Source organism: Prosopis cineraria, unplaced genomic scaffold, assembly GCF_029017545.1.
Source record: "Prosopis cineraria cultivar Desert tree isolate PC_DT_omini unplaced genomic scaffold, ASM2901754v1 PC13, whole genome shotgun sequence".
NCBI lineage: Eukaryota > Viridiplantae > Streptophyta > Magnoliopsida > Fabales > Fabaceae > Prosopis > Prosopis cineraria.
In genome coordinates this window covers 15,206,876-15,278,964 of record NW_026555344.1, presented here as the reverse complement: position 1 = coordinate 15,278,964, position 72,089 = coordinate 15,206,876, and the positions used below count along the sequence as shown (strand labels likewise).

The window sequence follows — 72,089 nt, the reverse complement described above, 5'->3', positions numbered from 1 at the left end:
TCAAAGATTAGAAGTAATTAGTGATTTTTGGAGTGGAACATATGGTAATGTCAATGAGGGCATTATACCTTGACCATGTCCAAATGGACAATACACACCTGATTGACCACACACATGCATAATATATCACACATACACGCATTTGGCTTGTAAATCGTCCATTTCACACATTAGGCCAAAATCACATTCACTTTTTTAATCCAATACATGGCCAAATTACTACCCAACCACTTCACATATCACATATTCATACAAATATACTTTCTTCCACTAGACCATCCAGCTATTTCATCGTTCACACATATATAAGGGCTAGGGAGCTCAAAGTTATAAAAAACACAACAATTATCACAATATGTACATGTTTGAATCCTACGACAAATCATACATATTTATAATTACTAACAACAATTTCATGACACCAAATTCTTACAAAGGCTTAGTGAGCGATCTCAACTTAGCCAATGTCTTTCCCTTTCAAACCACTAGCACCAGAGTTTGAAAAATGTAAATAACCATGGGTGAGATAAAAATCTTAGTAACCAAATATAGTTCATTAAATTCTTATTACCAAAAATAATCATGCTAAAGTAATAAAAACTAAGGTAATATCACGTATATATTAAAATATGAAATGATTCATCTTTTTAAAGAAATTCCACACAAGTACACACTAGCATGATCATCTAGCCATCGAACCTCCAATGCTCCTTAACATAAAATCATAGGTTGTCCTAGATCAACCATTTGTTGACCCAAGCACACTTTTAGTGGTAGAAATACCCAACCAAAGGTAATCTAACCCATATATGGACTATGGTTTCCCTCTTCACATACTTATGATAGAGGCATCGTTGACTCTTAACCACACCCTATTGGATACTAGGGAGTAGCCAAACTGCCCGAATGTCCCATGGTAATAGTCTCATAATATGCTATGTTGTATTTCCCATGGCAATAGCTTGTATAATGCTATACAGAATGTCCTATGGTGCCAGCCCGACCATATGGATTTTCACTCATATATCTTCATACACAGACACACATCCCCATATATCTTGGGTGAACTCCCACCCATTATGATCATGCTCTTTCATAATTTTCACTACTTATACACAATTTCACAACATATATATTTCCATATCATATAAGTAGATATCCATTGAAATCAATAACTTTTCAATTTCATTTCACAATCTAAAGTTCATGCTAAACTATTTTAATAACAATCATGCATAAAACTTATAAATTCATAATTTATCATTTGGTATTCACTTCTACACAGTTATAATAGTTAATAAACACAATAAAATATATGGTTACCTCAACCCTTTTGTTCTATAGAAAGGGTTACCCATGTAACTTCAACCCTATTCAAGATTCTTTCTTGCAATTCATGTGTCATACACTAGAATCTACACAGAATTGACAACCCAAAGTCAATTTCTCTATTGACAAAAATGTCAATTATCACATTTAAGCACTTAATCGCTATCAAATCCACATTTCCCACTCGATTATGCACACTACCATTGATTACCCCTTATTTCAAGCTTTAACATTTTCTAACAACTTTCTCTCACTACTCTCTCTAGATTAGGAAAAATCTTGCCTATAACTTCAAAGCTTTATCGTTTCGACTTCAATTAGTCATAAAGCACTAGCTTAGTTATGAAGAACCTTTTTATTACTATAGGATAAGAAATCAAATCCTTAAAACTCCTGAATTTGATTTCTCACTAGTTAAAACTAAGAGAAAATAAGGTAGAATTGGAGGTTAAGATAGTACGTAACTTACTCGATAAGTAATAAGTTAGAGATACTATCCTTATTCTTGATTTTGCTTACCCTAGCAAATCTTCCCCTTTTCCCATGTTTGAGCTCTTCTCTTATGTTCTCCCTTCTATTTCCACAAGTTGGACACGTCCTTATTAATTTAATTTCTGCTCCATGCATCACGACGCATCTATCCCCCTCCACGGTGCGTGGCATAATGAGAGAAATCCTCACTATGCTCACATGCTCTACTTTGAGACTTTAGTATATCTCAATGAGTCAATACAACAATTCACCACTCAGAACCCGAATCCCATATTAAATCACTAATTCATTGCTAATTAGTCATTAATGTAGGATTAGAAATTTAGGATGATTCAGGATCTAATACTTCATATGAGCCATCAGTAGCTTGAGGAGAAGGTCGAGATGTTTCTTGATTAGTATTTTCAATTTATCCTTTAGGAGGTAGAGAGTTTGATGTTGCTAAGGCTAATCTTTAGGCCCTTAATCCTCAAGTTCTTTAACAATAGGTTCCTCAATAGTTTTTGGAAAAGTGAAGGTTTAATTTTTTTGTGTTTGGGGATGAATTTTTTTCCTTTGAAATGTTTTAGTTATTGATTGAGCAGAAGAGATGGCAGGTGTGGCAAGCTCTCCAACATTTTGAGTAAGTATACTAATAAGTTTGGTAAGAATCATATAATCTATGTCTTTAAAGAACTCCTTAAAAGATGGTATTTCTATAGTTTTGGTTGTGTTTGAGGATTTTGATGGAGAGAAAATATGAGATAGTGACATGCCATTAAAGGGATGAATAGGCTTTAAGGTATCTTAATGGCTTTAATATTTTAGTTGGGAGTTAGTGGGTGGAGCTAAATCTAAAGGTTGGTTTTCTAGGTGAAGGTGGATGGATGACCTTAGGTCCCTATAAGAAAGAAGATTTTCTTGCTCTTGAGAGGAAGGGTCAACAGGTCAGGGCATATGGAATGGAGAGTGAGGTGGGTTAAAATGAGTTTTGGAGGTTGAGGATGAATCCACTATATAAACTAAACCTTCTCTAAACCTTGAAGGACTAGCCTCATCTTCTTATCTTACAGTCCCTCCTTATACCTTAGAAGTACCAAGGTGATCCATGATTCTATCTAATTTGCCATTTAAATATAGTATCATGTCACTAAGGCCCTTAATGTCATTCTTGAGATGCACTACTGTTTGATTAAGCTTTCCTTCAATTCCATTGAGACTTTTGTAGAGAAAAGCATTTGATATGTCAGGTGGAGTGGGCATCTAAGGAAAATGCTGAGATAAAGAGGCTCTAGTAGCTTCAGTTGTTCTAGTAGTAGTTTTCTCTAGTAATTTCCTTTTCTTTCTAGATGCAACAAGATCAGCGAGCTTTTCTTCCCCTTTTGGAACAAAATTGTGCCCTTCTAGCTTGAATTTCATCTTGTGAAGAGCAGTATCCTTAAATTCTTCTAGCTCCAGCACTACTCCTTTAGTGTATTTGACATAAAATCATTTAAGGATGTAGAAACAATAGATACAAAATAAAGATTTTTGTCCTTCTTCTATTCCTTCCTTCTCGTGGTGTCAACCTTAAAGGCAGGTAGCATCTTGGTCAATATGTAGTGACACATATTGATTTTTTTCTTTTTGATCAATCTTGTTAGAAACTCAGTCTCAAACTCAGTACAAGTATTGAAAGTAGTCCTTTTGTTAACAAGGAATCTTGCCACAACATATGCTAATATCCGGTGCTTAAATGAGAATGAAGTTGGTCTGAAGATGAATCTAGGCTTTAAAGCTTCTTCTATGTGCACATCTTTTATCATCATCATAGCCTTGTATTTCTCTTTATTCATATGTAGTTTGGGAGCTTTCCTTTAATTTGGATGATTAAACTGCTGAAGCTCTAGACCCTTACTTTAAGACCAAGTATGTGTTCCAAGCTCTTTGGAATGAAGTACATAGGACACCCTCGAGTATTGGCCTTGTATGTCTTCTTGTGTTTGTCCCATCTGAGGCTAGCATAGAAGGCCTTTACCACATCAGTTGAGTAATAGAGATCAAGCTCTAACAAGCCTTTATAGTCACTCAAATATTCATGTATATTAAAGTTATGAGCTTTGATAAAAAGAATCATATTTGATGTAGTGATTGGTGACCACCACAGTAGAGGAGAAGTATTGGTTGAATCTTTTCTAATACTTAGAGCTTAGAAGCTTTCCTTCTTGGATACTTGCCTCTAAGACTTCACTTAAAGGCACATTGCTACCATCTTGAGATAATTCTTGGCTAAGTCTAATCAGAGCTTCTTCTTAAAAATTATTGATGTAGGCTATGATGTTGAAGCAGGCTCCTTGGATTTTCTTGAAGTTCTAATCCTTTTGGATAATCGATAAGGTGATTTACTTCCTTCTCTAATTAGAGCTTCAATAAATTTCCTCTTCCTTGTTACTTCAACATTGGTTCTCTTTCCAGTCTCTTGTTCTTGCTATCACAGAGATTTTTAGAGAAAAGATGAGTTTAGGTCAAAGAAAGAGATGAAATAGAGTGAAGTAAGGGACAAAGAGATGATTAGAAGAAGTAGGTAAAGCAATTTAAATTCCAAAACAACTAGAAGATTTAGGGAAGCAGTTAAGATTGAGAGAAAGTATAACGATTAGAAAAATGAATGTGGTTCACGCGTGACAATGAAAGGTAGATGATGAAGGTATATATAAATAGTGCAGATCACGAATGTTGGTTTAGCACAACTTTGGTAGCTTCACGTGTGATCTAGCAAGTAGAATAACATTTAAATTTGGCACATTTAATGCACGTAGAATCATGTGTGGTCACAAATGGTCTTCACAAGTGAAATGACTAAGCTAGAATACAATGCTCTCAGGAAGACATTTCATGTAAGTAAGACTTCCTTCATCACTTGTGATTTAGCATAACTTAGGAAGAATGATATGCTATGTGATATTTCACATAAGCAGAACTAACATCTTCACGCATGATTTAGCATAATTCTAAAGTGAAGATATCCTAAATGTTATTTCACACAAGTGAGTAAGCATGTTTCATGAATTAATATGCTACCACATAGAGAATACCACAGAATCAAGCATTTTCATGCAAGATATTGAAAATGACCTTCAAGAAACATTCTCTAACAGTAATAACCAATCTCTTAAACAAATTATACCTAATCTTTTGACTTCTCTCTTTAAGATTCACCTTGATTCATTCTAATGATGTCAGGATTCATAGAATAAATCCTACAAAAAGAACTTACAAAAACTCTAAAGCTTAAGTTCATAAAAGATTTAAAATGTAGTTCAAATATGTTTAAGAATCTTTTAACTCATTGGGATTTACCATTCCTAATTCCCTTCTAATAAATGAAAATTGCTCTTTAACTAGAAGTTTGGTGAAAATATTTTTTAGTTGCTTGATAGTAGGCACAAGTTCCATTATGATATCCTTCTTTTGCATATGATCTCTTAAAAAATGATGTCTTATGTTAATATGCTTGGTTCTTAAGTGTTGGATAAGATTCTTGGCTAAGTTGATAGTACTAGTGCTATCACATCTAATTGAAATTTCCTTGAGATAAACTTCTAAATCTTCTAATTACTGTTTTAACCACAGAATTTGTGCACAATAGCTACCAGTTGCCAAGTATTCAACTTTAAATGATAATAAATATGCACTATTTTGTTTCTTGTTGAACCATAATATTAATGAGCATTAAAAAATTGATAAGTTCTACTTGTTCTCTTCTTATCTATATTCTATCCTCCATGATCAGCATTTAAGTAGGTGATCAATTAAGGCTTTCCTTCTTTTAGAAACTAAAGTCCTACTGTGTAGTTCCATTCAAATAGTTAAAGATTCTTTTCATAGCCTTTAAATGAGATTCTATTAGATTAGCTTGAAATCTTACACGTATACAAATACTAAATATGATATCAGGTTTACTGGCAGTCAAGTAGAGTAGTGATCTAATCATTATCCTAAATTTTGATTGGTCCTCCTTCTTGCCTTTTTCGTCCTTATCCATCTTGATTGATGCACTCATACATATGTTGCTCAGAGTTGAATTTTTAAATCCAAACTTCTTTAGCAATTCATGAGTATGTTTGGTTTTGCTTATGAAGATCCTGTCCCTTATTTCTCTGATAAAGAGTTTAGCTCTCCCATTATAGGCATCTTGATTTCACCTTGCATAATCTTACAAATTTCTCACAAAGAACCTCATTAGTAGCTCCAAAGATAATATCATCAACAGAAATATGAATTATAAGGATATCACTACCTTCAGTTTGATAAAACAGTGTTTTATCCACCATTTCTCTTTTGAGGTTATTATTTAATAGAAAAGTACTTAACCTATCATATCAAGCTCTTGGTGCTTGCTTCAATCCATCAATGCTTTTTTTAATTTGTAGACATGATTTGGCTTTAATGGATTCTTAAATCTTAGAGATTACTCTACATAAACTTCTTCATTAATTAGCCTATTAAAAAATTCACTTTTAACATCCATTTGATAAAGTTTGAAATCTTTAATACAAGTAAAAGTAAATAAAACTCTAATAGCCTTAAGTTTAGCAACAGGAGCAAATGTTTCATCATAATCAATACTTTTTTCTTTATTATAACCTTTAGCCACTAGCCTAGCCTTATTTCTTACTACAATACTAGTTTCATTAAGTTTGTTTCTAAAGACCCATTTTATCCCAATCATAGGATGATCACTTGGTCTTAGTACTAAGTCTCAAACTTAACTCCTCTCAAACTAGTTTAACTCTTCATGCATTCCTATGAGCCAATATTTATAGATAAGGCTTCTTTAATATTAGAAGGTTTAATATTAGAAAGAAATGCACTAAAAAATATAACAATGCCTTATTTCTTATATGCTTGTATTTCCTTCCTTCCTTTATATATATATATATATATATTTCTCTTTTCTTTCTTTTCTTCTATCTAGTTTATTCTTTTTCTTTGCAAAATATAAAAATATAAAAGTATGAGTAAATTTTGTAGCAAAATCCCTTTCTATCTTATAACTAAGTGATGAGAGGAAAATATATAAATATTAATTAAATAGATATGAAATTTCAATAAATATAATCAAATTCAAACCAAAATCTACACCAATTTAATTGTAAAATATGCACTTATCACAAGACTTTCAATCAACGTTGCCACAGATCTCATGGAGTCACTCTTTACTTGTTTAATGGTAGTAATTTTGGGTTGCCATTTAATTGGGAGACCTCTCATAATTTTTCTAACTTGCTCCTTTTGAGTATAACTCTTTCCAAGTACTACAAGCTCATTTATCATGTGTGTGTATCTAACTTGCATATCTTTGATACTTTTTCTAGGCTTCATCTTAAATAGCTCTTATTACTGAGTCAATGTGCTCATTTTGTTCTCCTTGACTCCTTTAATGCCTTCATGAGCAATCTCTAGAGCATCCCACATCACTCTTGCAGTTTCTAGATTACTTACTTGGAAATACTCTTATTGACTCAAGATACTTGAAATAATCAATTTGGCCTTAGAGTTGAGCAACACTAGTTTTTCTTCCTTTTCTATAAATTCACTCTTTTCTTTCTTATGAGTTGTCCTTTTGTAATTTTGTATAGAATGTAGGGATCACTTTTAACAATCTCGCGTAAATCAAGGGCTGAGGCCTCAAACAATAATATCATCTTACTTTTTCAAAAAGTATAGTTTTCATCATTGAATTCTGGAGGCCTATTAATTTCAACACCTTTAGGAAGAACACTATCACAAAAACTAGCCATAGGATACTCTTAGATTGTTAAGTCTTTTATCAAGAGTCCAAACTCTAATACTAAATGTTGGGATAGGCTCGCACACAAGAGGGGGTGAATTGGGTGACATTTTAAAACTTTTGAAAACTTGAAAAGAGTGAAAAGCTAAAGTGTGAAGGAAGAAAATGAAACGCATAAGATTTATACTGGTTCAGCCATAAACTTGGCCTATGTCTAATCTTTAAGATCACACTTCAGATTTTCAACTAAGTTCATAAGCTTCAATAGGTGTTTTCCACCACAGTATAACTCTCAAGACTAAAAATGTCTTGATTCACACAACAAACCTTGCTACAATATGTAACACCCTCAAATTTACAAACCAATTTTTTGCAAATTATTAATTCAACAAATCATTTTTTTTCATTGAACCCTTATCATACCCTTATCATGGTAGAAAAATTTCTACCATGATACATCCAAGACAATATACCACAGGTCTTAAAATGTCTCAAAAAGCAATTAAAACCATGAGGGACAGACAGGATCCTCATGGCATGATATTCAAATAAGGTCATGAATCAAGAGGGACAAACATAATCCTCTTAGTCATATAAATGCATTTAATAAAAAGGATTAGAGTTTACATGTTGTCAAAATAAGATATGTCCTAGGTTGGCACAAGATACATTGCATAATACAAAATGAGAGGCAACGTAAAAGATGGTGTCTCATACACCAAAGTTATGCCTCTGGTGCTTTCTCGGCCGGACTCGCTCCTGTAAAAATGTTAACCATAGGAAATGAGACTTAAAAGTCCCAGTAACCAAAAATTAATATGTAATGATGCATGCGGATGTAACTAATCATGCGATTGCTAAGTGGGCACACAAAACATTTAACCAAACAATATTTTCAAACAAACCGGACAAGTATTTAATTTCATGACTGCACCTTATATCCTCCTTTCGCCATGCTCGAACGTCAAATCACCCTACTAAAGGTGAGTTGGACTAAGCGAAATGCCACTCATTGGGTCCAATAAGGGCTTACCACGTGGTAATAATTAACCGAACAAAATTCCCATTAATACCATATACTAAAATACCCTGACAAGTCATGCATCATTCAAATATCCAAACAGGAATATATCGAACAATAATATCTCATCATGATAAACAAAAATAAATTTTTGATCCACTTGGCAATAATTTCAAATAAGTACATAACAGTATTTATTTTCAATAATTCATAATTTTTTCAAACAATAAAATAACACATAACCATTCACAAACACACTTATCACAACACATTAATAATGGTTACCTTGTGTCTTGAATAACAAGTTCCCCTTCACAACTCCTCTTTTACCACTATCTTTGTCAACACAATCTACATAGTTATTTCATAATACTATATATTAATTTTACATTAAAATAAATAACTCTAATTTAAAGAGTTAGAAAGTCTTAGATCTATAATCCATATTAATACTAATTTAAGATTTATGCCTCATTTAGCTTCCTAAATTCTTTTTTAAAATTCTCGTACCCTAATAAACTATTTTTAAGCCTCAAATCACTTCTAGTATCACAATTTCATCCTTCTATATTCTAAAAATTCATCCAAAAATAAATTAAAAATTTTAGAATTATCCTGAAGCCTTAAATCACCTTTCTATAACCTCAAAAATACTTATTCATACTTAAATAAATATTTAATAATTAGAGGTTCATCCCTACATCTCAGATTCAACAAAAATTCAACCATATAGATCTAGAGTTTAACTCAAAAATTCTTAAACATGAGTTTCAACCTCAAGAAAATATTCTATAATATTTATTATATCCCTAAGAACTTCAACCTATATTTTTAATCCATCATATCATTAGATTAACTATCATATAGAAAATTCTAATTAAAATATTTGCTCTATTCTATAAAATAATCATATCACTAGCAAGCTAATACTATTTAGAAAATAACTATAAAATTAATTTTCTAATTAAATAATTTTTTAAATGCTAATCTAAACAGGAAAGTTAGAGCATACCTGAAGAAAAAGAAAATAATCCCCCCTTACGAGAACACGCTAAGCAACGTGAGAGGAAGAGAGAGAAATAATATAAAAATGGGATTGTGGATCCCACAATTATATTAAAAAAATTATAGGTTTGAATTTAATTATTCAAACTCTTGGACCAAAAGTTACAATTTCTTCCAAATTGCATCTTAGCCTTTCATGCTTCTTAATGCACATACCCCCTCCTTTTTATACATGAAGGCACCTCTTCTCTTCCCACATCTAACCAATGTGGGACTTAGAAACAACAACCTTACACCCTTTTTTTTTGTTCCTTCTACCTTCTCTTCTTCCTATTTTTTTTAACACACATATAAAAAAATTATTTATATTATATCTTAACTAAATATTGCTTATGTGGTTTTAAATTTAAATTTTTAATTTATAATTAAATACCTAACCATAATATTATTTCTAAGTAACCTCAAATAATATAAATTTCTACTATTATCATTTTTTTCCTCAAAACCTAAATTTCATAATTTTTTTATTATATAAAAATCAGGATGTTACACAATCCAGCAAGTTGTTACAAACACTTAAAAAAAATATCTTTTCAAGAATTCTCATAAAAAAAGTAAGCTTTAGCAAAAAAAAAAAAATCTTAAAGAGTAGATGAAATTACAATTAAAAGCTTATAAACTTATGAAAGCTTTTCACAATTCTTTTCAAGAATAATGAACGAATGCAAGATTGCAAAAGTACAATTTAAAAGCTCTTTAAATGCACAAATGATAATTTATTTGCTCAAGGATCATTAATTCCTGTTCTAGTTTAAAATGAATCACTTATATAGTTTTTGGAAGTTGACAGACAATTGGAATAATGATTCTATCTGTTGGTGCATTTTCTTGTGAGTGACTGGTATAATCTTGTTTGAATTTGCATTAAAGTCTTTCTAGAAAAGTACATGTGATAAATCATGTGTGAACCCCTTGACCTCTCACACATGGTTTTGCAGTTCTGAATAATCATTCAATTATGTGTGCCAAAACTCATATGGTACCTCATTGCTCTCTCATATGGTTTTGCACTTATAAATATACTTTCATATCAGAGTGTTAAACCTTACGACTGCACCATTAGCTCTCATACTTAGTTTCGCACATAAGAAACTATTATTAATTCTGTGTGACAAACCACACGTGGAACATCTTCTCTCTCATGCATTAAATGGCTAGCAGAATGCTAAAGCCATTCTATGTGATCAAAACTCACGTGGAACTAGAAAGCTATCATGCATGAAATTGTAAGCACTAAAACACAAACTCGTTAAGTGCATTTTCACGCATGGAACTGCTTATGACTCAAGCAAGATTTTGCATGATTAAGAGATATAAATTTATGAATCAATGATCATATATATGAACAATTTTAGCTTGGCTTAAGAAGACTTAAAACTCAACAGAGAAAAATGTGATTGTACAATAAGTGACAAATCACGTGTGGCTACTATCAGTCTTGCGTGGTTTTGTACTTTGGCACAATGCAATGAAGCATAGATGCTAAAACTTCCATGGACAATAAAGGCTTTCACGTATGGTTTTGAATGCAGAACTAAAGCTCAAGGCATCACATAACACAAGTACTTAATCACACATAAGTTACTTCTTAATACTTGCATGATCTAGCAGTCAGTGCGCCTAACATGTAGAACCTTTTGAGTGACTTGTAGAATCATGCATGATTCTATCTCTCATAATGCAAATAGCTTTTATGAAATTCAATGCGCAAGAAAGAGATTATTTGCAAGCTTTAACACACTTAGATGAGTCTTAATTCAAATAAATGAGACAAATGATGCATTTATTTAATGATTATGAAAAGTGATTAAGCTCTCTAGGTTTTCACATTATATCTAAGATAATTTGAAATAACTTATGCTAAAACTTCTTTATCATCTATTGATTCTTCATGCTCATGAGATTTTGTTTTCATCCATGATTCTTTATATCTGAACACGCAACAAATACCTCTTCTCTTGGTTTTGTAATTGTAGTACCCGAAAAATGCGACGCGGATGGCACGAGAGCGAAGGTTCTGGCCTTCAGAAGGAAGACTAGAGAAATGGGAGTCGCCACTAAAATTTTGAGAAAAATCTTGAGAAATCATTTAAAGGAGGATAAGGGTGGTCTACGAAAATAGAAAATAGGTTTGGGAGTTGATTGAGTGTGGGGAAAGTGTTAGGCACCCCATAACACCCGTTCGTGAGAACGGTTACCTCAAGTTTGTTGTGATATATTAATATGATTTTAAAATTATTTTAATTATCCCTTTTATATTCATGTGTTTGATATAAAAAAATGATAAGAATTAAGCAAGAAATATTTATTTATTTACGGGGAGGACTTGACTTAGAATCTGGCTCTGAGACGTACCTTGTGATGGGGATCAAAGTCCACATAGTTCGGGCTTTAAAAGTTGTTAGCAAAAATATTTTTTGAAGAGAAATTAATTAGAAATAATTTACCATTTTGCAAATAAAAAAATGTCTAAAATTTTGATGTGTGTGTTTTAAATTGCAAAAAATGATTTAATTTTAACTATTTTCTCAATTTTTAAAATTTTTTTTGAAATAAAGAAAAGAGTTTTAAAATTATTTTTCAGGTTTTATTAGTTTTTTTAGAAAATTTAACTGCTATACCTGCAGAGCCTTATTAGCTCATACAATAATACAGTTATTCTAAATATCTGCGGAGATTTCAAAATCTCTCACGATAAAAGAGTGAAATAGTGTAAATATTTTAAGTATATTTTAATGCGTATTTATATAACTTATATAACGTAAAAAATTTAATCGCTATACCTACGAAGCCTTATTGACTTTCACGGTAAGATGATTATTCTAAAGGTCTATAGACTTTCAAAAATCTCATATGACCAAAAGATGTAATTAGACAATATGATTATAATTTATATTTATTAATTTAATTAATTAATAGTATAATTTTTTTTATTTTTTACATTATTCATATAAATTTAAGAATTGTGATATCTGCGAGGATTTATTATCCTACATGATAAGACAATTAATTTAATTCTCTATGAATATTCTTGGAATCTCTCATGAGACTTAAATATTTTATTAATTATAAAAAAGAGAATTAATTTTAATGATGAGTCTTTGGAACCCATATTATTGTATACAAAATTAATCCTCATATCTGTAAAATCTTATTGATTTTCATGGTATGAGATCATTTTAAATGCCTGCGAAAATTCTCAAAATCTCCTACTTCAAGTTTTAAAAATTGATATTTGTGCTTAGCATAAAAGCATAAAAAAATTATATATTCAAGAATTATTCATTTGAATATAAAATTCACAGAGGCAATTAATAAGGAGTAAACCATTTCTACTTTTGACTGATTAGGTCATGTTACCTTAAATGCTATATTACCTTAGATGCTTGGCTTAAGGCTTTAATGATATTCAAAAGGAAGTAACATTAAATAATATGAAGCAGCAACGTTATTTCATTAAAATGGAAAAACTAAGTATGTAAGTCATGTAGCAATCACTATATTATTCTGACAAGTAAAGCTCCTAATTTTCCTAAAAATAATCAACACGTCCCTTCAATAAAATAATAAGAAGCAGCTTGGTCTATACATTTTTGTTGGTGCTAATATGAATCTAAATCCAATTTCAATCTATGTCTTGGAACAACAAGTAGAATCTCACTTGAACTATATGGAGAAAAATAATTAACCATCATACTAATTACATGTTATGATAGGTAAGAATAGTAAGATCAAAGAGACACCTAACCATTTAAAGCTCATCATAACTCATAAGCACCCAAGAGATTTAAGCTAACTAAATCATATACCAATCTCACTCAATATGTAGATAGCAATTAAACATAAATATGACAATTCGAGGGCTAAGGTTAAACTTTTAATGATTAACTTTTATATTCCCAAAAAAGATGAAAGAATAGGAGATGCAGATTACCAGCCAATTAAAATAAGGAATGAAGCCAATAATCCTTATCACGGTAGACCTAGTATCAGTTCTATCATTGGCAAAATCACCATTCCCTTCTTATTCACTATCAGAGACTGTGTCTCTTGAGCTGAACCATCCTCTCCCTTTTTTTCGGTCCCTCTTCTAGCTGCAACTGCTCACCCATTCTTGGTCTCCTTTCTTGCTTTCGCTTTATTTTTTAAGTCTCTTCCTTCTCTCAGATTCTCAGTCTCCTTTCTTTTTCTCGCATTCTCTTTTCTCTTCTATGTCTCTGGATCTCTCTCTCTCATTTTTTTCTAGTTTCTCTTCTCACTGTTTGTGGTCTCCTCCTCATTCACTCTTATCTCCCTTCTTTTCATATGAGTTCTGTGTTCAGGTAATGTGTTTGGTCCTCCCCTTCCTCACTCAGTCTCTCCCTTAGTGCTCTATTTCTCATCCCTTTCTCGTTCGTCCTTGGTCTCTCATTCCTCAAGTTTTCCTCCTTTCTTCTCTTCCTCAATTTTCCTCTCAGCTCTCTCCTTCCTCTAGTTTTTTTCTTGTCTGTTTTTATCTGTTTTCTTCTCCTCAGTTTCTCGTCTCTATGCTCTATTTTATTGCTTCTTATGTATCTCCCTCAGTCTTTTTTTTTGCTCTCTTCTTATGCTCTCCTATCCCTCATTTCTCCTGCTCTTTATCACTGAAGCTCAGGATCTTCCTCTTGCATGCACGTTGCTTTCCTTCCTTTTACTTGCATGCATGCCACATTTCTGCTCTGCTTTTGCTTTTTTTTTTGTAACGTGTATCTTTGTCTTTTTATCAACGTGCTGTCTTTTCTGCAGTGTGTGCATGCTCTCCTGTTTTTCTGCTCGAATGAATGTGTCCGCTCTACTTTCTATTTTCCTTTCTATTTGTTGTCTGCTTTTTGCTATTCTTGCATGTTTCTGTTCTGCTTCCTTTGCTTTTTTTGCAATGTGCATGGGTCTTCACTCTCCTCTTTGTTTTTTTTTGTTTTCTTTTCACTCATGAGTCTGAGTTTTCAACTCTCCTCTGTCCCTTTTCTTTTTATTTTATTTTACAGTGACTTGGACAAGCTAGATGTTAACGAAGTTGAGTAGTTTATGACATGAAACAGGGGAGAGGAAGCACTCACGAGCTGGATTCCTATAAAGATGGAAAAAGCCCCAGCACTACCCACGTCGTTGACAGTAACTAGGATGAATGCCAGGAAAAATGAGGGGAGAGAAGATCAATCTCCTTGACTCTTTGAACAATTGGATTTCAGAAGGAGGAGAAGAAAAGAATGGGGTGCATGCGTTTTCTCTGCTAGCCGAAAGCAATCTTGGGCTGAGTGCCCCATTTTTATCTTTTTGATTTTAATGCGCCTTTTTTTGTCAATCAAATTAAGGGAGAGGAAAAAATCTAATTTTAAAATACATAATTTAAATGAAAATCATTAGATTTAAGGAGAGAAATTTAAAAACATTTAATCCTTAAAAGTTAATTTTCAATAATTTTTAAGATTTAACCTCTTTTTTTTGTTAAATTATTATTTTTTTGAACATATAATCCTAAAAAAAGATTAAATTTTATTTTGTATTTTTATATTTTTTTGGTTATTTTTTAATGAACTAAAAGAAATAAGATCTTAAGCAACAAAAGATAATTAAAAAAAACCCCTATTAATTATTTTTTTGAAAATATAATCCTAGAAAGGATTAGACTTCATTGTTATATTTTTATATATTTTTTGGTTATTTATTATTAAATTTAAAAAAATGCCCAGACAAAATACGGTGTTCACAGTAATCATCAAAACACATGATCCAACAAATATTGCTTGGATTGGAATTCTCAAATTCAAACTTCTTCAGTAACTCATGACTATGTTTAGTCTGGCTTATGAAGATTCCATCTCTCATTTGCTAGATTTGCAATCCAAGAAAGAAGTTTAGCTCTTTCATCATGGACATCTCAAATAGTCTTACAAAATTTATTACAAAGAACTTCATTAGTAGCTCCAAAAATAATATCATCAATATATATTTGAACTACTAAAATATCACTTCCTTCAATTTGGAATAATAAAGTGTTATCCACCATTCCTCTTTTGATGTTATTACCAAGTAAGAAAGTACTTAACCTATCATATCAAGCTCTTAGTGTTCGTTTGTGTAACATCCCAAAAAATTTTAAGATTTGGATTGATTTTTTAAAAAATAAAATATCTATAATTAAATTAAAATTTAAAATAATTTGATAGAGGCCTAGAGTTTGAATTTTACTAAGCAAAAGTTGGGTTTTATTTTATTTTCAACTATGGAAAAAATTACCAAAGTTGACCTGGGCTTTTGTGCTATAATAAAAAATATTGGGCCCTTTCTTGTAATTTTCCCCAAAGTCTTATATAAGCTTTTTTAAGGGGAAACTGAACACAAGAAACACAGAAAAAAAGAATAAAGAGCATGAGAGAGGAAGAGGAAGAAGAGAGAAGAAAGAGAGGGAGTTAGGCTTAGATCTAGGAGACTTTATGACCGTTGCGAGCTTGGCTACACGATAGCTAAACTCCCTACTTCAATCCTCTTCCCTTCTTCTTGATTTTCTTTAATTTTGGAAAGAGAAAATTTATGGATTTTGATCCCAAAGGCTTTATTCTTGTAAGCTTTTGTTTCTTTAGATCCTAGGCAGGATGTTTTGAGTTTCTATATGGTGTTCTAATGTTTTGAGTGGATAATTGAATGAAAAGAGGTATTTTGGGCACAAATCAAACCCCAAGAGGTTGGGTTTTGCTCTTCAATGATTTAAGTCTATTGATTTAGTTATAATTTTGCCATTTGAGCCCAATAAGATTTAAATTAAGGTTTGGTTTTTATTATAAGGGCTAATGGTGAAAGTTGGTGATACTAAGTAAAGGTTTTTAATTGATTAAAAATTATATAAATTGGAAATTAGCCTAGTGATGGCTAATAAATGGTTTTGGTGGTTAAGTGATACTATGTGAATGATTGGTTTAATATATAGACCATCAGGATGGATTATGACTCATTGACCCAAGTTGTGTGGTATGAGTTATAGTCTTCATTAATGCTATTTGTCGTGATAAGTGATATGTATCACTTATATGTTGTAGGGATTGTTGGTGGAATTTGTTCGGAAGCTAAGGAACAAGCCGAGTCCTATTTTGTACAAGAGGAACCCTTTTGGTACTAAAGGGTTGAGGTAACAGGGGAATTTATATTTCTTATTATTTTATTTTAGCTATTTTTGAATAAATATTACTAGCTATCATGCATTACATGTTTTAAAAGATTAAATGTGCTTTATAAGAGGTTATGGGGTACTACTTTGATTATAGTGCAAATATATTTTCTAATTATTCAACAGTAATGTTTTTATGGAAACGATATTTGTTTACATGTATTGTAATTATAAGGAATAGAAGTTGCACTTAAGGAAGTGTAACTAAGTAAGGTACCTTAGATAGGCTAAGGAACTATTTAAGGGAGATTTATAAATATTATATTACCTTAGAGTGTTAAAGTGGTCAATATTTGGAAAAGGTAGACATGAATAAAAGGCATGATCTTCGAGGGAGTTCATCAATGAGAAGGTGTGGACTTTTGATATTCTATGGTACACTGTCAGTACTCAGTGTTGCCTTACATATTGTGGGCTCAGTGCACTAAAGTGGTTAGTGTATTAAGTATTCGACACCTCTCAGTGGGGGAGGGAATCTGACATATGAAGTGTGAGGTTGAGTGCCTAGGCCAAGGTAGCCCTCACATGGAGAGTAAGTCGGGCTGGCTCTGGGAAGGAGTTAGCTTTGATTGCTCGGGATTCACGTCGAAGGGGCATAGGTGGTTCGGTGGATTAGATTATGCCTTAGATTATGTTTTGTGCCTGTGGAGGTATAAGTAGGTATAAGGTTTACCTACGAGTTAAAGAGTGCCATGAGGCATTTTGTTGGTCATGAAAGGTCATATCGGTCTATGTCATGCATTCATGCATTTTAAATAGCTAAATTATATATTAAGTTGAATTTATTATTCATTTATTCGATTATGGGTTACTTTGTAATAATCAATGTAGATTTCTCTGTTACTGAGACTGTAGTTGTCTCACCCCTTTCTTTTTAATATTTCCAGGTCCAGGCAAAGGAACTAGTGGAGGACGGGGAAAGAAGCATAGCTAGGAGTTGTTTGTGAATTGTAAAGAACTGCAACCCCTTTCTTTTGAGCAAATCTATTGTAATGTATTTAGGATTAGGGTGCCAGTAGGATGTGATTATGTATATGTGTGTGAGTATGTGTGGATTATATGGCTTGTATATGAATTTTTGTTTGCTTGTAGACTTGTGACTAGGAAACTTGGCTATGGTGTGTGATTTTGATGGATTTATTTAGTAGACCAAGTTTTCACTACCAGCAATATTTATATTGGTATATATGTGATTCCACAAGCAAATGCAAAGTGGTTGCATTGTAAATGGTGTGCTATGGGCAAACATATACCTTGGATAGAGAGAGTGGGTGTGTGGGCCTCACAGATATCTCTGAACTAAGTGAAAATTTTTAGCATGTGTATTCATATGTGTATATGATATTTGGAACAGTTTTTGGCCATTCTGGTGTGATTTGTGCATTTTGGAGGTTTAGGGTCCATTTTGGGAAATGGCACCCGGGTGGTCAAATGTTGGTATAAAGGATTTTTCTATCATTTAAATGTTCTATCAGGTTTTTTTAGTCCTATTTAACATGTCCAAAGTGTTCCCACAAGTTTGTGACCATTAGGATGAGATTTGAATAATTTTGAAAATGGTTTTTACCAAAAAACTGCACTTTTGCATTCGTGTCCAAATCTTAATCCGATCGTTAGATTTTTCTAAAATTTGAGTCACAAGTAAAACCTTTTATAAGCTTCGTGTGGGCTTTAGAATCACATCAATTGAATACCGAACGGAGAAATGGCACACTTCAGAATTTGGTCTGGTGGAGCTGTCATGACAGTAATATTTGTTGATGTTGTAACATACACGAAATTTAATCCATTCGTTGGATCTTTCCAAAATTTAGGATGATAATATTACTATTTAAAAGTGACATGTGAGCTTTAGAATCACTTCGATCAGAGGTTGGATGATGAAATGGTGCACCCCAGAAGTTAGTCCAGAGGTGCTGTCATGACAGGAAAAATGACCAAACTTTTAATATGTCTAATTTTTAATCCGACCATTGAATTTTTTTGAAATTTGGTATGCTTATAGTACCCTTTGAATGTGATGTGTGAGCTTTAAAATTACTTTAATCGTACACCAGACGGTGAATCAGCACCTCCCAGAAGTTTGCCCCGGAGGGCTATCATGACAGCAAAACTAATGCTGTCATGACATCAATTAACTGTCCCTATTTGCCTTATTTACTTCCTTGCGCTACATATTAATCCTTTAAACTTTTCTAAGAGGTTTTATATGTGTGTTTTTATATTATGTAAATTGTTATTAATTTAAATGGTTTGTTTCCTAAGTTGGTTTTAGGATTAACTCCTTAACCACACATAGTTTATTTGAATTGTGTGATTTTTGGATAATACTCAGGGCAAGTGTTACAATTTGAGTCCATACAAAGTTCTTCTTTAGTTTGTAGACATGATTTAGCATTAATGAATCTTCAAATCCTGGTGGTTTCTCTACATAAACTTCTTCATTGATTAGTCCATTTAAGAAAGCACTTTTAACTTTCATTTGATAAAGCTTAAAATCTTTAATGCAAGTAAAAGCAAGTAAAAGTCTAATAGCCTTAAGTTTAGCAATAGGGGCAAAGGTTTCTTCTTAATCAATGCCTTTTTCTTGATTACAACTTCTAGCTACTAGCTTAGCCTTATTTCTTATCATAATTCCAGTTTTATCAAGCTTATTTGTAAAGACCCATTTCGTCCTATTACAAGATGATCACTAGGATTAGGCATTAAGTCCCAAACTTAATTTTTCTCAAACTAATTTAACTCTTCTTGTATTGCTATAAGCCAATATTCATTAAATAATGCTTTTTTGATATCAGAAGGTATAATGTTAGAAAGAAATATACTAAAATGACATGCTTCTCTAAGTGAACCTCTAGTTCTAACTTTATCATCGACTTCTCTAATGACTTGATTAATAGCATGTGACTTACCATATCTCCAACCTTTTAAAAGATAATTTATCTGCTCATTTTGATCATTAGTCATGGTATCATTGTTAGTTTGATTTTTCTCCTTTTCATTCAGTAAGAGATTATCAAGAGAAAGATTTATGGTTTCTTCTTCCTTGTTCTCATCTAATAAGGATTCATCTAATCTGACATGAATTGACTCTTTAACATATAAGGTTCTTTTATTAAAGACTTTAAAAACTTTGCTTTCATTAGAATAACCCAGAAACACAACTTAATCACTCTTAGAGTCAAACTTACCTAAATTATCCTTACCATTGTTGAGCACAAAACACTTACAACCAAATCCATGTAGATGTGCGATGTTAGGCTTCCTTCTTTTATAAAGTTCATAAAGTTTTTTGTTCAAAATTGGTCTTATATAAGCTTTATTTGTGGTGTAGCAAGCTATGGTCATGGCGTCTACCCAGAAGTACTTTGAAAGTTTCTTCTCATTTAGCATAGCTCTTGTCATCTCCTCTAAGGTTCTATTCTTTCTTTCTACTACTCCATTTTGTTGAGTAGTTCTAAGAGCTAAGAATTCATGATTTATTCCTAGATCTTCACAAAACCCAATGAAGTTGAAATTATCAAATTTTCCACTATGGTCACTTTGAACTTTGGCTGTAAATACTAGAAAATAATCAAAAGTTTGATTCTTGTAAGACATGGAGATAGTTCATGTGAACCTAAAATAATCATCAACAGGAACAAAAGTGTAGAGATTATCCCCTAGGCTTTTTACTCTTAAAGGACCAACTAAGTCCATATAAAGCAGCTTAAGAGATCTTGATATGGAAACCACATTTTTATGGTTAAATGTAGTCTTGACTTGCTTTCCCTTTATACAACAAGTATCACATAACTTGTCAGCTTTGAATTTAATCTTTGGTAGCCCAATGACAAGATCCTTCTTTACTAACTTGTCAAATTGCTTTATATTTACATAAGCTAATCTCTTGTACCACAACCAACTTTCATTATTCACGGAGATTAGGCATTTTGTATTCAAGGAATCATCATCACAAAGGTTAATTGAATGTACATTTTGAACTCTTTTCCTTCTAATATGGTTCCCCTATTTTCTCATCTCTCACAATGCAATGCACAATATTAAATATAACCTTATAACCTTTATCACATAACTGACTTATGCTTAAAAGGTTATGTCTCAAACCATCAACTAAATAAACATTATCAGTGCAAGAGGAATTGGAAGAATTCTCACCAACCTTACTTATACCAAGAATTCTGCCTTTTTTATTATTTTAAAAGGTGACATTCCCACCATCTTTTGTTTCTAACATGTATAGGAATATGAAGCTATCACTAATCATGTGCTTGGAGTAGCTATTGTATAGATATAATTTTTATTTGTGACTCTCCTTGTTTCCTATACAAATGTCAAATTTTCTTAGGTACCCAAATTTGTTTGGGTCTTGAAGTGTTAGTAGACCCCTTTGAAACCTACTTTATATTTTCACTCAATCCTTGCTTCCTATGGATACATGACTTAGTCATGTATCCTTTCTTATTACAATAAGAACAAGTGGACTTAGGTAAGTTAATCATAGTAGTAGGAATAAAGAAGTTTGTATAATACTTTTGTTTTTGTTTAGGTTTATAGCCTAATTCAACTTTATCAAAAACACTTCTTTGTTAAATTAAAATTTTGTTCAAATTATCTCTATCTTTAACAAATTTTGCATGTATATTTTTCAAATCTTCTTTTTTAAAAACATGAAGTAGCTGATCTATACATTGAGTTTCACTTTTTAAAATATTTACTTTCTTTTTCAAAGCCTCATTTTTAGTTTTAAGGGACATTTTTTTAGAAATAGCAAGCTTATTCTTAGTTTGAGTAAGATTTTTCATAAGCAAAAAAGATTCATTGTATAGTTCCTTAAAAGAAATTTTTAATTCTTCAAAGGTAAAATCAAATTTAGAATCTGAGTTAGAATTATTCACTTAATTAATATTGTTTTTGGCTATTAGGTAAAGATTTGCTTCCTATTCTTCTGCGAATTCCTCATCACTGTTACCTCATATTGAAGAGAGATATTCTTTGAACTTTTTCTTGTCATACTTGTAGCTCTTACTCTCTTGTTTTAGGGGACAATTAGCCTTGATGTGTCCTGGCTTTTTACATTTTAAGCAAATGATCTCCTTGTCTTTCTTCTTTGAGAATTTCTTGTTGAATTTCTTCTTTCCAAAAAATTTACCAAACTTTTTGATAAACATGGCCATTTTCTCATTAAGGTCTTCACTATCACTGGTCTCAAAATCATAATCTTCTTTTAATACTTTTAGTGCTAATTTCTTCTTCTTATCAGCATCCTCCTTTAGCATTGATAATCTTCCTTCATGTTTAGCAGGACTTCCAAATAATGCTGCCATAAATCTCATGGAATCACTTTTTGCTTCCTCAATAAAAGTGATTTTCAGTTGCCATTCAGTAGGAAGACCTTTCATGATTTTTCTAACTTACTAATCATATTGGTATATCTTACTTGCATTTCCTTTATGCTTTCTCTAAGCTTCATCTTGAAAAGCTCATACTCATGAGTTAGTGTACTCATTTTATTCTCTTTAACTCCTTTTATGCCTTCATGTGTGATCTCAGTAGCATCCCATATTTCTTTTACTGTTTCAAGATTGGTAACACGAAAGTATTCTTGTTGACTCAAGACACTTGTTATAATTAATTTTTCCTTAGAATTCATTAGCATCATATTTTCTTCCTTTTTTGTAAATTCACTCCTTCCTTTTCTCACTTATTGTCCTTCTACTATTTTCACTGGAACATAAAGACCATTCTCAATAATCTCATATAAATCAAGATCAAATGCCTTAAAGAATAATCTCATCTTGCTCTTCTAGGAGGTGTAGTTTTTACCATTGAATCTTGGAGGCCTATTAATCTCAACACCTTTTGGTAGTACACTATCACCAAAACCAACCATAGGATCCTCTTAGATTGTTAAGTTCTTGATTAATAGTCTAAGTTTTGATACTAAATGTTGGATAGGCTGGCACCCAAGGGGGGTGAATTAGGTGATAATAAAATTTTTTAGGAAGCTTAAAGAGTGAGAAAGACTTGAGCAAGAAGAGAGGAGATAATATATATAAGATTTATTCTGATTCAGCCTAAAACTTAGCTTACGTTTAGTCTTTAAGATCACACTTGATATTTTCAACTAAACTCACAAGCTTTAATGGGTGCTTGCTACCACATTATAACTCTCAAGACTTGTCTTGATTTAATAAAAAACCTTGTTACAACTAGCAAGTTGTTACAAATTACTTGAAAAACACCTTTTTAAGATTTCGATTGAAGAATAAAATTTTCACAAAAAAACTCTTTTGAAGAGTAGATAGATTACAAATGAAAGCTTAAAAACTTGTGAAAGCTTTATTATAAAATTTATCAAGAATGATAAATGAATGCTAAACTTTAATGCACAACTGAAATCTTTTTAGAATGTTCAAAAGATGAATAGTTCACTTAAAGATCAAAATTCTTGTTCTAGACTTGAATTGTATTACATATATAGTTTTGGTAGTTAACAAATTTTTAGAATAGTGTATATTGCCGTTGGTATCATTTCTTGCATGCAACCAGATATTTCACATGTAAAATGAAGCTATTTAAGTTTCAAACATGTATATGTGACAATTCAAGCGTGAACATCAAGGTGTCTCATGCGTGTTTTAGAGGATAAGAAAATGAAAATCTTTCTATGTAACAAAACAAGCGTGATCCTCAAGTTCTCATACATGAATTGGCTAGCCAAATGCCAAGCTTAATTTTGTGATACAAATCATGCATAGAACCAACTCTGTATCATGAGTGGAATGGCTAATTCTAAAACTCAAACTATTTGAGAAGATAGATCATGCATGGAACATTCTAAGACTCACCCGTGAAATGGCTAGTTATATAACTAAGCCTTTTCGAGTGACAAATCACGTGTGGAATCAATGTGCATTTAAGTAAGAATTGCATGACTGGAAGCATATAGAACAATGCATGACAAATCATGTAAGTGTACAAGTTGAACCAAGCTTGAAATGGCTCAAGACTCAATTTGGATAAAATGTGTTCAAGAAACTTGGTGACAAATCATGTGTGGATTCCTTTTGATTTAAGCATGAAATGACACTTTATAATATGCAAGGGAATATAAGATGAAAATTCAAGTATGCTTACCTAAGGTTAGCTTGCATGAAATGGAGTACAGAAACTTAGTCAAGACATTACAAAAATGCAAGTGACAAATCATGTGTAGATCACTCTTGATTCAAGCATGAAAAATCAATTGGTGTGCCTTAACTTGACAAATCACACATGTGACCATACTGAATCACACGTGAATCATCACACAATAAAAAGCTCAACTTTTATGATCTATAATAAGCTAATATGACATAACTCACAAGCTTAAATATAGTAAGATGAGTCCTAAGATGCACAAATGAGACTTATGAACTAAGAATTATGCATTCATTTTAATAATAATATCATGTGATTAAGCTCTTAAAGTTTTCACATTAAATTTAAGAGAATTTAAATAACTTATCCTATAAATCTACATCTTCTCTTGATTCTTCATACTCTTGAGATTTTGTCTTCATTCATAATTCTTTATGTATCTACTCATATAACACACACCTCTTCTCTTATTTTTGTAATCATAAAAACACATAATCCAACTCCTAGTGTTCTAAAGAAGCTTGAGCTTATGCCTTCCTAAAACATATAAGTTCTTGAGAGATTTCATGCTTATAGTAACCTAAGCCTCACATAAGCCTTTTTTTTACTACTCATCCATGTTATGATGAACTCAAACATGTGAGGTTTTAGAATTTTGACATGCATTTAATGAGTTTTATAGACAAAATGTTGCTTCTTAATTTCTACTTCCATACACACAATACAATAGCTCCGAATGATTATAATATTCCCAACACTATAAATAGAACCTAATTTAAGTGAGTGGGTAATAAATTAATTGTTGCATTCATTATTTTTATCTACTGGATTGATCATTTTTGAAAAAACTCTTTGCTAACTAGTTTATAAGCTTTCATTATATTTAATCTATTCTTGGTTATTATATCATGGTTGAAAGCATAATGTTTAACCTTGTGGATTTTAGTAAAACTCTAAAGAGTGATCTTAAGGACTAGGTAAGGCCAGTGGTTGGGCCAAACTAGTATAAATCATTTGTTTCATGCTTTTCTTTTTTATACTTCATTTGTTTAAAAAAGCTCTTCATTAACTTTGTTTTGATAGAAACTTAGTTACTAGTTTATTAGGTAAAATGTTTTGAAAATCAAACAACACCTAATTCAACTCCTTTTTAGGGTGATAGCTTATTTAACATATGTTTGGTGCCAAAGGTGTTTACTTCTTGTTCTAAGACCTGTTTTTTTTTCTGCTCATGCTTTTCTCATGTGTTCACAACCCTTATTTTTGCTATTTCTCTTTACAGGCTAATTGAGAGCAATAGAACTAGATGAAATAATATTTGGTGAAAGTGCCAAGGATGTTTGGAAACCTAAAAATTTTCACTCCTCAACTCCTTTAATCCTAAAAATTGAAGGGGGAGGTTTTAGCATTGCATTTTTCAATCAATATTTATAATTGTGATCAAATTAAGATGCTTATACTTGTATTAGTATTTTGATCCTATTAACACTTTGACAACTTGTACATAACATCTTAAGGCCCAAAATACATTCCAAGTTACAAAACATCAACGTAATGTAAATATACAAAAAATGCTTGCTAATTGATAATATTTTAACTACTACACAAAATTAAATAAAATTAAGAGGTTTTATAGTAGGAATTCTAGATTTCTAAGCTTTAGAGTTTTTTTCCTTTCCACACTAAATCTAGAGCCTGTAAAATATTAAAAGAGAGAGGTAAGTACCACCATTCAATAACTATGGTCCATATATGTTATGCAATTGCATATCAATTGATTAAAAAAAGGGAGTTTGAATACTCAAAACATGTGATTATATATAACACATGTTGAACTTTCACAACTAAACTCATTTTCATATTTCACATTTTAAATCACAAGATACATTTCCCTAGTACTCATAAACATATGACAATAACCCAATCCATCATTCAATGTACATTACCACATTATAGACAACCATGTGATAATGACACATTTACTATCATGACTCGCTACAAACTTATTAACCATGTAATGTTGAATGCACATATGCATGTTCAATTCCTCCTGATACTATCCTTGTATCTTCGGATTGAAATCGTAGACAATAATATCAATTAGGACTCCATCTAGGTGACTGGACTACCTTAGCTTATTAATTATAAGGTATGATCTAGCCAAAGATCACAGTATTCACTTTTAGACCATAGTTTCCCCTACTCTCAAATCTCTAAGGTGTCATATACCCTAAGCTAATCTCCTTAATAAATAAGTAGAGATAGTTAGGTTCTAGTTCCTTAAAAAACTACGGGATAAGGTTAACCTTTGTGTACTGGAAGCAGCCGTAAATACCTTAAAGATTTTCTACTCCTCTCCCTAAGTGAATTCCTACTAAATGATCATGAAATATTTCATGCTCACTCATTTCACAACTTAATTTATTCAAAAACAACACATTGGGTTTATGATATTACACTACCTAAGTGAGCATTAATATTATTTTCACATTTTTCACTTTACTTCATCATCACATTCACATTATTGTAATCATCACATCACTTTTAATGCACATTTTTCATGTGCATTATGACCAATTTTAGATTTCATAAAAGTCATGTGATTCATGACATATTCTCAATCACAAATTCAATCATGCATGTAAATAAATCTATTTTCACATTACAATTTAATTAACAAACAACTACCTAATATAGGTTTTCCTCGATTATTTCAAATTTTTGAGAGGTTAAATATTTAACCCTTACTAACTTTTGCTTCCAAGCTTGCTTTGCTAGCCAAATACGGAGTCCAAACTATTAGTCTACAATTAATCAATTCGAAACTCATCAACATTATCCAATACATACTTCTAACTCTAAATTTTCCCTTCTTAAATACCTAAATCCCTTATTACTCACATTTAGGCTTACACCTTGTGGAATATCCCTTATAAGTCCCTAACCAATAATTATTAGCCTCATATAGGGTCATTAATGCCTCAACAACCTAATTTCTAACATTAATGGCTCCCAACCACCATTAATGTCTAAACCTATAATGTCTAGGTTTAAGTATTTAAAACAACTCTCATTAACTCAATTTGAGTCAATAAGTTTAAACCCATAACCTATATGGATTGAAATTAATGTTCCATTATCAAATCTTAATAAAAAAAACTAATAAAAACAGGTTGGGAAGGAAGAAGAAGAGATTAAAAGACTTACTCTTAAAGTTCGATGGTTTAGAAACAACTCTAAATTTCTTGAAATTGAATCCTTAGTAGAGCTTTCCTAATGCTCTTCATTTTCACCTTCTTTCTCCTCTAATTTTTGAGTCTGTTTAAAATTTATTTTTGTAGAAGGTGTACCATGTACAAAGAGGTGAGTTTTGTGTTATAATGGCTCGTACACTGTGGTATGTCATGCTCACACTATAGCATCTATTCCCCTTTATTTTTCTCACTTTTTGATGTCTAATTAGCCTAACCTCATTCCAAGCTCAATCTTAGGGTTTAAATCATAACCCAAAACATCCTTTAGCTTTCTGTAACCATATGCCACATTAGTCTTTAGTCCTTTTTAACCATTGACTAACCCCATAGAACAATGAAACTTAATTATCTTGTTAATTAACTAAGAATTATAATTTGGGATGTTATAAAGATAACCCTTAAGATTTTTCACTATAACCACAAGTTCAAGTAGATACTTGCCACCATAGTACAATCCATAAGACTACACTATTCTTATTTTACAACAACATTTACTATACTACTAAGTTATACCAATCATTTGTAAAATCTCTTTCCTAGATTTCAAAACAATAAATGAAAAGGCCTTTTACAACAATAAATCTCTAAAAGAATAAATGTAATCATAATGAAAGCTTATAAACCTTCAAAGCTTTTTCATAAAGTTAATAGAATATTGGTAAGAATTGAATGCTAATCACTTAATGCTCAATGAATGTGTTACCTACTCACTTAGATTAGGTCATATATATAGCTTAAGGTTGTTAAGACTATTAAAAACACTTAGTGTAACATCCCAAAAATTTTAAGAATCAAATTTATTTTAAAGAAATAAAATAAAATATCTATAATTAAATTAAAATTTAGAATAATTTGATAGAGGTCTAGAGTTTAAATTTTACTAAGCAAAAGTTGAGTTTTATTTTATTTTTAACTATGGGAAAAATTACCAAAGTTGACCCGGGCTTTTGTGCTATAATAAAAAATGTCAGGCCCTTTCTTGTAATTTACCCCAAAGTCTTATATAAGCTTTTTTAAAGGGAAAACAGACGTAGAAAATAGAAATTGAAACAAGGAAAGAAACGCATGAACAAGAAAGAGGAAGAAGAGAAGAGAAAGAGAGAGTTGGGCTTGGATCTAGGAGGCTTTACGACTGTTACGAGCTCGGCTACACGATAGGTAAACTCCCTACTTCAATCCTCTTCCCTTCCTCTTGATTTTTTTCAATTTTTAAAAGGGAAAATTTTTGCATTTTGATCCCAAAGGCTTTATTCTTGTAAGCTTTTGTTTCTTTAAATCCTAGGGAGGATGTTTGAGTTTCTATATGGTGTTCTAATGTCTTGAGTAGATAATTGGATAAAAAGAGGTGTTTTGGGCACAAATCAAACCCCAAGAGGTTGGGTTTTGCTCTTCAATGATTTAAGTCTATTGATTTAATTATAATTTTGCAATTTGAGCCCAATAAGATTTAAATTAAGGTTTGGTTTTCATTATAAGGGCTAATGGTGAAAGTTGGTGATATTAAGTAAAGGTTTTTAATTGATAAAAAATTATATAAATTGGAAATTAGCCTAGTGATGGCTAATAAATGGTTTTGGTGGTTAAGTAATACTATGTAAATGGTTGGTTTAATATATGGACTATTAGAATGGATTATGACTCATTGACTCAAGTTGTGTGGTATGAGTTATAGTCTTTATTAATGCTATTTGTCAAGATAAGTGATGTGGATCACTTATATGTTATAGGGATTGTTGGTAGAATTTGTTCAGAAGTTAAGGAACAAGCTGAGCCCTATTTTGTACAAGAGGAACCCTTTTGGTACCAAAGGGTTGAGGTAACAAAGGAATTTATATTTCTTATTACTTTATTTTAGCTATTTTTAAACAAATATTACTAGCTATCATGCATTACATGTTTTAAAAGATTAACTATGCTTTATAAGGGGTTATGGGATATTACTTTGATTATAGTGCAAATATGTTTTCTAATTGTTTAACAACAATGTTTTTATGAAAACGATATTTGTTTACATGTATTTTAATCATAAGGAATAGAAGTTACACTTAAGGAAGTGTAACTAAGTAAGGTACCTTAGATAGGCTAAGGAATCATTTAAGGAAGATTTATAAATGTTATACTACCTTAGAGTGTTGAAATGGTCAATACTCAGAAAAGGTAGACACGAATAAAAGACATGATCTTGGTGGGAGTTCACCAATGAAAAGGTGTGGACTTTTGATATTCTATGGCACACTGCTAGTACTCAGTGTTGGCTTACATATTGTGGGCATGGTGCACTAAAGTGGCTAGTGTATTGAGTGTTCGACACCTCTCAGTGGGGGAGAAAATTCGACATATGAAGTGTGAGGTTGAGTGCCTAGGCCAAGGTAGCCCTCACATGGAAAGTAAGTTGGGCTGATTCTGGGAGGGAGTTAGTTTTGACTGCTCAGGATTCACGTCGAAGGGGCATAGGCGGTTCGGTGTATTAGATCATGCCTTAGATTATATTTTGTGCCTGTGGAGGTACAAGAAGGTATAAGGTTTACCTGCGAGTTAAAGAGTGCCAGGGGGCATTCTGTTGGTCTTGAAAGGCCATACTGGCCTAGGTCATGCATTCATGCATTTTAAATGGTTAAATTATATACTATGTTGAATTTATTATTCATTTATTTGATTATGGCTTGCTTTGTAATAATCAATGTAGATTTCTCTGTTACTGAGACTGTGGTTGTCTCACCCCTTTCTTTTCAATATTTCCAGGTCTAGGTGAAGGTACCAATGGAGGACAAGAAAAGGAGTAGAGCTAAGGGTTGTTTGTGAATTGTAAAGAACTACAACCCCTTCCTTTTGAGCAAATCTATTATAATGTATTTAAGATTAGGGTGCCAGTAGGATTTGATTATGTATATGTGCGTAAGTATGTGTGGATTGTATGGCTTGTGTATGAATTTTTGTTTGCTTGTAGACTTGTGGCTAAAAAACTTGGCTATGGTGTGTGGTTTTAATGGATTTCTTTAGTAGATCAAGTTTTCACTATAAGTAAATATTTATTTTGGTATATATGTGATTCTACAAGCAAATGCAAAGTAGTTGCATTGTAAATGGTGTACTATGGGCAAACATATACCTTGGATAGAGAGAGTGGGTGCGTGGGCCCTACAGAGATCTCTAAGCTAAGTAAAAATATTTAGCATGTGTATTCATATGTATATATGATATTTGGAATAGTTTTTGGCCACTCTTATGTGATTTGTGCATTTTGGGGGTTTAAGGTCCATTTTGGGAAATGGCACCCGGGTGGTCAAATTTTAGTATAAATGGTTTTTCTATCATTTAAATGTTTTATTAGGTGTTTTTAGTCCTATTTGACGTGTTCAAAGTGTTCCCACAAGTTTGTGACCATTAGGATGAGATTTGGACAATTTTGAAAATGATTTTTACTAAAAAACTATACTTTTGCATCAAGGTGTCCAAATCTTAATCCGACCATTGGATTTCTCTAAAATTTGGGTCACAAGTAAAACCTTTTATAAGCTTCATGTGGGTTTTGGAATCACATTGATTGGATATCGGATGAAAAAATGGTGCATTCCAGAATTTGGTCCGGAGGAGCTGTGTCATGACAGCAATAATTGATAATGTTGCAACATGCACGAAATTCAATCCTTTCGTTGGATCTTTTCAAAATTTGGTATGATAATAGTAATATTTAAAATTGACATGTGAGCTTTGGAATTGCTCCAATCGAAGGTCGGATGATGAAATGGTGCACCCCGAAAGTTAGTCCAGAGATGTTGTCATGACAGCTTTTTAGCCGTCATGACAGAAAAATGATCAATCTTTTAACATGTTTAATTTTTAATCCGACTGTTGGATCTTGTTAAAATTTGGTACACTTATAGTACCATTTGAATGTGATATGTGAGCTTTAAAATTACTTCGATCGAAGGTCAAATAGTAGAACGACGCCTCCCAGAAGTTGGCCTAAGACGGCTGTCTTAATGCTGTCATGACAGCATCTTTTTATTCCACTTTTGCCCAGCTTGCTTCCATGCACTGTAGGTAGAACCTATAATTTTTTTTAAGGTTTTAAATAATTTATTTCTTAAGTTGGTTAGAGGATCAACTTCTTAACCACACTTAGTTTATTTGAATTATGTGATTTTTGGATAACACTTGGGGCAAGTGTTACACTTAGGGAAATGATTATAGCCATTAAAGATGTGTAGAAGTGAAGAATATCATGAAAAGCCACTTTTTTCTATAAAGCATTTAGGGAGAATTACAATAAGGTCCCATACATCAAACTTAAATATTGCTAGGTCCCATGAATAAGCTAAATTAGTATGAAGTCCCATGGTCCTTAGGGGTAAATAATATTAAAACTAAAAAGACCCATTTGCCCTTGGCTAATTTAAAAGGGAAGAAAAGAAGGAAAGAGGAAAGAAACCCATTTTTGTGTGCGATAGGGGCCCTTATTTTGAATTATGAGGCATGATTGAAACTTTCCACTTGGCCTAAAATCAGTTATTGAAATCCTTTTGATCAGGAGGCATCATCTTCTCTTTCATTTTCATTGAGCCTTGGCTGAAACCGAAACCTTCCGCCATTATTCCTATGCATATTTTTCCATTTAAGGTCCTTATTTCTTCTTTGATTGTGAATGCTGGTGTTGATTGCATGGATGAATCAAGTTTTCCTCTCCCGCTTTGTGATCTGTGTGTCGTAGAAGGGTGTAGGGGGTGGTTCGTCGCTGCTAGAAGTTTGATTCACGAGTTCTCTTCTCCCCTGTTCTATCGGCTTCTTTGTTTTCCTTCCCTTGTTTGTGAATGTTGATTAAGGTGAGAAGCATAAGCATTAAACTTTTGTTCTTATTGATCTTGTATGCGTGGGTGTATGATTTAATTATGTATGTTGCAAATTTTACCTCTTATGCTCTTGTACGTGTTTGATTAGGATTTTGAGGTATAAAAATCTTGAAGTGTGAATGGTTGTAAGTTTTGTTTCCAATTGCACCTTTGGTTAAAAAAGATAAATTTGAAACTCTGAAAGTAGGATAGCACTTGTGAAAAATGTTGGAAGTCTGCTTGATGAAATATCTGAAGTAAATGCTATTGAACAATTTGAAAAACCCAACGTGGATTCTCTTGCTGTGGCTTGCAGTGACTTGTATGAGATATTCTTTCCAGCACTTAATTTTATTGAAAGTTTGATATTTTTGTTATTTTCTAATGACAAGTAGGGTTAGGACATTAACAAGTTCACTTAGGAAATTGATAACTAGTGTACAGGGCATTAACAAGTGAGTGGTTATTGGGCGATGACAAGTAAGGTTAGGACATTAACAAGTTTAGTTTGAAAATTGATAAGTAGTGTACCGAGCATTGACAAGTGTGTGGTTATTTGCTGATAACAAGTAGGTTTAGGACATTAAGAAGTTCACTCAAGAAATTGACAACTCACACATACTGACCTGAAGCATGGAGTGGGGACACTGGTCTGGACTTATGAATGGCAACATGATAAATGTCAAAGCTTATAAAACATCATACAAACACATTACACACCAGTTGAACTACTTTAACCATAGTCACAGAACTGAATCATGAAATTGTTCATTCTCCATCAAGTAGCCTTGGTCAAGTTTGAAATGCTAAGAAAAACTAAAAAGGAGAAAGAAGCACGTTGATGAATTTACTTGGCTTCTTGCTGCAGAGCAGTTATTTTCTTCCAATTGTCTTCCAAAAACTTTTTTGTAGAAGAGGCAATAGGATATTGTAAGAAATGAAAGTTTGAAACTATAATCCACATTACCTTAATAGTCATATAGCTATATATCTTAATTGTGCTTAGCATCCTTGCAAATGATTTTACATTATTAAAGATTTTATCATTTGATAAGAAAACAAGAATTCATATCTTAAAGCTAATACAAAGCCCTTTAAAATTACATGTGTAATTAAGGGCACTGTAGTTCTCCAGTAAAACCATCTCTCCATGAAAATATACTATTTCCCTCCCTATTATCACCAGTTCTTCATTAGAATCCTTGGCCCTGGAAACTCTATCTTGCAACTCCTGCATTATTTAAAAGCACAAAGCATATGTCAAATGGTGACTGAACCTTAGAAATTTTTTACTCGCCCTATATACAAGATGACACATGACTTTTACATAGATAAACCTAGGGAATCGACAAGTAGCATTCAGAAAAGACTCATCCATATTACTTGATGCATGTCTGCAGTAGGGTGAAGACAATAACAACTTGACTAAGGAAATTGACAAGTAGTGTATAGGACATTGACAATTGAATGGTTATTTGTTAATGACAAGTAAGGTTAGGACATTAACAACTTGTCTTAGGAAATTGACAAGCATGCATATATAGTTGTACATGTAGGTGGTTAATGTGTGTCATACATGTTGTGATTCTTTTGTTCACTAATATTAAACTGTATGAATTTTCAATTGATTGTAGATAAAGGGAGAAAGGAAGGCTACTATTTATGCTTATGCAAAGTTTGTAGAAGAATTTTACAAGAAGAACAAGGGGAAATATAAATCAATTGGCAAAGGACAGGGAGATTTGACAAAAGCATGGGATAAGTTGTCACTAACAAAGAAGGAGGAATACTCAAAGAAAGCAAAGGAAGAGAGAGGAGAGACAACTGTAAAATATATTGTACCCTTTCATACTTATTGCTCTCCCAGTTAGTTTTTAGAGGTTGCAAAATATGTTAGGGTAAAGGACAAATTAAGGAAAAGGCGCGAGAAGATTGGCTTTGACAAACTGCTGAACATAGGATGCAAGAAAATACACAGAGATATCTGTGGAGAGTTGATGCAGGCACTTGACCCTCCAACCCAAGAAATAAGCATTAGAGGGAAAGTAAGAAAAATAAATGTAAAGGATGTACAAAATTTGCTAGGTATAAAGAGTGAAGGGAAGAAGATAACTAGAGAAGTAGATATCAATGACAAATCATTCAAGAAATTGAAGGAAACTTACTTCAGAATGCCCTACAAGAATATTTTGAAAATGATAACATCTGAAAAAGAGGATGCACAGTTTGAGTTGTTGTTTCTAATGTATACTTTGGGAACTTTATTGTGTCCAACAGCAAGTATAGGGGTTAGTGACCGTATTTTGAAGATTGTGCAAGAAACACATAAAGGAATTGGTAAATACAATTGGACAATGTATGTGTTGATTGAACTATGCAATGAAGTGGATATGTGGAAGCAACAACTCAATAAAGGGAAGCCAATTAGAAGGAAGAATGTTGGAGGATGCATCTATTTGCTCATGGTAAGTGTTTGTTTATAATTTACAACTTGATAGTATATGGATCATTATATCTTCAAAGTAATGTGTAAAAGTTTATGTAGGTTTATTGCTTCTAGTATTTTCTTCTTGGCTAAGAAGAAGCACCTAAGCTTGACAATGCCCTCACATATTGGGATGAGGAGAAGGTTGTTGAAAGGGTAAAGGTAGAGAAGAAGAACATTCGAGGCATATTGCATGATCCTATGAGTACAAATGGCAGTTCTTCCACCAAGTTTTATCTAACATGTGCTTTTAGTCACTCGGTATGTATAACAAGGCATCTTGCATTCATTTACCAAATTTTGCATGTTGACACATCATTTGTTTTGTAGGAAATAATGTATGCAAGAGTAGTGTCTACACTTGGTGAGGAGCTAATAAACCTATAAATGAAGCTTCTACAAGATTTAGAAAATGTTGACAAGACACAAGGAAAGGGTGATGAAATAAGAGAAAAAGCACATAAGGATTCTAAAGAAGAGGATGAAGAAGAGGAAGAGGAAGCTGATGAGGATAATTTAAAAGAGGCTGATGAGGATAAAGGTGAAGGAAAGGATGAAGAGGCTGATAAGGCTGAAAAAGGTGAAGGAAAGGATGAAAAGGCTGATAAGAAAAGCTCCAAAGAAGGTGAAGAAGGAGATGAGCAAGGAGTAAAGGAGAAAGTTGAACTGGGTGAAGAGAAAGATGAGGAAAATTCTAAACGGGATGGGGATGAAGGAGAAGAGAAAGAAGCAGAAGAAAATAGAGAGGAAACAACTTGTGTACATGAGAGCATGGATGAAGGAAGGAAGAAGCAAAAGGGGAAGTGGGAGAGTTAAGTACACATGAAGATGAAGTAAAAGAAAAAGAAGATGCAGAAGGGATTAGGCAGCTGCATATTGTAGAAGTAAGAGAACATAGGAGATCATAAAGGTATAAAAGACCTACCGTGAAGTCTCCTTGGGTCAGACCTAGTTAGAGAAGGAAACTAGCTGAGAAGGAGAGTTTATTTTAGATGTGCACAACATCGTGTGATAAAGACAAGGGAGGGAGGTAAGTCATCATACTTGATTAAAAAGCACACCACCTAAACTTTGTTATCAATCAAATAGTTTTTCTTTTCTTCAACAGGACCTTTATGTAGATGTATGGATATTTCCTAACTCGTATCAAGCTTCAATGTCTTGGTGGAACCAGATGGATCAACAATAGGGCATGAAATCTGTAGTTAATGAAAAAAATTATCCACTGTAAAAATATTAACTTACTGCTCTTGTGATTCTATTTTGCCAATTTTAGTTTATGACAATGTTTGCTAGGATATTGGTTGGAGATCAAAAAGAGAATAAAGGCAAAGTTAGAGGTCCATTGGTGGGAAAAATGGTAAACAACCCTTAGTCTTGGATTATTGTTAACAACAGCAAAGAGATACTGCTTGAGTACCTGGGATATAATATTGGAGATTGTGACTTCATCTTTGGTCCTGCCCTATTTGTTGGCCATTGGTGGTGTTATGTGTTCGAGACTAAAACAAAGAACTTTTATGTCTTGGATTCATTGATGAGTATTTCTAAGTATGAGTGAAGAAAGAAAAAGGATGAGAATATTAAAAAGGGCAAGAAGCCTGACGGGAAGAAGAGGAAAAAAAATAGGACAAATGGATGTGAAGGAAAAACTAGCATAGGCTTGTGTATGTTTGCACTTGTTAGTTACTTCATATTGACTTGTCATTTCCTTATGCATAGTTGTTAATAGACAATATTAACTTTTATGCAAAGGGATTGCTTTCACCAAATGCTCCTAGCTGTTAAACTAGATTTATTTAATGATGACACGAAGCTAGATGTAATGTGGCCTAAAGTCCGAATGCAGAAGGATATGTAGTGTTATTTAGTTGATGGATTTAGCTTATGTTTGAATTTGCTGTGGTTTTTTTTGAGTTATCTGATTTAGTACTTTTGTCATAAATTTTGATTGTAGTCATTCGTGTGGTGTACACATCATCACATGGTTATAGTTGTGGGACAACACTTACTTGGATGACGATGGTTATGTGATGCCAAAATACTCAGACGTATGAATGTCTTGTGAACTACTTGGTTAAAACTTGTAAAACTGTAAACCTATGATATTTCTAATGTGACTCTTTTATTCCTGTAGGACGACTTTCAACATATGAAGGTCAAACTATTGTGGTGGCTTATCAATCATCGCAACAATGAGAAGGAACCCACTGTGATGTCTATGTTATTAGGACCCCATAAAGACAAGAAGAGAAGATAGAATGGCTACTCAAGCTATGCATATCATTTAGGATAAAATCAGGGTAGAGCTAACTGTGAAATTGCACTTTGGAAATGTTCTTGCTCTGAAAATGTACCATGGCTGTACTTACCTAATTATACAATGTCCTCACCTTTGTAGAAGCTATAATTTTAGATATTGCACTTTGTAAATGCTAATTTCAATGGTCATTTCCTTTTTTAATGCTTCTATCATGGTGTTCGATGGTTGAAATTTTTAATTGGGATAATAATTGTTAACAATTGCGCAAGGGGAATGACAAGTTGGATAGGGAGAATGACAATAGGGTGAGGTGCATTCATAAGTCACTATTTTCCAGGTATAACAAGGGCTTTTTAATTGGGACAATAATCGCTAACAACTGAGCAAGGGGGAATGACAATAGGGAAAGCGGGCATGACAAGTTGGGTAGGGGGAATGAAAATAGGGTGAGGTGCATTCACAAGTCACTATGTTCCAGGTACAACAAGGCCTTTTTAATTGAGACAATAATCGTTAACAACTGGGTAAGGGGGAATGACAACAGGGTGAGGTACATTCACAACTCATTATATTCCAGGTATAATAAGGCTTTTTTAATGGAGACAATTATTGTTAACAACTGAGCAATAGGGAATGACAACTGGGAAAGGGGGAATGACAAGTTGGGTAAGGGGAATGACAACTGCCTATTCATTCACTGTCAACAGGGCTTACACCAGTATTTACATCTTGAACATGTAGAGTAGGTATACAAGCACCATCATCTATGCATTTACATAATATTGACAAGCCATTCCAAAATTACCTACATGGGCTGCATGGATATACTACACTTTTAGATGCATTTACTAAAAAATACCATATGCATTTATAAAAAAATATCATATGTAATTACAATTAAATATCAGCTGTATAATCAAAAAAATTGCATCTTCCCAACATTAATCAGCATGGATTAGGGTTCTTGTAGGTCCTGGAAGTATGACTAGCCTCATGACATCTTCCATAATGATAAAGCTTTTTCTTTTGAAATTAAGATTCATGTCTTTTCGTCTTAGGTCTTCTTAGAGGCCTTCTAGTCGTCGGTGGCTGCAAGAATATTTGGGTTAACATATTTGTTATTATCAATGCACTTGGTCATGCAATATCATGTGTGGACATAGGCCTCATGCTACGAGCATAAATTTTCTATTGTGATATCAACTTATAGCATTCATGCATAAATATGTACACATTTCCATGAACTAGCTTTATTGCTACACATACATGTGCACAAGGTATTCCACTCATTTGACATGCCAAACAATTGCACTCATGTTTTGCAATATCTCCAGTCAAATGAATTATTCCATTAAGGGAAAAGGTTTGTATTGAGATCCAATTTTCTCTCTAAAATTGTGCATTCAAATTTTCAGCCCTTATAACTTGCTCCATCAATTTTGCCTTTATATTAAGTCCTACACCCTCTGTCCAATTAATCATGGCCATTTTGAATGCTAGCATCTTGTTTGCTAATTTCTCTCGATACTTATGTATTAAAACATCAATATTGTGCTTTTGCTCCTTCACAATCCAAGTGTTAAATGATTCAACAAGATTTATTGTAATGTTATCCCATCGTTTATAAGGAAACTTACATTGTGCTAATCGATTTACATCCCCTTGAGCTTCAACCCATTGTGCTAATTGTGGACTGAACAATTTAAGGTTTCCTATAACAATATTAAATTCTTCCTCATGCCTAGCATAAGCAACAACATCAAGCAATTTTAGTGTAGCCTCCTTGCTATTCCCCATGTCCTTCTCTGACCTTTATTGATTTTTACATATTCAGCACTAAAATTTTAGTTCATATGAGGATAGCAATATGCATGTCTCTCGCCACCAAAAATAGCTTGCACAGCCCCCTGGCATTATGCCTATCATAAACTGATGTTATCTCAACTGATCTTATGATATCTTTGACATTTCTGAGAAACCAAGACCAATCTTCAAATGTTTCCCCACTCATAATAGTATATGCTAGCAGAAATAGGTCATTGTCCATGTCATAAGCAGAAGTTGCCAACAATGTTCCCTTGTATGGACTACTTAGAAAGCATCCATCTATATAAAGTATGTGTCAAAAACCTTCTAGAAAACCCAAAATATAGCATCCATATGCAATGAATAACCTCTCAAATCTATTGTTATTGGAGGCTTCCCATTTTACAACTGTCGTTGCATCAGTTTCCCTTAATCTATCATAAATCCAAGGGATTATCATATAAGAATCTTGTGGAAGACCATGTATATCTTGCAACGCTTTTCCTCTTCCCCTATATGCTTGACTGTATGTCAATCGCACATCATACTCTCCATACAAATCTCTTCTAATTTCATTCGTACTCTTGTTTACAGTAGACTTCAAAGCATCAACAATGATTGATGAAGTTAAATATACTCTTGCCCAGTATGAAACAATAAGCTTCTCCTGTGCATTATGGATGTACTCGTTATTGAATCTTGTTACCTTCAAAAAGTCACTATGCTTTCCTATTGAATATGCTGCAATATTCCATGGACATCCTTCAACCTTGAACTTAGCAATGACCTTTTTCATATTGTTCTTCTTAAATTTGTATGAAAACTTATGCCCAATAATATACTTGTACAAAGCTTGTCTAAAGGCCACTGCATCGATAAACATTTGGCCCTTACCTATAAACAAGTTCTTCCATTTCGTTGAATTCATTTCAGGTATTGGTGTAGGCACTATTTATAAAATACATTCTAATGGCAAATCTTCAATCTCAGGATAGAAACTATGTGGAGATAAAGACCCTTCCTTTGAAACCTCCCAATAAATTATCAATCTTGTAAAAAATTACAATTCAAGTACATTAGTAATACTACATTTTAATATTATATATGTTAACAAAAATAATTAACACAACTTAGACATGTTGGCACTCAGTTAGGTCATCCATTGAAGCTTGTGTAGTGTTATTTTCATTTCCAACTACATATACATGTCCACTTTCTTCATTGTACTTAATTAAATGTTCTACTCCATCATCACAAGATCTACAAGTGTGCTTCTATCCTTGTTGAGTGTGAACTTCATTTCACTTCGAATGCTTGTACACCCCATAATTGCTGATAACATTCTTTTCAACTCTTCATAACTTGTCCCTTCCTTTATACTTCTTATTCTTACACTCCCACCCACATATTGCATACTACCTTGGCCATTATATGCAATTTTTCCTTTAATATGAGAAAAAACAAAATAGATGTTTCCAATAAGTACTAGCTGTCTTTCATGTCAACCTGCACCATATACAACATATTGATAACTACCCATAGCATTTTGATTTCAACAATTAATAACACACACAAGATATTGTCAACCGATTCTGAACACAACATATTGACAACTGCCCATGCCATATTAACAACTGAAGCTTCATATATTAACAACATATTCAAGGTATTCTCAACCTACACGTCACACAACATATTGACAACTATCCATACCATATTAACAACATATGCTTCAGCTATTAAAAATATATCTTACTATCTCATGGCAGACTCATCAGGTCAACCAAGTAGTACTAAATTTTGGAATAAACTATTACTAATGTAACCCCAATGACCATCTATGATAGATATATCAACCAAGAGAGAGAGAGAGAGACCACCCATAACTTATATACCTATAAGGAGAGAAAGAGAAAACCCTATTCTACTAACAAACCATAAAATACTAGATTAAATGATTAACAGGGAGTATATGCAAACTAATCTCATCATTTACTTACTTCTGTAAGGTCACAATATCAGATTCTTTGAAGCTCGAACCTGGGTGCAAGAATGTTTGAATGTAGGCCCTCTTCCTTCACAAACTCCTACATACCTCAAACTAAAGATCATTGCAAGAATGGGTTCATCTTCTAGCTACGTATGCCATTCTAAGGACGCTTGCAAGATGCATCTCAACTGCTATTGCCTCTATCCTTTTTGAAATTAGCCAAGGGCAAATAGGTCTTTTTAGTTTTCATATTATTTACCCCTAAGAACCATGGGACTTCATACTAATTTGGTTTGTTCATGGGACCTAGCAGTATTTAAGTTTGATGTGTGGGACCTCATTGTAATTCTCCCAAGTATTTAATGCTTTTGTCAGAGCTCAATTCAAGTATGATTTCAAGGGATGTCATACAAGGAATGGCACTAAGGTTTAAGGCTCTAATTCCCTTAAGCTAAATTAATAGTGAGCTATAATATGTTTAAGTATGGTTTAGAAGGCAGAAGCACCTAGCTTCTTTGTGAGCCAAAACACATATAGGTGCTCTAAGTGTTCAAGCATAGAATGGAATGCATAAGCACCTAGCTTATCTATTAGGGAAAACATGCTTGACTCCTTTTTGAAATAAGCTTGATTTGGCTTGTTCAGTCTAAGGCTTTATAGTTTAGGCTTGTAAGTTTTTAAGAGTAAAATCTATTTCAAGTTTGATTCAATCCAAGGTCACATGTAGATTGAAACTAATGCATTCTTTAAGCTAACACATATGGACAATTCAAGCATGGATGCTAGGGCTACTTAAGTGTGAATCATAACATAAAAGCATGTCCAAAGACACTTGCCTACACTAATAGACAAAACATATGTGAGTCCTTCTGGATCAAGCATGAATCATCACACAGTGTTGTGCTTTACTTCTGGAGTCTAATTCAATCGAGTTTCTAGTCTAACTCAAGCTTGAATTAGATCCAATAAGTCCTATCATGCATAAAAGGTAACCAAAACATATGTAGGTTTATGCCAGATCACGTGTGGATTGGACATATGAGCAAGGGTGCATTTTAAGAGTTTGGCATTTAAGTTCAAAGGACTTATAAGCCTAAAGTAGGTTCTAATAAGATGAATTCTTACTATTTTTAGAACATGTGATAGCTATTATTTGTTTTCACAATTGAATCTAACAGAAGAATAAAATAAATAAACCTATGACACTAAGTCTTCTCTTCATCTTCATGCTCTTGGAGGTTTTATCACTTAATTAATTTATATGATTTACACAAGTAACAAACACCTTTTTCTTGATTTTTTTATCATCAAAACACATGGTTTAACAATGATGACCCTATTGTATGAGCTTGAACAAGAAATATTACAAGGACATGACTTTCTTTATTTGTAGATCAGTAATTAGTCCATAATGGTGGTCTTGATAACACCTAGTGAGAGTCTCTTTCTTATTGAGCCAAGTAGAGGAAGTTGTGTAGTTCATATTTTTTTTTCACCAAGTGTCCTTTCCATTAAGCAAGGTGGTCATTTAAGAGGTGACTAGATTAGGTATTCTATAAATTTTCAAAATCATTGCCAACTAGGAAAATAGAGTCTTGTTTCAAAACAATGTTTGAATAATGAGATTGTAAAATAGATGAAGTTTAGTAAATGAGAAGCTTGACACAGGAAATTTATATTGGTTTGGCCTAACTACTTGGCCTATGCTAGTCCTCAAGAGCATACTTGAGAGTTTTAACTAAATTTACAAGCTTTTTTGATAAAAAAAATTAGAATGATATGGGGTGAAAGCAAAATTGTGCTAGTTACAACTAGAATCATGTTGTAGAAAGAAAACACAAAACAACATAAGAAAATACAAAGAAAGGAATGAAATATGGAAGAAGAATATAAGAATAAGGAAATGAAATAACAAAAAGGAAAGGGATAAAGATTAAGGGGAAGATCCTCTAGAGCATCTACCTCTAGCAATCTTAACCTTTAAAGACACCATAAAAGTTGATCAAGCTCTTAATAATGTCTGTATTCATCGTAGGATGCCACAACAAGCACTAAGGCTCAAAGAGTTAGAAACTCTATGAATAAGAACAAATCTTATTATTCAAATTCAAGTTAGGTTACAAGAGTAGAAGCATGCCTATACATAGGTAAAGACAAAACTTAACCCCTAATTAGAATACTAAAATTTGAAATTAAAGGGGCTACATAATCTTAGGAACTTTATTTCTTTAAATTATAGGATTACAATAGATAAACTGCCTAAATTATTAAAGAGTAATCTTGACTAAAATAAAATAGGAAACTAAATTCAAGACTCAATTCCTAATTAATGAAAAACCTAAAGTAGGAAATTAGATAGTTTTAGAAAACAAGCTAAAAACAAAAATAGTTAACTAAGATCAACAAAAGTCAAAATCATAATTAATAGTGAATGTTTTTGAGATCACACATCATATCTTATCAAAGCAGATCTATAAGTGGTGTGATGTTCCTTGCTTTTATCTCAAGTCACACCTTTGTCACATGTCAAAATAGAAGCTTCTTAGATCTTCATGTGTGGTCTAGCTTTTCATAGACTTGGGCCTTAAACAAGCTTGGACCTTATTCAAGATAGATTTGGGAAGTGCTCTACTCCTCCTTAACCAATATTCCAAGTTTCTAATTGGCATATGGTGAATTAGGACACTTAGAAGAGGCTTGGACCTATGGGCCTTCTATAGATCTATGGACTGGGCTTACAATGGATCCTTTAGAATATTAGTCTTGAATACTTGGAGTTTAGCTTGATGAACTCCTTAGACCATGCCTCTTAGCTCTCTTAGATCTCTTTGCATACTAATTTTCACTTCTTAAGCTCCTAGCTCTATGTTTACTCTATCACATAAGCTTCAAAGGGTACTTGTAACCATAGTATAAACACAAGGCTACACCAACCTTAATTTTACTTCACAAACACTTAAAGACCTTATAAGCTATTAAACACTTTGAGAAAAGCCTTCTTTAAGAATTTAGAATAAGAAATAAGCTTTCTAAAATGTGAATTCTTGAAAGAGTAGATAAAAATATAATGAAGTCTTATAAAACTAGTAAAACATAGAGCTTTTCACAAACAACATGAGGATGAGTTTGGCAAAAGCATAGGCTTTCTTTAGAACTTCAAACTCATATGGGTACAATCTATATCACATGAGGGATAGGTTCAAGAAATGAAAGACCTTTTAGACACTTTGAAAAATATATGGGTGACATCTAGACCTCATAAATGTGGTTAAGACAAATTTTGAACACTTAGAATGGATTGAAATAGCTCAAGTGTTCAATATTTAGGCAATCTTAACTAAGACATTAGATCTCACATTGGTCAAATTAGCCATAATAAGGATAAGAGGGTTCAAGAACTCAAGTTGCAAATAAGAATACTCATGAGGCTAAGAACTTTAACCCCACAAGGAAAAGAAGTTCAAAACCTTGTTACTATCACATGTTACATTTGTGTTTCATACATATCATAGGAGATAATTTGTAAATCATCATGAGCAAAAGCTATGAATTATGAATGCTGTTAAGACTTCTAAAAAGAATTCATGTGATTCATACTAAGTCTTAACCTGAGATTCATTGGGTTATTACCAATATTAGAAAACTTTCAATCAATTATCTTTCACTGTTCAGGATCAACAAGATGTCTTAGGTTTTCAATAAAAATATTCTCATTTGATATTATGATTCTTGCATCCCTTTCATCAGTAAACATACATTTTATTCTCCTTGTACTTTGATGTCTCACATACTAGTCACTTCATATCCTCTTCAGACTCTTTTTTATAGTGTATGCAATTATTAGGCATACATGTATTTCCTTAAGTTTCATGCCAAGCGGACACTGTATTTTCTACACATCATAATACCAATCCATTAGCATATTTTGAAATGAACAATCTCTTCAACCAGTTCAAGTAATTACATAAAGCTCTAGTCACTCCATCTATGTCTTACTTTCAAGGTCACCAATTTCAACACTATAGATGATAGTTGGTATCTTTTGCACTTTAAATATAGATTCCTCTCAAATTCACTACACATATTATTGTGTGCATATGATTGCTCAAAAGCCTCTTCTCTAATACCATAGATCATATCCTCCATCTAATCTACTATATCATCATCAACCTTCCACTATTATAATGTACTTGATCGACCTCAACCTTTCCATAACTTTTAATGATATATCATTAATAGTCTAAGAATCAATATGTATGAGAACAAATATTAAGTCATCATGTCATGCATATTTTAATATCCACCTTACATTACCAACTTATCACACATAATTTGCATAAACATAGTTAAAGGTCCCTCAAACCTCTAGTATTATCAAATTCATAATTATTCAAAAATATAGAGAGCAAATACTTTAAAATGGTTGGGATTTCTAAACTTTTCAAAACTCATTGAAAATCTTTCAAAAGTAAATATTTACACTTAACGAAAGCTTATGGGCTGCATAAATACCATACAGGGTGAAAACTAAGGCAAAATAACATATTTTAGAAAAATGGCCATATGTTGTGGTATGTGACACATGTGCCATGGCATGTGGTGCAAAGCCAAAAATTTATGCTATGTGACATGTGCTATGACATACACACCATATGTCATGACACACGTATTGGATTTTATTGTCAGTGACAATTCATTGATATTAATTTTTAACATGCACTATTTCTTCATGTAATCTGTTTGGAGTAATTCAAGCAGCCCCATAAAGCTCTTTGGACAAGCTAACTTATGACATAGATTTCACTTCAATCTAATGTTCCATTTGGAGATTGGACACTCGAATACAAAATGACCACTCTTTGTCATTTTCACCCAACCTAAGTGTCCTAAATCCAACCCATATATCATTAGCCACTTTTAAGGGCTTGACCACATCTAATGAGACACTTTACACCTAATTAAGCATTCATATTATCAAAATCACATATATACACAAACATGGCAACTATTCACCTTTTTCTCACAACAGGACAATTTCTTTCACAGTTTACATAATCACACATATATGGCTTTTCCCACAAACTTCTCTACATACCATGTATTTGCCTTACTATCTTAGCCCTTTATATCCTTATTTACTACATTTACACACACACACACACACACTCACCACCCCCCTAAAGCTATGATACACAACAACCACACAAGCTGTAACACTTTCCTCGAATGTTATCCAAAAATCACTCAAGTCAAACAAACTAAGTGTGGTTGAAAAGTTGATTCTAAAACCAACTTAGGAAACACACTATTTAAAACACCAAATAATCTGCACAATAGCAAAACACACATTTAAATTAATTTTTTAGAAAAGATTGAAGAATTATGGTATAGTGCATAGAAGCAAACTAGACAAACAGGGGCATTTAATTTCTATCATCATAGCATTAATATACTGTCATGACACCCCTCCCGTGCAAACTTCTGAGAGGCTCCAATTCACTGCCTAGCCTCTGATTGAAGTGATTTTAAATCTCATATGTCACTTTTAATGTGTATTAATAGTGTTCTAAATTTTAAAAAGATCCAACGGTCAAATTAAAATTTAGACATGTTACAAATTTGGACATTTGTGCTGTCATGATAGCACCTCCAAACCAATTTCTCAAGTGCACCATTTTATCATCCGACCTCTAATCTGAGTGATTCTATTTATCACTTTCAAAGAGTACTATTAGTGTTCCAGATTTTAAAAATATCCAACAGACAGATTAAAATTTGTGCTTGTCCCAACATCAACATTATTACTGTCATGATAGCACCTTCAGACTAAATTTTGGAATGCACCATTTCTCCATCTGGTGTTCAATCTACATGATTCCAAAGCCCACATGAAGCTTATAAAAAGTTTTAGTTGTGACCCAAATTTTTTGAGAAATCTAACAGTCAAATTGAGATTTGGACACCTGGATGTAAAAGTACAGTTTTTTAGTAAAAACCATTTTAAAAATTATCCAAATCTCATCCTAAAAGTCACAAACTTATGGGAACACTTTGGACGCATCAAATAAGAGTAAGAGTACCTAATAGAATATTGAAATGATGAAAAACCCCCGTACATCAAAATTTGACCACCCAGGTGTCATTTCCTAAAATGGACCTTAAACCCTCAAAATGTATAAATCATACAAGAGTGGTAAAAAATAATCCAAACACCATATATTCATATAAACGCACGTGCTAAATATTTTCACTTAGCTTAGAGATCCTCGTGAGGTCCATACACCTACTCTCTCTATCGAAGGTGTATGTTTGCCCTTAGCATACAATTCGCAATGCAACTACTTTGCAATTGTGTGTAGAACCACACATATTCATATATATACACACACCAAAATGAACATTTTCTTGTAGTAAAAACTTGGTCTATCAAATGTATCTATTAAAAACACACACTATAACCAAGTTTCCTAAACATAAGTTTACAAGCAGCAAAAATTCATACACAAGCACACAATCCACACATATTCACATATAAGTGTAGTCACATCCTACTTGCATCCTAATCCTAAACACATTACAATATACTTGGTCAAAAGAAAAAGGGATGGTGCTCTTTACAAATCACAAGCAAACTCCAAGCTTGGTTCTTTTCCTCATCCATCATTGAATCCTTCACCTAAGCCTATAAATATTGTAAAGAAAAGGGTGAGACAACCATAGCCTTAGTAATATAAATCTACATTGATTATTACAAAGTAAGTCATAATCAAATAAATAAATAATAGATTCAACATAGTATATAATTTAGCTATTTAAAATGCATGAATGCATGATATAAGCCAATATTGCCTTTCTTGACTAATATAATACCCCCTGATACTCTCTAACTCATATGTAAATCTTATACCCACTTATACCTCTACAAGCACAAAGCATAATTTAAGGCATGATCTAATCTACTGAACTGTCTGTACCCCTTCGACGTGAATCCTGAGCAGTCAAAGCTAGCTCCCTCCTAGAGCTAGCCTGACTTACTCTCCATGTGAGGGCTACCTTGGCCTAAGCACTTAACCTCATACTTTATATGTTAGATTCCCTCCCCCACTAAGAGGTGTCGGACACTCAATACACTAACCCTTTTAGTGCATTAAGCCCATAATATATAAGGCAACATTAAGTACTAATAGTGTGCCATAAAATATCACAAGTCCACACCTCCTCATTAGTAAACTCCTACCAAGATCATGCCTTTTACTCTTGCCTACCTTTCCGAGTGTTGACCACTTCAACACTCTAAGGTAATATAACATTTATAATTCTCCCTTAAATGGTTCCTTAGCCTATCTAAGGTACCTAACCTAGTTACACTTCCTTAAGTGTAACTTCCATTCTTTATCATTACAATACATGCAACCGACCTCATTTCAATAAAAATATTATTGTTGAACAAATAGCAAATATATTTGCACTATTATCAAAGTAATACCCCATGAGCTCTTATAAAGCACATTTAATCTTTTAAAATATGTAATACATGATAACTAGTAATATTTATTCAAAAATAACTAAATAAAGCAATAAGAAATATAAATTTTCCTGTTACCTTAACTCTTTAGTGCTAAAATGGTTTCCCTTATACAAAATAAGACTTGGCTTGTTCCTTAACTTCTCACTAGTTCCACCAACAATTTCTTACAACATATAAGTGATCCACATCACTTTTTACGGCAAATAGCATAAAAGAAGACTATGACTCATGCCACATAATTTGGGTTAATGAGTCATAATCCAACCCAATGGTCCATGTATTAAACCAATTATTCTCATAATATCACTTAACCACTAAAATCATTTATTAGCCACCATTAAGCCAATTTCCAAATTATACAATTTTTAATCAACTAAAAACCTTCATTCAACGTTACCAACTTTCACTATTAGCCTTCATAATGAAAGCCAAAGCGTAATTTAAATCTTATTGAATTCAAATAGCATAATTATAACTAATTTAATAGGCTTAAATCATTAAAAAGAAAAAAACCAACCTCTTGGGGTTTGACTTTTACCCTAAAACTCTATTTTTCATCCAATTTATCGCTCAAAATATTAAAGCATTATACAGAAACTCAAAACAACCTCCCAATGACCTAAGAAAATCAAAGCTTAAAAGAACAAAGCTTTTGGGATCAAAATTTAAAATTTACCTCTTTTAAAAATTCAAGAAAACCAAGAGGAAATAAAGAGGATTGAAGTAAGGAGTTTACCTATCATGTAGCCGAGCTCGCAATAGCCATAAAACCTCCTAGATCTGAACCTCACTCCCTCTCTTCCTCCTCTCTTCTCCCTCTCATTTGTCTCATGTTTCTTTCCTTTGCTTTCTTGTTTCATTTTTTATTATGTGTGATTTTTCCTTTTAAAACTGATCTTAAAACATTTTGAGGAAAATTACAAAAAAGGGCCCAACATTTTTTTATTATAGCACAAAAGCCGGTGTTAACTTTGGTAATTTTTTTCATAGTTAAAAATAAAATAAAACTAACTTTTTGCTTAGTAAAATTCAAACTTTAAACCTCTATCAAATTATTCTTAATTTTAATTTAATTATAAATATTTATTTTAAAATAAACCTGAGTCTTAAAAATTTTGAGATGTTACACATGCACATTAAAACATGTTAATGCAAATCAATACACAAAAATCCAACAGCACGGTGGTAGCAACTATTATGCTTGGTTTGAATCTGTTCCTTTGCCCTGCTCAATATCAAAACCAATAAAAATGTAACCCTACGGTGAACTAAACATTTCGGTCACAGAGTAACTCATATATGTCAATTAATATGAATAACTATAAACAAATAAAACTCATACAGATATAAATAGATAACATAACTTTTTCCAATCAAATCATTTTCATACTTACATGATCATTATTCCATCTTATCCTTTATGTCATCCTGACTGAAACCAACAGTTTCACTGGATCAAACACACAACTGATCTAAGTATGCCTTTAGTAGTAGAATCACCTAACTAAAGATGTTTTGTCCCACTTTCGGACTATGATTATCCCTTATCACTTACATGATTAGGGTATCATTACTCTAACACTGCATTTCACATATGCTTAAGAGCATAAATCTCCAACATCATACCCATTTGAGCAGCCAAGAAAGAATCTCTAACACCATACCTAAATAGGCACTCAAGAGAAGAATTCTCCAACACCGTATCCTATCAAGCATTTAGAAGAATATATGTCATATGGTCTTTTACTATTCCTCCCTACGGGTGAACTCCTAATCTTAACATGATCATGCTCATGTTTCTTAATATAAGTTATATTATGAACATTGCCACCCATTTACACACACACACACACAAAATTTTATAAATTCCATTATTTTGAATATAATTTATGCAAATTTCTAAATCATGCAAAGGACTAAAAACACATGTATTAAATGACATTATTACTTATGAATAGTTAAACTAATTAATCAAACATAAATAATTATTCAATTATCTTAACCCTTATATCAATAGAAAGGTTACCTATGGTATTCTTTTTAGCACTTTATGTTCACAACTCACTTCTACTATCTCAACTGCACATATAATACGTCAATCTATACAAATTAGCACTATTAGTCAATTTATAAATTGACTACAAGTTCTAATTATCACTATTATCCACAAATAATCATTCATTACCATTTCAAGATTCAATTATCCTCTTTAACCTTTCTATCACTTCTATAAGCCCTAACATATCTCACACCAAAATTCTCACCCTTTACAATTTACCAATTTAGGTCAAATTAAGCCTATTATTTAAAAGCTTAACGATTAATTCCTAAATTGTTTGCAAAGCCTTAGTTTGATTCTCAAGAATCTTTTTATTACTAAATGGGGTAAGAAATCAACTCTTTAAAACTCTGTAATTCACTTTCTTTATAACTCAAACTATGAGAAATTTACTCATCAAGTAACTGATCGAAAATATCTCTTAAGGCTCTAAAATTGCAAACCCTAGTAAAGTAGTCCCTTCTCTTCCTCTCCTTCATCTCTTTTCTCTCCTCCCTCTTGCAATTCCATAAGCTAATCATGTACATACTTATCACTTTTTTGTGCCATGTGCCATGGTGCATAAAGCATATGCTATGGGTGTGGCATGGTGATAGAATTGACACTATTGAGAGCATGCTTCACTCTGGAACGCGATTCTTCCACTCAATCCTATCTATTCAAGGGTATCACAAGTCAAAATGCCAAAATTCCATCCAAAATCGCTATTACCCACTATTTACTAATTTACCCCTAGTTAGGAATTAATTTTTGGATTAGGAATTTGAGATGTTACACATATGGAAATTCTTATACTTAGTATATATCTAAGTTAAGAAAATAACACTTTGAGTGCAATTGGATATACAATTATTTTAAGATCAATACATTAAGGAAAACATATGATTTAATGGAGTATAAAATAAATTTAATATACATAAATCATTTTTCCAAAATGCATATATTATGAAACAATATAAGTAAATGGGTTAATGTACAAATCTACAATCAAAGTTTTCACATAATCACACCTGGTATTCTTTTGTTCTTTTAGAACAATGTTGCCTCAATATTTTTCAAATTTGTACAATGTTGCCTTAGTCTGAGGGTTTAACTGTGTTGACCATTAGTAAGTGAGATTTGATTGTTATGTGCATTGCTGGTAGCCATGTGGCATATTTTAAAAATTAAAAAAAAATCTCATGTAGCCATGCAACCATGCTTCTTCAATTTTCTTCTTCATGCTTCTTCAATCTTCTTCATCCATAAAAGCAATCTTTTTCCAGAAAAATCCCAGAAACCAACAAAATTGTGAACATAATTGATCGTCTAGAAAATTTGAGTTAATCACGACCATGTTCATCACCTCCTCATCTTCCTCCTTCTTCCTTTACCACTCTTTCCCAAAATTTCTTTGCCCTCTTGAATCAAGAACCCCAGTCACGTCCTCTAGGTGGCTCTAGAAACAATTCAAATAGGACGGTACCACCTCCGATCATCACTACGACCACATCAAGGTTGATTTAAGCTGCCCTTGATGCTACACCCCGATGTCAGTCATTTTCTCAAACTGACCCCTATCGATTTTGCGTTGAGAACCTGGAGTATAGCAGGCCTTGAATCTTCCAATTGTAGAATAGTTTTTTAGTTTGAAACTAGTCACAAAATCAACTACTCAGAAATCCAAGACTAGATCTTGCTTTCTATTCTCCTGAGTTATCCAAATCTATTGGTTTAGATCATGAGGAAAGGCAAAAGATGTGATAAAAGATGTGGATGATCAGCGATGGGTTTTTGGGTTTGATTTTTCTGATTTTCTTATCTTCGCCTACGTTGGGTTTGATTTAGGTTGTGTTGGATTTATGGGTTCGGTGGGTTCTTATTTTTTGATTTTCTTGGTGCGCAACGATGAGTTTGATTTGGGTTGAATTCTCATATTGAAGTAATACATCTGAAGCTTCATTCTTATTTTTGTCTGCGTGCTTGTTCGATATGGGTTGTTGATTTTGATTTTGTTGTTATTGTTTGGGTTGTTGATCTTGATTTTGTTGCCATGGTCACTGGCATCTGGCAAGGTATAAGGGAAATGAAGTATCATGATTACTAGTGATAGAAAAACAAAAGGGTGAAGATGACAACGAGATGGAATAGGATCCATCTCATGTGTATGAGTTTGGCTTTTGTGTCTTTTTTTTATTTTTAAAATTTACCAAGGTGGCAATTGAAGGTTTGATTAACTGTCAACAATGTCAAACTCTAATGGGGCAAAATTATGCCAAATTCAAAAACGTTGGGGGTGACATTATGCCAAAAAAAAAATTGAGGATACTACTCATACGCTGAAACTTTAAGAGTAAATTTACACCTTAATCCTAACTAAAAATACTTTATAAAGTACTTGTTCTATAGTTATAATTAATTATTATATATAGAAGAACAATAAGGCACATATATAGTCACATTTTCTAATTACCATTATTACCATCATCAAAATTTATATAAAACATAATATCATAAGCTATTATATATATATCCAACATGATTAAATATTATGCTCTCCTTTTTTGTAACTATAAAGTTGTCATAGGGTGGTGCATGCCCCTGGCCGTGTTGATCTTTTAGCATTTGTGGTTCCAAAATGCACATAGAAAGTGCAGAGACATTCACGATTTTAACATGCAATTGCAAATACAAATTCTTTCATATGATTTATATATGAGCTTTCCTGGTGGTTGACATTCATCCTGTCAACTTTATCAGGCATGTACTGACAGTGACATTTGCCAGCAAATGAACCCCCTTGCCACATATAAACGGCGGATTGAGATTTTTACACCCTCTTCACTTTTATTTTTCTTCTCTCTCTCTCAAGAAATAAAATGCTGATCAACGAAGCTTTATACGGGAACATTGATGGTGCAATATAATTAAAGGTGAGCTCCAAATAGTGCTCTTTCACCCAAGTTTCATTCCAAAGTAAAGGGACAATGAACCTCTTGAAGAAGAGAACAGGGTCACATCAAAAACCTCATCAATGAATATATATTTACTTAAGGTCAGTACCGAAACACAGAATTATATACATACAGATACAAACATATATAAAGACGGTGAAAAGTGTTCGGCTGCTATTAAAAATGGCTTGTATATGATATTGTCAAACAAACATTAGATTGTTGACGCTTAGTATTTTGGACCTTCGAATCTTCCCAGGAAGAAGTTCAATCAATTAAAAATCTAAGTCTGACGGCTACTTAAAGGAAGAATACTTTTTGAATAAAACCAGGAATATTAGCCAGGTTGTAACGGGCTGTCCATTTAAGCTTGTCTTTTCTTTTTTTTTTCTTTAAGAGTCCCAAACTTAAAAATCTTTAAAATTTTAGTGTAATCAAGCTTTTAAATCTGACTTTTTTAAGTCCTGTATAAATAGACTTAGGCTCAATTGTCCCTTTTGTTTTGCCCCTACAAAATAAAATATTTTTCAAATTTCAAATAAAATTTTGGACCTTAATATATTTGTTTATTTTAAAAATAAAATTTATACTACTTATTTTAATTTTTAAACATTACAATTTATATTTTAGAAAAAATATGTAATATTATAATCTAAAAATTAAAATTTTAAAAATAAAAAAATTAGAATAAAAAAAATTATGGGCCCGTTCTTGAAATAGTTATGTTTCTGAAAATAGCGAAGAGATATGATGTTTTTGTTATGCATAACCAGAGATTTCAAAGGAACCAAATAACATATGACAAAGTAAAGAGATAGTGGAAGGAAAAAGAAATTAAAATGTCACAACTTGAAACTGCAAAATGATGACCTATCATGCTAAGAAAACTGACAAATTTAAATTTAAATAGCCATTTAAATAATCCATTTAAAGATAATTTCTATCAGCAGACGAAGTGATAAGTCCCCCATTTATCAGGTTTTAATTTAGTATATTTTAAGAGTCCTATCATATGAATATTGATTTTATATTATTATTTTTTATAATTATGATAAATTCAAGGAAAAATTAATCTGTAGGTCCTTGTAATTTTTTTAATTTTGAACCTGGTCCGTTTTATTTTAATTTACTTCTAATAGTTTAATTAGTTAAATTTGTTAATCCTAAAAATTAAAATCCTTAAATTTTTTAAAAAATAAAATTAAGAAATTTTATATTTTTATTAAAATAATATATAACTTTAGAATTAAGTTATGTCTACTAATTAAATATATAATTTTTATGCATATAGAATTTTCATAGAAAGAATTTAAAAAAAAATGTAAACATTGCATTAACTTAATTTTTGTTATATAAACTTTGAAAGTGTTTTTGTTTTGGGAAAGTTTATCATTCGATCATTAATGAGTTTGAACTTTAATAATTAGCATATCTAATATAGATCAAACTATAATAGCTTAAGTAAAATAAAGTAAACTCAAATGACTAAATTCAAAATTGAGAATAATTATTATAAGGACTTGCGGATTACTTTTCCCTAAATTGAATAACTTGCAGTATTGGAAATGATCTTTGGGAATTAAGAATGTCTCCTATTGTGGGAAAGAAAAAATATCATTCAAGGATCGTTAAGGTAATTTAGTATCAAATAAGAATCAAAATTTTTTGAAATATCACTATATTACCCCTACTTTGAAAATAATTTTAGATTGAAATAGACAATAATATCCCTACTTTTCTTTTTTTAATTGACAATTAGCAATTCGTTAATTAACAAATATTCATTTACATTTAACAAAAAGTTGTTCGTTAATTGATAAGTTCAAAAATATGAAAGAGCTTATAAAAAGGGACAAGTGTAAAGCATGTTTCAACAAATATCCATTTATTAATTAACAAATATTTATTCATATTTAATAAGAAGTCATTCTCTAATTGACAAATTCTATGACATGAAATATCTTAATTATGAAAAAGGATAAGTGCAGATCATATTTTAATAAGTACCTTGTTAATTAACAAATACCTATTCGTATTATATTCAACAAGAAGCCATTCACTAATTAATAAGTTCAAGAATATAATAGAGGTTGGTTATGGGAAGGGACAATTACAGATCATGTTTTAACAAGTATCCATTCTTTAATTAACAACTGATCATCCACATTTAATAAGAAACTATTCGTTAATTGACAAGTTTTAAAAAAAAAAGAAAAAAAAAAGTAAGGGCATTATAGTCTTTTCCTATCTAAAATTATTTTCAAACAAGTATCTTGGTCCTGCAATGACATTTTAGAATTTGTTGTCTAGACACTACAAAAAAATTAACTATAATATTTTTCCCAAATGGTTATTTGTTGTCTAGACACCACAAAAAAATTGACTTGTCACCGCTAAAAGTTGAAAAGTTTATGCTAAAAATATTCAATTAGTGGCAACAAAGGAAAATTCATCACCTAAAATAGATAGTTGTCGCTAAAAGTTGAGAATGCAAAAACCACATATAGTGGTGAGTATATAATCGCCGTTGAATGTTGAGCATCACCAACGACCTTTGTCGCTGCAGAAACTAGCAATCAGTAGCAACCTTTTTGTTGTCACTGAAAAGTAATGCTAGTTTGCCTAGCCATATGGGGCCATGTCACCCTCCCACTCCCACCTGTCACCCACATCAGCCTCCGCATGTTGCCCTTACCTCACACCATATATGATGTAATGAATTTTTATTTCCATTTCACAAATTTCCTCTTCTAAAGTTTGAACTCATGACATCCTTCTTTTGTGCCCCACCATTTTGCTACTAAGCTGTAATGAACTTACAGTCTATTATTGTATAATTAGATATACATTACTAAACTAAACAAACACACATATATCTTAAATATTAAATATTATGAAATATCATGATTATCATTAAATACTTCAATTTATTTTTTAATTTATTAAAATTTCAAATTATATTATTTATTTTGTCTAAAATAAACTATAAATATAATTGTTACAATATCATTTATATTATTTATTTTAATTTTTTTACTTCTCAAGGTTATTATATTATTTATTGTAATATTCATATTTATAATTATAATATAAAAATATCTAAGAATAAATAATAAAAAGATAGATGACTATACATTAGATCATAATTATTTATTTTTCTAGCTAGTTTTACTTAAAATTTTATTTTTAATTTTAATTAACAATAACTCTTTAGTAATGTAATCTTATGTGCGATAAAAATTTGTTCAGTTCACTACGGATTCCATAAGGTCTTTTTATGATCTTCTAGTAATTGAATCTTGTCGCTACCAAGAGTTGATGAAGGACAAGTCAACTTGCCCTTATGAGTTGATTACCAAGCATTTGACTTCACAAATGGTTAAATGGAATCAAGGACTTTGCCATTCAAACCTACAAGAGGCTACTAAGTTTTGGCATTATTTTGTCATTTATAATGTCTTGCCTACCTCCTATGTTCATAAAATCTCAAAGGTGTAATGTCCACCTTGACATTACCAAAATTCACCACACAATCACAGCAAACAATCATAATTAGGAGCAAGGATTGCTCCTAAGCTCACATTATCCATATGAGGGTTAAATTTAATAATCTTTTTAAAATAATTGAGGAATATTTGGGATCCCGTAAAAACTATTTAAATTGATAGTTTGAGCTCAAACTTAAGGATTTATAAAGGTATTAAAAGCATGAAAAAGTTTTGGGAAGCAAACCACTTCAAAACAGGGCCAAAAATATCATTTTTGAGTGTTTTGGTCCATGCATCATGGCTTGTGGTCTGTGCGCCACGACTTGTGGCATAGAATGCTAAATTTTCTCACTGTATTGTGCGCCCGGCTTGTGCAAAATGTGCAACGGCGCATATGTCCATGACAGCAATGCTGTCATGACAGCTTTTCTAGATGAACTTCAAACTAGCGTCATTTTCACATTTGATGTCCAATTGGAGTGATTCAAGTGCCCACACCTACAAAAGCTTATTCAATAATCTAACTAATGGTATAAGTTTCATTACGATCCAATATCATATGAGAATTTTAGACACTCAAATGTAAAAGTTAGTTTTTCAAAGAAATTTTCAATCATTCAAGTATTCAAAACTCATAACTTATACCATTAATCCATTGTGAGGATTAAACTAAGTCCAATAGATCAAAATACACTTAAGTGACCAATCAAATACACAAAAACATACCAAACACAAAATTTGGCCACTCAATGGCCATTTTGCCCAATATGGCCAAAATACCAAATCAACATCATATATGCTATTTGGCCTCTATTGCCACATAATACATTACATATACCTTGTCACCACATAGATAAAACATTCCTTGTTAGACATTCAAATGTAAAAGTTAGTTTTTCAAAGAAATTTTCAACCATCCAGGTATCCAAAACTCATAACTTATACCATTAACCCATTGTGAGGTTTAAACCAAGTCCAATAGACCAAAATACACTTGAGTGACCAATCAAACACACAAAAACATACCAAACACAAAATTTGGCCACTCAATAGCCATTTTGCCCAATATGGCCAAAATACCAAATCAACATCATATATGCTATTTGGCCTCTATTGCCACATAATACATTACATATACCTTGTCACCACATAGATAAAACATTCCTTGCACTTGTATTATTATTTTAGCCCATCACCATAAAAATTACCACATATTCACCTCATATACAACATTAGGCTAAAATACACAGCATAGTATGAAACAAGTGCAACCAATCAAAATGATATGCATTCCTAGTTGGCAACATATAATATCATATAACAAGTTTATGTACACCACTCAAACCAAAATCGAGCATTACTATTTGATGTAGCAAATCTATAAATCCTTGTCCGATTCCTTCCCTTGCTTAATCTCAGCTGTAGAACCTGTAAAATGGTAACCACAGGGTGAGTTAAAAATCTGAGTAACTAAGATAATCTACATTATTGATTAACAAGCCAATTATAAACAAGCATTAAAATATGTAACATAATCATATCATATAAGATCACCACAAATTTACATGCATGATTCCTAACTATCGGGTCCTCTAATACTCCCGACCAAACCAATAGGCTATTTCACAGAACTAAACCACATATATGGTCCCCAAGCTCACAATCCATGGTAAGACTACTCGGCCAAAGTGTCCTAAACCACTTATGGACTACTGTTTCCCCCTATTACATATAATTGGGGTGTTATTACTCTAACACTGCATCCTACGGATGCTAAGGAGCATAATCTCCAACTCCATACCCTTTTGGGTACTAAGGAGAGTAAGTCTCTAACACTGCACCCATTTTCAGGCACTAAGGAGAGTAAGTGCTGCACCTGGCATCTCAAAGTGCCAGCAATGCCATATAGACTTAATCTTCACTGTCTCCACTAGGGTGACCTCCTACCCTCTAATATGCCACATTTCACTACATATCTCCACTTGACCATGCATAAACAACTTTCTAAATAAATGTAACAAATCTTATCATTTACTTCAAAAATAGAGAATTTTACAAATCAATACTCCACTCATTTTCTAAAATAGTTAACCTTTAAAGAATTTATGCATCTATACTCAATAAATTATAGAAAAGTAACTTGAGAATAACTCATACAAGGTAATAAACAATGTAAATTATCTATTTACCTCAACCCTTTTGTTACTAAAAGGGTTACCCACGGTACTAAATTCTCTTCTTGTGTCAAAAAGTCTTCCCACACCACAATCTACAACAACAAGTACTATATGTTAATTTTTAATTAACACAAGCACCATTAGCTAATAATAACCTTCCAATTCTCCTACTTGTCACTCAAATTCTCAACAAATAGGCTTGTCAATATTAGAATTTATTTATACAATCCCTTTAAGCCTCCTTCTACTCTATCACAACATAAAACTCAATATTTTAACTTATCACACTTTAACACCCTATGATCAAGTTAAGGCTTGATCCAAAATTCACCAAACAAGAAAGTAGCTTTCTATTACCACATATCCAAGATCAATAAACCTAAATTAAACCTTTAGAGTTAATAGAAACCTTCAAAACATTGACTCACAGCTTAATCCAATCAAACCAAATTCTTACTCTTCCAAATCCCATGAAAAATGAGATGAAAAGGTAGGAGAAGAATAGGAAACTTACCTAAGAGTTTGAAGGCTTAAATCATCTTTAAAATCCTCTCAAATTGATGCCTTAGTAGTGCCCAAAGTTTTCCCCTTCGTGCTCTAGGTTCCCACCCCAAAATCTATCAATTTTTGATGATTCCTAAAATTTTATGTTGCCTGCTGTGCCGTGCACTGCAGCGCACGCCATGCAAGCCGCGGCTCATGATGAAATGAGCAACAAGTTGATTTTTCTCCCCCCGATGCCTCCCAACTTGATCTAACTTTCATCTTATCTCAATTTAGATCCAAATATGACCCAAAAATCTAATTAGCCACCCAAAAACATAATTAAATAAATTAATCATATTTTTAACTAATTTATCCCTTAATTAATCCATTTTTCTAGATTTAAAGTTTTAGGATGTTACAAAAGGCAAGAGCTGTGCTAATTTATTACATCATGACAAAGCAATTAGTAGACTTAGCAGCTATTATCTATAACAATTTGGTTTAGGCAATATAAGCTATGATCCAGGACACTAAGGCTATAAAATTTACAATGATTTATCCTCATCTCATTTCTGCCTTATTAGAAGGGTTCTATTGCTTCTTATTGACTTATTGGAGGTGCCACAGCCTTTTAAGCTGAAGTCCCCTAGGAATGCAATCATTGAAGATTGGAATTTAAATGCCACTATGGAACAAGAGGTGGCACCTCCTAATGATGAGCCAAGTGGGCCAGTTATGCCATCTGAGTAGTATGTTCTCAACATGTTGGCTACTCTTATGGTGCGCTTAGAGCAAGTTCAACATGATGTCTCCATACTACGGGACATAGTTTAGCTATTAAGTGATGATTGCCTCTTGCACCTTAGCTTGTCCCATTCAAGGGGATCTTCATTTATATCTTAATTAATTTTCTTTTGGATGATTGTAAGACTACTTATGCATTTTCTTTACTTTTGCTTTACATTAAAAAAAATACTATGAGGTGTTATGTCCTTGTTCCATGTTTCCTCGTGATATTCTATAGATTATAGAGTTTTCATTCTCTCTCTCTCTACATTTGGATCGCTTACATTTCTCTATTCTATTAGGGGAGTGTCAGTTTCTTTCCCCCTCTTTCTCTTTTTTTTTTCGTTCATCTAATTTTTACATTGTGGACAATGTGTTGTTCAAGTGTGGGGGAGGGTGAAATTAACTTTGCATTGCCTTGCTTATCCTCAAATTTTTGTGTTTTCATGTTAGTCCATCTTTCTTTAATTGTGTGTCTTCATTTTTCTTTTGTCGTAAATATTAGTGTTTTTAGTCCTTATTATATATATAAATCTATATATATATATTTTTTTTCTTTGTTAAAAAAAGTCATTTATTTGTGTCTTGTGTCTTTGGTTTATTTGTAAATGTTGTTAAGATTACTTGTGCTTGAACTTGAGGGTATTAAGTTGAATTGGGAGTCTACTTTACCTTTTCATTAGATGTTTGCAATTTGGCAAAGAATTAGGCCTGGATAACTTAACTTAGGGAGTCCAAAAAGCTTGTGAGGAATTTGAGCTTAAATTTTCATTTCTTTTAAAAGAGAATTTTCTTATTGTGATTCTATCTCTAGAACTTTTCTTGAATCTCTCTTGAGACTTCAAATTCCTTTTTGCATGCATAAAGATGATTTAGGCATTCATTTTCAAAGCTAATTTGGCCAAATGACCATCCTATTCACATTTAATTCCTTGTTTACCCTTTGAGCCTTAGCGTTTCCTTAACAAAAAAAAACAATAATTTTATAGCCTTTTGTTTGAATCAAAATATCCTTTTATATTTTATCCCTTTTAATCACTTTATTTAGTGCTAAGTAGGGCAACTAGTGAAGGAATTGAAAAAAGAAAAATCATTTGATGAAAAGGAGAAGAAAAGGAGTCCATCTTTGTTTAGAAAGTAATGAATATACAAATTCTTTGTAAGAGTGGAGAAAGATAGAAAAAAAAATGATGAGGATGAAAAGGAAAAAAAACAAGAAACAATAGAAGAAGCAAACAATGGATGCATATAAAAAAAATTGATGATGAAAAAAAAAAGTATAAGAAGAATAACGGATTAGTTGATCAATCTATTAGATGATAACTCATATTCCTTGGGACCTATTTGATGATTCTTAGCACTAATTAGAGTTGGTTTCTTTTGTCCTATACCTATTTCATTCCATCATCCTACCTTATACATTACAACCCTTAACAAAGTCCTTTGATTTATGTATGCATTGGGATAATAGAGTGGAAATAATGATGAGAAACAAGCCTATGGTAGATGAATTGCAATAGGTAAAATTGAGTGAAACACAAGCCATCAAACACATTGAGTGTAGAGTGCAAACACTTGATCGGTGAAGGACAATGTATTGTGATTTATCCTTACTTAGTTAGTTACCTTGTTGCTCACATTTTTTTGAAGGGTAGAAATGATTCCTTTGAAGACTAATTGCTTGAAAGTTTAAATTACTTCTAACCTGATAATTTTTGCAATCTTTGTGTTTAGTTAGTTCTTTTGTGTTTAGTTGTTTGAGGACAAGATTTAATTCAAGTGTAGGGGTTTGATGACTCCTTATTTTGTGTTAGAATTGATATATTTTTGGTTATATTTTAGGAGTCATTAATGAAAAATAGAAACATTTTCTTAATTTTATAAAGAAAAATTAATTAAGTGCCTCATATGAATTTATTGTAATATTTTTTAAGGAAATTGTTTTTGAAATGATGAAAATTAAAGTGAGCAAATATTATACTCATATTTATTAATTGTGGATAGGTGGAGCATGTCAACATTAAAGCAAGAAAGAGAAAGGAGACAAAAAAAGTGCTTTTAATGCAAAACATAAAAGTAAAAGTTTCTGTACACTATCAAAATTTTCAGAATCACTCACTAGTGCCATGGTACTAGATGAAAATGTAGAAATGCATAGTTTCATTTTTTGTATAAAATTAACCTATAAAACTCATTTTTTTTAGACTGGAGGAGCCAACTTTCAATTGATGCAATTGGAGAAAAACCCTAGGAGAGCAAGAGGAGAGGTCTTAAGCTTGGGATCAAGAAGAAGTAGAGCAAATCTTTATTCTACCTTAGTTTTTTAGTATTTTCTCTTCTTCTTTTCCTTTATGCTGATAGATTCGAATTTTTCCTGTATCGTTATAGTTTTCATTTTAGATATCTGTAGCTAAATCTTCTTATTCTAAAGAACTATGAAACTATTTGTGTAAATAACCCTGGATTTACCTTTTACTTGTTGAGAAATGAAGTTTTGATTACTTGTTCTTGAGCTATTTTGTTCTTGTTTAGTGATTGGCCACCACTAGGTTAGATTTGGGCATTTAGGTTGAATTTTGAAAGAGAAGACTTAAATTAGACCTTGAGGACTAGTAGCCTAGAATTAGTTTAACTAATTTGCCATTAGAACAGGAATGTATTTAATGGACCTACATAATACTCATGGGTTAGCATCTCTAGTATAATTAATTAATTAAGGTAATAATTTTTTTAATTAAATTAACTAGGAGCCTTAGTGATTGGAAGATACTTTGAATTAGTTTAGATTCCTAAATTATCAAAACTGAATTTTAAGACAATTAATGTGGTAATGAGAGGGTTAAGAAGCAAATAGGGGATGAGGACTCTATAACATTGTTCTCTTGATTGACTTTAGTTATTTGTGGATTGAAAGTTATTTTAGTTGATCACTTTTAATATTTTCATTTTAATTATTCTAAAATCAATCTCTATTTTTATTAGCTTAACGTTAATGAATTTGAAAATTTATTACCTAATAGCCATTTTAATTAAATCCTTGAGGGATTGACCTTGATTTATTACTAGTTTCAATTGTGACCCGTACACTTGCGGTGTCTCTTAATTTTTTTGTGGGCATCAAACTTGTTTTTAAATTACATTTTACTTTTTTTAATTACTTTCCATTTTTAATTATAATTTTATAAAAAATTATACACAATGTTATCTGTGCTTTTATATTTATGTTGCAAGATAGCATCAAATGAAAAAATAATCAAATAGCATCACATACATAGATATATTTTATAAATTGTAAAATTTAAAAGTAAGATTTTAGAATATCTCATTTCTCTATTTTTTTTATCTTTCTCTTTTTTATCATTAGTCATCAAACTAGAAACATCTAAACCAGCATCAAGCTTCAAAGTTACTGATATTAAATGTGTAACTTAAATTAAGAAATTAGATTAGATAAAATATTATTATATGAATGAATAAATTTAATCATCACATGTCTAATTATTATAAGAAAGTAGTGTTATTGTTTAAAATATTAATTTAATCATAAATCATATGAAAATAGAGACTTATTACCACATTATATGCCTTCCAAATTAAAATATCAAACATTAGATTTTTGAATAAAGTTATCACTTTACAAAAGGAAACATATTGGTCAATTCAGTTAGATTAGATGTTAATTGACCAAAACTAAAGAACCAAACTAGGCTAAATAGTTGGGTTGAATCAAACCAAGCATTATTTGATAACAAAAATTGACATAAAATAATACAGTTTGGTTTAATTTGTTAGTCCAGCTTATTAGTGTTAAATAATACCTTAACATTACCTTAAAATAATTTTATTATTTTAAAATATATTAAATAAAAACTCATTATGTTATTTTATATATTCATTATAAAATTACACTACTACAATAAAATTAATGTATTAAAATGTTAATTATTGGATTAAATAAAAAATAAATAATGAGTATAGTATCTAGTTACTGTTATTTGTTACAAAAATAAAATTTTATGTGGTGATTTTAAACAGTCATTGGTAATTGTGAACTTCCAACAGCGACTTCTATGTTACTATTAAAACTTAGGCCTTTGGCAGTAGCATAGCATGCACTTGTTATTGCTAATTTATATTATCACCGTGAAAAGTCATTATTTCAATGGTAACTTTTATTATCGCCGCAGATTGTTCATTTTCAATGGCTACTTTATGGCTTTTTAGAATCACTACTAAAAGTCGTCATTGAATTTTTTTTTGTAGTGAGATTTTAATTTGAACAATTTAACTTTTTTAAAATTTCTAAAAACAAATAAGATAAATATAAAATTAGTCTTCCATTCCAACAAACTTAAGAAATACTTATCACAAATAAAAAAAAATATTTATATCAAATTTAAATACCCGATATATTTGTCACAAAACAACAACATAACAGATAATTCTAACTCATGGAACCCACCATTTAGATTGATACATCAGAGTCAAGCCTTTTAAGAATTGACGAAAACAAAATTTGCAGATGATCTTCAATTAGAGGCCTGTTTATTTCAGCTTATTTTTTTTTGAAGAAAAGACACTTATTTTTTAAAAGATTAATCTGGTTTGTGAATTTTTATATTATTTGTTTAAACTTATGAAAATCATTAGAATCTGAAAAAAAGCAGAGTTCTAATTATTCTAATAAGCTACTTTGAGTAGCTTCTGAAAATAATATAATGTGATAGATGAGAGAAAATGTTTGAAGGAAGCAGGATATGTGAGGGTATCATAAAATTTTAAAAGAATAAAATAATAAATTATTTTTATAAAAAAGAAATCAAGATATCGTAAAATTTAAAAATAACTAACCAATTATCACTTTTTTATTATTGTAACTAAACATAAAATAATGCCTGTTTTTTATTATAAAATCTCTAAAAATAAATTTCTTTTTATAAAATTTTTAAACTATCTAAAAATTAATTATTTTTTAATTTTAAATAAATGGGCCGAATATAAAAGAGTCATTGACAAAATAATCTTGACAATGATGTGATGGGAGAAATGAATTGAAAAATAAACAGTAGTATACTAGTACAGTAAGAGCAATGCAACTTATTAAATCCAAAATCAAAATGCAAATTAAAAAGGAGAACCTCTTCTTTTACGAGAGGCATGTAATATTGCCATGTTTCACATATTTTATTGTTATGACTTTTCTGCTTGAAGAAGATACATGAGTGGTTGTGCGCGTGGATCACTTTGGACGCATAATGTCCTCCAAGAGTGCAACATCAAAAGCTTATGCTCTATAGTGACCTTAGAGACACACGCACTCTACTCCTTGAAACTTTTTATTCGCGTATATAACTTCCATTATTCAATGAACCCCACTAGAGTCTCTGCTTTTTTCCTTTGAATTAGAAGAGCAGGCACTATTGACCTGAGGTTACAAACAAGATATATAGAACCTGAACCTTCTATTTATTGGGAAGCTTGCATGCCACTAAACTATAAGGCCATTGGCATATTTTTCCCCTTTTCACAACTACGACTATTCAGTATATACTTGATAGTGTAGCCGACTATTTCAAATTCAAGCATTATCATATCATGCTGAAAATTTTGTAATTAACGTACTCTCTCAATACAGTTTTCTTTTCAATCCAAAAGATTTTGAATACAAGAACCTACTTTATATCGATTGTCATTTTGTATTTAGAATAATGGACTACATTTGGTCAAATATTTATCATATTTCAAGAGAAATTATATGCATACGTATGTCCCTATATATTTTATCTCGATCGCAATTCCCTTATGACCAATAATAATTACCTCAAATTTGTTCCCCAATATGTGGCAGCGTTTAATTAATAAAATTTATAAATTCACAAGTTTGTAAGTTAAAAATGTGTAAGCAGGTATTTATAAATTAAATAATTTTTAATTCATTCCTGGTTCTTATGTTAATTTCCCTCAACATCAATATTTTATCATCACTTGACAGTTAGACGTTATCATAAACTGTGTATCGATAGAGTATGAAATTTGGGGCCCGAAAGTAGAGATAGTGTAAAACTGTTTATGTGTGTGTATTAATTGCTTATAGGTGCCCTCTTATTGAAGGGGATCCTATTCAAGACATGTTTAAATACTAAATATAATTTTATTAGACGCTATTCATTTTGGTTTTAACTATTCATATATTTGTTATCATTTCAAGATCAATTTTTAACAAATCTCGCGGGCTCAAGAGAGGCCTTTAAATACAAAGAAAAATAGAGAGGAAGATTGAAATCACCATTTCACTTACAGCTTTAGACATTTTGAGCGTTTACAATTACATTGTTTCTACTTCTTTGGAGTAACACCTTCACATCAAAGTTAGGTCCTAATCTTGCTTTTGGAGTATTACGGTATCCTAGCGGAAATTTTGAAAAAGAATCAATTGCTGAAGAAAAAGCTCATAAATATTGTCCTTCAAATCTAGCCTATTTTCAATAATTCCATTTTTCTCAAACAAAATTACTGAAAAAGCCATGCTTAGAAAACAGAGATGGAATGGATATTTACCATGAAAAAGCCCCATGCATTGCAGGCCTTGCAAAGCATAGGAAGTGAGGAGATAAAAATCAATGACGGACGGAAGGTGTGTAGGAATAAATTAGATAAACTACAACATAAAATATTTTCATGAAAATAGTAGAAAACATAGGCAACTCAGGAACAAATAAGAATAAATTAATCAAAATCATTTCATTGAGATGCACATAAAATTGACCATAAATATACAACAACGCTAATAAGATGAATTGATTTCTTCTTCCATGATCTATATAGCTGTCAATGTTGAGCCTTACATATCGATCCTTCTTGAGGTGGTATCTTCAAAAGAGCATATTTGTTTCATGATGTTTTTAATTGCTTTTAGCTTAAGGTTTTCTATACTTTTTGTGTGCTTAGGAATGATATGTTGTCTTCTTGATAGGTCTCATTGGAAAAACTTTCCTACACCTTTATTTCAATAAGTGATTAAAGTCATTATTGAAGTTGTTCCCTCCCACTTGAACTCCCAACTTTATTGTTGGTGTTCCAGATAGAAATTGTGAATTAAGACAAAATGAATAATGCCAACCTTGATGATTTTAGCGTGCTCTCATTCATTGTATAAATAGTACAAGGCCATTACATCATGACAAATGAAAGAAAGACGCATATAGGAAAAAATGCTAACATACAACTATCAGGACACGTAAGACTATAAGGAATATTCTACATAAAACCATCTAATTATAGATTAACAACATAATTAATATTATGTTCTAACATTCCCCCTCAAACGAGAGGGTGCTATAAACAGCCCAAGTTTTCTGTGAAAAGTTGAGAACCGAGAATGTGTCAAGGCCCTAGTCAAAGAATCAGCAATCTATAATGTGAGGATGGAATATATCTAATATCAAAAGAGCTAACTAAAACTTGATCGCTAACAAAGTGTATATCAATCTCTATATGCTTACTCTAGGCATGCTGAACAAGATTAGCAGCCAATGCATTAGCACTAATATTATCACACCAAACAATCAGAGGATGATGAGGAGCTATGCCTAACTCAAACATGAGAGAAAATACCCGCTTCAATTTGGTAGCTCCCTCAGCTAGTGCCCTATATTCTGACTTAGTATTGGAAATAGAAACCACCTTTTGTTTTTTTGGATCCCCATGAAACAAGAGTACCTCCAAAATAAACACAAAAACCAACTTTACATTTTTTATCATCAACATTTGTTGTCCAATCTACATTAGTGAAAGCCATCAAACGAATGGAAGCTACTATTTTAAGATATAGACAATAACAATAGGTGCCTTTGACATATCGAAGGATCCTTTTTATAGTTTGGAGATAAACATATATTGGTTTTAATATGAATTGACTCAATTTACTCATTGAAAATGCTATTTATAGATTTGTGGTGGTCAAATATTGCAAAGCTCCATTGGCTCGTCTATACAACAAAGGATCAAACGTGGGTTTTCCATCATTGATTGATAATTGGTGACTAGTAACCATGAGAGTGGAAACAAGAGCACAATCCAACACATTGTACTTCTTTTACAAATCCAAAACATATTTCCCTTGATTCAAAAATATACTAGAGCTATCTCGAAAAACTTCCAAGCCAAGAAAATAATGAAGAGACCTGATATCTTTAAGGGAAAAGGGATAGTTAAGTTTTTGCCAAAAATTCTTCAAATAAGAACTGTTGTTTCTAGTGACTATAATATCATCCACATATATCATGACAAATACAATCATGCCACTAGTTCTAAGCAGAAACAAAGATGTACCACTTTTGGAATTTTTAAAACCCCATTGCAATAGAGTGAGATGCAAATGATCAAACCAAGCTCTTGGAGACTATTTTAAACCAAAACAAGCTTTAATTAACTTATAAACTATTAAACCATATGTCTTGATGATTATAAAACTAAGAGAAAAAAGTTTGTTACTTATGTAGATCAATTATATATTTATGAAGTGACAAAACCTCCGAGAGCATGAAGATCAAAAGAAGACTTAGATTTATAGAATTTATCTTTTATTTCTTCTTTTAAATTTAATGTAAAAACTAATGAGAGCTAATCACATAACTTGAATGGTAAGAATACACCTTTGCTAAGTTTTCTAATCCATGCTTGTTCTAGCAAGAACACACACGTGGATCAGTCTTTCTTTGTGCATTATAAGACTTGGTGGATCTAATTCAAGTTTGAGTTTAAACTAAAACTCACTTGAATTAGACACATGAAACATTTCTTAACAATATGATGTAATTTAAATGTGTTTTGGGATGAACCCATGCATGTTTTAGCTCCTAGTGTAGGTAAGTGTATTGTACATGCTTCATAATCTAATTCTGTAACCAAAATAGCCTACATTTAAAATAGGTTAAAGTGAACCAGACCTTTGAGCATATAGCTAATCCATGCATGAATCCCTTATGATCCATGCATGAGTCATCCTTTAACAAGCATTTAATGCACTTCACAAAAAAAGTGCTTTTTTTGGTAAATTTCACTTCTACACATTTTCAATGGCTATTTTGATTTTCCTGAGTGCTCCTAACATTTCTTTTAGTGCCAAACTATAAAAAGGGTCTCATTTAAATGAGTGGGTAACCTATTTGTTAAGGATTAAGTTATTTGCATTGAATTCTTACCAACTATCATTTATTTATGTAAAAAAGCTTTCAAAGGTTTATAAGCTTTCATTGTTATCATATTTACTCTTTTAAAGAGTCTTGGTGTTGAAAAGCTTTTTCATTAACTTATTTGAAATTTAGGAAGAGTTTTTTTCTAAGTGATTGTAATGGCTTACAGGTGTTGTAAGTATTGTTGAGAAATTAAGGCTAGTGTAGTCTTATGGTTGTACAATGATAGCAAATACCCAATTAAGCATATGTTTTAGTGAAAAATTTAAAGGGTGATCTTGAAGACTAGACATAGGCTAAGTGGTTCGGTTGAACTAAGATAAATCTCTTATCTAGCTTTCTCTATCCATGAAGTTTTTATTTGTTAAAAGCTACCTACATTAAACTAATTTCAAAGTTATTCTTCATCTTGGGTTAGGAAAAGTTTTTGTGAAAATTTAAGAACATCCTATTTAGCTCCTCTTGGGTGCCAGCCTTATCCAACATTTGGTATCAGAGTAATGTTTTTGATTAAAGACTTAATAGTTTAAGAATATCCTATAGCTAGTTTTAGTGATAGTTTTCTTTCTAAGGGTGCTAAGATTAACAAGCCTTTAGGATTAAGTAATGAAAACTATACATTCTAAAAGAGTAAAATGCAATTGTTCTTTAAGGCATCTGATTTAGATTTTTAGGGAATTATTAAGAAAGGTTCCTACATTCCCTTAAAAGATGTTGATGGCGAGCAACTCAAAAAAAAGTATAAGTGAATTCACTAAGAAAGAAGAGAAACTAGTGCTGCTAAACTCCAAGGTTAGACTAATCATTATAAGTGTCATAAGCCAATAAGAGTATTTCTATGTGAGCAATCTTGAACCAACAAAAGAGATGTGGGATGCTCTTGCGATAGCTCATGAAGGCACAAAAGGAGTGAAAGAGAATAAAATAAGTACTCTAACCCAAGAGTATAAGTTATTCAAAATAAAGTCAGGTGAAAACATCAAAGAGATACAAATCACATGTATCCACATCATAAATGATCATGTTACTCTTGGAAAGGCTTATTCTCAAATAATGTAAGCTGAGATTCCATCAATTAATAGATGCACAACATAGCCCTCTTGCCCCCTTTATTGAAACTCTATTGTTATAAGCACAACCCCTTCTATCAATAGAAGCACAACATTGAGACTTTACCGTACTCCATCAAGCACTCTCTCCCATCATCGTTCTCTACCCTTTATTACGGTTTTAAGATTTGGTAAGGCAATAAATTGTGTTTACTCTTTCGATTTGAAATATGGGTTTGTAAACTTTCTTCCTCCATTAAAACAAATCAAATGAAGTGTTGTTGTGAGCTAAACCCATAAGAGCCATTATTTGGATGTCGTGAGGAACTTGTGTAATTTTTTTCTCTATGTATATCATTGTCTAGTATCGTGAGTTAAACCTATAAGAGCCATTATTTGGATGTTGAGCAAAGATACCCAATAGGTCACCCATTATTTTCTATATTAAGATGACAAGATATTTTCAATTTTCCTTTTTTAAAATTAAAAAGCAATATTATATTTTTAAAATTGCATCTCTAAATTTGTAAGATTGGGACGCAAATGATTGTTCCAAATTTTGATACACTCTTGTTGATTTTGAAATTATAATGCAGCCATGTTTGTCTTAATTGTTCTAGATTTATAATTAGTATTAATGGATAGTTTGAGAGAAACTTACAAATGTGGACTTCCTGTAAAGAGGTTTCCTTCTAACCATAAAGGCATTTATTTAATGGACTTTGTAAATTTTCCAAAGACAACTAGAAGCATAAAGAGTTGGAGAACAAATTTCAAAGCTAATATTATCGCTGCTAAATTAGAGTTGTCAATTGTGATTCATGAATTGGAATCCACCAAATCATATTATGCAAGGCTTAAAGTTGAAGTCGCTAGATGTAAAGAAAAAATATATGCTATGAAGATGAGTTTTATTGCAATAGCAGTGTTTGTAACATTGCTTATTTTTCTTAGGCTCCATGAAAGTTGTAGTATATTAACTGTGTAGGCTGTAATTGGATATAACTTATTTAGTGAGAACCTGTAATTTAGTAGAGTATGTAATTTGGTGGATGATATTTTAGTAGTATGTAATGTGCTAAATGGTATTTCAATATTTCAATATTGTTTTTCTTTTGCATTTTCTTCTTTTCATTCAACAATTAAGTGCTGTATTTGTGTTATTTAAATGGCATGAAATTTTATTGAGTCTGTGTAGAAGGCATTCCTGTCATAATTTGCAATGAGTTTATAGTTATATTAATCAATCTAGTTGTAAACAAGTAATGCTAATTAGTCTTTTTTTTTATTGTTGAACTGTTGTCATTGCTTTTCCAGAATCTATTGTTCTTGATATTAGTTTTTCTTTTACATCTATCAAGTATCTATATAGAGCTAATGCAAGGATATGATCCTGCTATTAAGACTTCAAATTATCTTAACTAAATCTAAGTGCGAGCTTCACCAAATGAATATAACATAAATTCAGATTTTTAAAAATGCTTCTTACATTCTCAAATTCATAAATTCCAGTTTTAATATTATATAAACATCAACATAATTTTGGATGCATGCACAAGTCCCTTAAAGATCAAAAATATTATATAGTCATCAAAATATAATCCTTGCTTTCAATATTATATAAACATCAAGGTACAATCCTACTTAAATTTCTATAAACATAATCTCAGCACTAAAATGCAAAATACACAAGACAACTCTATCATATTATAGTTAATAAGTAAAAGCAAGCAAGATACTCTAGATCTTACTTTAAATCAAAATAGTCAATGGTGTTATA

General features: G+C 31.9%; 1 protein-coding gene across 1 annotated transcript; it reads right to left on the bottom strand.

Annotated features, from left to right (window-relative positions):
* Nucleotides 1-38,662: 38,662 nt before the first annotated feature.
* Nucleotides 38,663-39,547, bottom strand: LOC129289922 (uncharacterized). The gene is made up of 2 exons (XM_054926669.1): nt 38,988-39,547; nt 38,663-38,900 (listed from the first exon to the last, which is right to left on the bottom strand). Exons 1-2 carry the CDS (start codon nt 39,545-39,547, stop codon nt 38,663-38,665), a joined length of 798 nt encoding a protein of 265 aa, XP_054782644.1.
* Between the last annotated feature and the right edge of the window lie 32,542 nt (nt 39,548-72,089).

What these genes read in the sequence shown, in the direction of transcription:
- LOC129289922 (XM_054926669.1), bottom strand. Translation starts at nt 39,547, where the DNA reads ATGAATTCAACGAAATGGAAGAACTTGTTTATAGGTAAGGGCCAAATG. An exon ending in AATAACAATAGATTTGAGAG is followed by an intron (nt 38,901 to 38,987) that starts GTTATTCATTGC and finishes CTTTCTAAGTAG; the next exon opens with TCCATACAAGGGAACATTGT.